Genomic DNA, 70,762 nt, shown 5'->3' with positions numbered 1-70,762 from the left:
GCTCCCTTGGCCGCTCATAACCGCGAGCACGGCTGATATATCAGTTTCATAACACTCTGCAGAGGTTGTGCACTTTACCCACAAGCCGTGATTCCCTCTCTAGCCCGTGCTTGCAAGACCCTTATTCACTCCCGAGGTGAATGGCCAGGGATTCACTACGAAGCCTTTACAAAGATTCCCCGGGGCTGTAGCCACCCGTTAGGTTTCCTAAATGCACCGCACTCCTCCCCAAGGGGCGAACCCAAACTTGGCAGAGCGAGCCGCATACACCGAGCCCCATTGACGGCACGACGGCTAAGTGAACTACACCCCGGATCCTCTAATTATTCAGCTAAGGGCACCCCATTCCACCCTTATGGTTGCACTGTTTTCCCGGGCGGTCATCCATAGAACAGGTCCTTACGGAGAGGCACTCGAGAAACCGCTCGAGTCCCCTTGAAAACCACAAGTATAATCATAAAGAAGAACGGGAAAACAGCGTATCATAGATAATCACATCATGTTCATTGATTAGAGTTGAGCAATAGCATCAGACTAAGTAGTAATAATCCAACCCAAATAGGTAAACAAGGACATGGATAACAAAAGCTAGTCAATCCTTAGGTATAAATGTGTAATGCGGGAGGTGAATTAAAGAATGAATAGGACATAGATAGGTCAAAGGACACTTGCCTCCACCAAACGACTGCTGCTCAGGGGCTTCTCCTGCGAATTCCTCGGGCTCTTCGACCGGATCGTTCTCTATGCGAGCGCAAACATACATACATACATCCACATATTTAATACAAAAGAACAGTACACCATACAAGATAACAAATAAAGCGAATATGCATCAAGTATGACATTCGATAACGCATTTGTTATGGTTAGAAAGAAACGGGAAAGGTCTCGCAGGGGGTTAAATCTTATGCACTAATGACACAATTGGTTTTTAACAAAATAATTCTGTTATACATATTTATATCTACTAATGGAAACCTAATCACTTTTAGTTGATCAACATTGCACAGGGTAAACAATTAACTACGTGAATCAATAGCATAACGGAATTTTAAATTAAACTTCCTATTTTCCCATAGCATGAACAGTGATTAGCCTACTTAAAATACAGTAATTAAGATCACAGAAAGTAAATAAAATAAAATAAAAAAATAAAAAAACAGAAGGGGGGGCGGTTGAACCGGCCCTAGGGCGGTTGAACCGGCCCTAGGCGGGGCGCGCAGGGGCGGCCGAGCTGGCGAGGGCGGGGCGGCCGAACCGGCGGGGCAGGGGGCGGCGCAGGGGGCGGCGCAGGGGGGCGGCCGAACCGGCCATGGGGAAAGGGGAGAGGGGATGGGGGAGGGAGGAGAGGGGGAGGGGGGAGCTCACCGGGGAGGGGCGCGACGGCGAGGGGCGGCCGGCGGCAGGGGCGGCCGAGGGCGGCGGTTGGGCAGGGGGCGGCGGCGGCTTAGGGCAGGGGTAGGGGCGGCGGCTTAGGGAGAGGGAGAGAAAATGAGAGAAAATGAGAGGGAGGGAGAAAGAATTGGGGGAAAAAGGGGAGGTGGGGGGGGCGGCTGGGCCTATTGGGCCCAAGGGGGGGGCGCCAGGGGGCGGCTGGGCCGGCCGGGGTCGGCCCACGGCGCGGGAGAGAGAGAAAAAAGAGGAGAGAGAAAGAGAGAGAGAAAGAAAGAAAAGATCTTCTCCACATTTTCGAAATCCGATCTTTCTACATGAATGCAATTGCGCTTTCAAAGCAATCAAAAGAAATGCAAGGGCGGCATGGTGCATCAAACAACATAAAGTATTTAGGGTTTTTATACGTACGGGAATTCCAAACCGAATCCCGCTAGAACTTTGGAAAAGGTCAAGGTTTAGCGAGGGGAAAAAGAAAAGGAAAAGGTAACGCCCGAATTTTGGCGAGTAAAGAAAAGAAAAAAATCAACTGCAAAATTCGGGGCGTTACAAACCTATCCCCCTTAAAAGAATCTCGCCCTCGAGATTCAGGGCTGGCTAGCAAAGAGCTCCGGGTACTTGGCCATCAGATCATCTTCACGCTCCCAGGTTGCTTCTTCCTCAGAGTGGTGACTCCATCTGACTTTGCACATTCTGACGGTCTTCCTTCGGGTGACTCTATCTGCAATCTCAAGGATCTGAGCTGGCTTCTCAACATAGGTCAAGTCCTCCTGGACTTCCAGACCTTCCACTGGCAACTGCTCTTCTGGCACACGCAAGCACTTCTTCAACTGAGACACATGAAAGACATCATGCACAGCAGACAAATTCTCTGGCAAACTGAGCTGATAAGCCACTTCTCCTCGTCTTGCAAGAATCTGATACGGACCAATGTAGCGGGGTGCTAGCTTGCCTTTGACTCCGAATCTTCTGACTCCTCTGATCGGTGACACTTTCAGATAAACAAAGTCTCCGACTTCGAAACTCAGCTCTCTTCTTCTTGTGTCTGCATAGCTTCGCTGCCTTGATTGCGCTATCTTCAGATTCTCTCGGACCATCTTGATGTTCTCTTCGGCTTCAAGCAAAATATCTGGCCCAAACACCTGCTTCTCTCCAGGCTGATCCCATTGCAACGGAGTTCTGCAACTCCTTCCATACAGCGCTTGAAACGGTGACATCTTCAAACTGGCCTGATAACTGTTGTTATAGGAAAACTCCGCATAAGGCAATCGCTTGTCCCATCCGGACTGATCTTGCAACGCACAGGCTCTCAACATATCTTCAAGAATTTGATTGGTTCTTTCAGTCTGACCATCTGTCTGCGGGTGATAAGCTGAACTGAAATTCAGATGCGTGCCCAAGGCTTCATGCAACTGCTGCCAGAAATGAGAGGTGAACTGCGTTCCTCTGTCTGACACTATCTTCTTTGGCACACCATGAAGACAAACGATCCGAGACATATACAATTCTGCCAATACTGCACTGTTGTAGTTGGTCTTGACAGGTATGAAGTGGGCTGACTTGGTCAAGCGGTCCACTACTACCCAAATGGAATCGTAGCCGGCTCGAGTGCGAGGCAATCCGACTATGAAATCCATACCAATTTCATCCCATTTCCACTGAGGGATCTGCAACGGTTGCAACAATCCAGCTGGTCTCTGGTGTTCTGCCTTAATTCTTCGACAACTATCGCACATAGCCACATGCTCTGCGATTTCTCTTTTCATTCCGTACCACCAGAATTTCTTCTTCAGATCCTGATACATCTTCTCACTGCCAGGGTGAATCGAATAAGCTGTCTCATGAGCTTCCTTGAGAATCAACTCCCGAATGGACTCGACATTGGGAACACACAAGCGGTCTTTGAACCATACCACACCTTCTGCATCTTCTCGAAAGTCTTTGCCTCTGCCATCTAGAATCAATCGCCGAATCTCACTGATCTTTTCATCATTCTTCTGCGCTTCTTTGATTTCGCGCTCCAAGGTAGGTTCCAACTCAACTGTGACTCCTCGCGAATTGTTCAGAAATCCGAGACTCAACCTGTCAAACTCCTTGGCCAACTCATAAGGCATCGGACGAGCGACCATCAGATTGACTTGACTCTTTCTGCTCAAAGCATCTGCCACTGCGTTTGCTTTGCCTGGATGGTAATGAATCTCCAACTCATAGTCTTTGATCAACTCTAACCATCTTCGTTGCCTCATGTTCAATTCTGACTGAGTGAATATGTACTTCAGACTCTTGTGGTCTGTGTAAACATCGCATTTCTGTCCATACAGGTAGTGCCTCCATGTCTTCAGTGCGTGAACCACTGCTGCCAACTCTAGATCATGGATTGGGTAGTTCTTCTCATGAACCTTCAGCTGTCGGGACGAGTAAGCCACAACTCTTCCCTCTTGCATCAACACACATCCCAAACCTGTGTAACAAGCATCACAGTACACCGAGAAGGGCTTGTGCACATCAGGCAAGACTAGGACAGGTGCTGTAGTCAACTTCTCTTTCAGCGCTTCAAAGGCCTCTTGGCACTTCTGGGTCCACTTGAACTCAACTTTGTTGCCTAGCAACGCTGTCATTGGCTTCGCAATCTTCGAAAACCCTTCAATGAATCGCCGATAATATCCGGCCATTCCAATGAAGCTCTTGATTCCTCGAGCATCCGTTGGCGCTTTCCAGTTTAGAATGTCTGCCACTTTCTTCGGATCCACAGCCAATCCTTCTTTGTTGATTATGTGACCCAAGAACAGGACTTCACTGATCCAGAACTCACACTTGCTCAACTTTGCATACAACTGGTGCTCTCGCAATCTCTGCAATACCATCCTCAAATGATCTGCATGCTCTTCTTCACTTTGAGAATAAACCAGAATGTCATCAATGAATACCACCACGAACTTATCAAGATAATCCATGAATACACTGTTCATCAAGTTCATAAAGAATGCTGGCGCATTGGTCAAACCAAAAGACATCACTGTGAACTCATATAAACCATACTTGGTAATGAATGCCGTCTTCGGAATGTCCGAAGGTCGGATCCTGAGCTGATGATAACCTGACCTCAGATCGATCTTGGAGAACACACTGGCTCCTCTCAACTGGTCGAACAGATCTTCTATTCTGGGCAAGGGATACTTGTTCTTGATCGTGACCTCATTCAAAGCTCGATAATCGATACACATCCTCTTAGTACCATCTTTCTTCTCCACAAACAAGACAGGGGCGGCCCAAGGCGAGGTGCTTGGCCGGATGTAACCTTTCTCTGACAGCTCATCAATCTGCTTCTTAAGCTCATCCAACTCTGGTCCAGATATTCTGTAAGCTCTCTTAAAGATAGGGGCGGTTCCAGGAAGAAGCTCTATAGCAAATTCAACTTTCCGCTCTGGCGGCATACCCGGTAAATCCTTTGGAAACACGTCTGGGAATTCAGACACAACCTTGATACTCTCAATTGGGTCTGCTTCACTGCTATCGACAGCCATCTGATAACAACTTCCTTTCTTTGGCTCAGGCGGGACTAACTCGGTCACCACTTCCTCTCCTAGTGGGGACACTAACTTGATTGTCCTTTTATCACAACTGATAACTGCCTGATACTTATCTAACCAATTCATCCCTAGGATGACATCTATTCCCTGAGTACCCATTACTATAAGGTTGGCGGGAAATGCTATCCCCCTTATTTCCACACTTACATTTAAACAAATGCTATCAGCTCGAATTCTACCACCGGCTGAGTCAATTTGAATGGGGGTTAACATGGTAGTAGTTGGAAGATTATGTGCTTCTACCCATGATGCAGTAATGAAAGAATGTGTTGCTCCAGTATCAAATAACACTTCTGCAATATGGGAGTCGACTGGGAACATACCTACTGTCATGTTGGGGGTCTCCTGAACTGCTTCAGCCTCCAAGTGATTCAATCTTCCATGATTATAGCGCTGCTGAGAGCGATTGCCTGCTCCAGGCTGAGGCACATTCTGCTTTGCTGGGGCATTGGGGCCTGACTGCTGCTGGGCTGCCTTCTTCGGACATTGCATCACCCAGTGGCCTTGCTCTCCACAGTGGAAACATGCCCTGTTTCCAACCTGAGCTGGTGCTGCCTGACTGTTCTGCTGATTTGCTGGGGCAGGAAGACGAGGTGCTTGCTGATTCTGCTTTTGAAACTGACCTCCTGACTGATTGCTCTGACGGTTCTGGTACTGATGCTGAGGATACTGCCTTTGGAACTGCTGATACTGCTGACGCTGCTGAGGCGGACGCTGGTTCTGCCTGAACTGCTGAGGTTGATTGCCTGAGAAACGGGGACGGCTGCTGCTTCCAGGCTGGGGTCCACTGATCTTGCGCTTACGATCTTCCATCTCCTTACGCTTCCTTTCTGTCATGATTGCTCTGTCAATCAGGTGCTGGAATGTCGGGAAGGTGTGGTTCATCAGCTGATACTGCAGAGGGTCAACCAAGCCTCTCAGGAAACGGTATTGTCGCTTGGCGTCGGTGTTGACATCTTCAGGAGCATAGCGAGACAATTGCAGAAACCTGTCTCGATACTCACTGACCGACGATGACCCTTGCTTAAGGGCCAGGAACTCCTCCTTCTTCACTGTCATCAGACCTGCAGGCACATGGTACTGACGAAAGCTACTTCTGAATTCTTCCCAGGTGATGGTGTCGGGGTCGGCATGGGTGGCGAGGTAAGACTCCCACCATGACTGGGCTGCTCCTCTCAACAGACGGGGACCATACAAGACTTTCTCCCGGTCATCGCACTGAGCGGTATGCAACTCCCGCTCCACAGTGCGCAGCCAATCTTCAGCATCCATGGGGTCAGAAGAATGAGCGAACGTTGGTGGATGACCTCTCATGAATTCAGCACGCTTGTCTCTAGGCATCTGAGGCATCTGAGGCTGAGGTGGTGCTTGCTGCTGTTGCTGCTGCTGCTGCTGCTGAATGGCGGCCAAAGTCTGACCGATGGCTTGGACTGCCTGAGTCTGCATCAGAAACATCTGCTCAATCGACATCGGGGGCGGGGGCGGCAGGTGCTGCTGCTGGGGCACCTCATCCTGCGGAGCGGCTCGCTCCTGCTGAGCACGCCTTCCTCCTCTACGCCTGTTCTCTGACATCTGCAGAACGCAACCACACATCAGAACTGATCTGGCAAAGCTTGCAGCATAAGAAAAGAGTATAGAATTCTCCAACAGCACTGAACAGATGAGCATCTTCACTGATCTCCAACACAGACCACACAGCTTCTCAGATAAAGAGGAAAGGAGAATAATGGGTTTCCCAACTATATAACTAACTTTATTGACATAGTATGTAAACCAAAATGCAGGGGATACCCACACTCTGGTGACAATCATTACAAAGATCCAAACCAAACATAGTTCATCATGACAAACATAGATGCACAGGATATAGCAAACTACCCTGTCTAACTAAGACTAACTAAAACTGAGACTAACGCTAAGACTGAAGCTTCTATGTATATATATATTTCGTATTAATTACAAGATCCAACTCTAACGATCTATGGTTCTAGAGTTATCTTGGTCTTGCAGGCGGGATTGCCATAAGACTGGTGTCCACGCTGAGGTGAGCGGTACGGGTGCTGAGTCCCAACGGGAGCGGGGGAACCACCGTCCAGATAACGACGTTCCGCGCGCTCAGCCCGCAGCAGGGCGATCTCAGCACGAGCCCTACTCAGCTCGTCTAGTGCATGGTCCAGCTCCGTGTTTAGCACGGCGGCTAGGTTGACTGTGCTGCTCAACCTAGGATTGCCCTCACCGACAGGTGAGACAATCACGCCTCCTGTGCTGCCAGATGAACGGCGGGGGTAATACTTCAGGTCAAGACCATCAGCTGCCCCACCGAAAACCGAGCAGTAGTGCGAAAGCGCACGCCGTGCAGCATCTTGCATGGCTGCCTCAGCTGAGTCCCGCTCAGAGATAGAATAGTGCTCTGAACAGGCCTCTGCACCCTGGAGACTGTCCTCCGGGCAGCGCACCAAGCAAGTCGCCTCCCAGCGGTCCGGGTAGACCCCGCGACTATGCTGGTAGACCACACAGCGATACTCGACGGACCAAGTATGCCGGTCAAATGCCCGACGTAGCAGGGTGTCGAGCGCATCGTGGAAGTGACACCCGCGAGCAGCGTCGCGAGTGATGGGTCGAGCAACCCATCCTTCCGGCTCAGGGTTAGCAGAGAAGTCGGTGTCGTGGCTCGAGCTGTCGTCGCCATCTCCGTCGTCTGGGTCTCCTCCAGCAGCTACTCCAGAGGCTGGGGCGCCCAGTGGTGATGCAGGGGGCGGCTCCAGAGGAAGCACAGGGGAGCAGCTCCTCACAGACTCTATCTCCTGGTGGAGCGAGAAGGAAGAGCTCTGCTGCTCCTGTCGTCGACGCTCCTGCTCCTCACGCAGGCGGTGGTGTAGTCTCTCCAAGTGGCTAGACTGTCCGGCCACGGGACGGCGAAGCGGACGCTCAGCAAGGCGGGAGGGTAAGAAGGGGATGACTGACTTTCGTGCAGTGTGTCTAAGTCGAGCCATCTACAAAAGACATCGCAAGCAAAAGGGTGAGAACAGAATTAATATGACCAGCAAGTAATGAATCATAAGTAAATGAAGGATCAGAATAAAACATAATTTTCAGCAAGGTATAATATGTAGTAGAACATAGGTTTGGTCAGTAGGACCAACTTTTGAAGAGATATCAAAGTCAAGGAAGAGACAGAGGTCTATAATCCTTAGAACGGCCATTCTACTCTAGGTTAGCGGTCCTACAGTCAGCACGGCTTTGATACCACTTATGTCACACCCGGTTTTTTAGAAGGCAAACCGAATGCGAACCATGTACGTGCCAGGATCAGTTATTCACGTACACAGCAGTTACATAATATGGACATCATCACACAGTGCTCAAAATAGTATTAATAAGGGAAATAATCGATTACATCATACGTCTGAGACGTCCATATAGTTCTTACAATAAATCAAAGTGCGGAAAAGAAACGTAGATAACGCGGCCTTCACAGGAAGCCGACTGGGGGTTGCCGCTAACCCACACCTAGAACTCGTCGTAATCTTGGAACTCCTGGAAGTCTCCTTCCACAGCTTCATCTTCGCCTGAGCAGTGGTTGCAATGCTGACAACCTGGGGGGGGTTTGGTGTGTAGAGCAAGGGTGAGTACACATCAACATACTCAGCAAGCATCCTGTTTGGCTGTAGTGGACTAGCTTTATGTGGGGGTAAGTCAAGCAGTTGCTTTTAGTTGGTCAGGTTATTACTTACTAGTAGAAAGCCAAGTTTTAGCATTAACCCAAGTTATTAACCCGATGTACCCTTTCCAAACGGAAAGAATACCACTTACCAATACCATAATCATAACCAGAACCATCAATCTCATAACCACCTGTACCACAATGTCTCTGATCAAGTACCACTAATCTCTGGAGCTCCCTTGGCCGCTCATAACCGCGAGCACGGCTGATATATCAGTTTCATAACACTCTGCAGAGGTTGTGCACTTTACCCACAAGCCGTGATTCCCTCTCTAGCCCGGGCTTGCAAGACCCTTATTCACTCCCGAGGTGAATGGCCAGGGATTCACTACGAAGCCTTTACAAAGATTCCCCGGGGCTGTAGCCACCCGTTAGGTTTCCTAAATGCACCGCACTCCTCCCCAAGGGGCGAACCCAAACTTGGCAGAGCGAGCCGCATACACCGAGCCCCATTGACGGCACGACGGCTAAGTGAACTACACCCCGGATCCTCTAATTATTCAGCTAAGGGCACCCCATTCCACCCTTATGGTTGCACTGTTTTCCCGGGCGGTCATCCATAGAACAGGTCCTTACGGAGAGGCACTCGAGAAACCGCTCGAGTCCCCTTGAAAACCACAAGTATAATCATAAAGAAGAACGGGAAAACAGCGTATCATAGATAATCACATCATGTTCATTGATTAGAGTTGAGCAATAGCATCAGACTAAGTAGTAATAATCCAACCCAAATAGGTAAACAAGGACATGGATAACAAAAGCTAGTCAATCCTTAGGTATAAATGTGTAATGCGGGAGGTGAATTAAAGAATGAATAGGACATAGATAGGTCAAAGGACACTTGCCTCCACCAAACGACTGCTGCTCAGGGGCTTCTCCTGCGAATTCCTCGGGCTCTTCGACCGGATCGTTCTCTATGCGAGCGCAAACATACATACATACATCCACATATTTAATACAAAAGAACAGTACACCATACAAGATAACAAATAAAGCGAATATGCATCAAGTATGACATTCGATAACGCATTTGTTATGGTTAGAAAGAAACGGGAAAGGTCTCGCAGGGGGTTAAATCTTATGCACTAATGACACAATTGGTTTTTAACAAAATAATTCTGTTATACATATTTATATCTACTAATGGAAACCTAATCACTTTTAGTTGATCAACATTGCACAGGGTAAACAATTAACTACGTGAATCAATAGCATAACGGAATTTTAAATTAAACTTCCTATTTTCCCATAGCATGAACAGTGATTAGCCTACTTAAAATACAGTAATTAAGATCACAGAAAGTAAATAAAATAAAATAAAAAAAATAAAAAAACAGAAGGGGGGGGGGGCGGTTGAACCGGCCCTAGGGCGGTTGAACCGGCCCTAGGCGGGGCGCGCAGGGGCGGCCGAGCTGGCGAGGGCGGGGCGGCCGAACCGGCGGGGCAGGGGGCGGCGCAGGGGGCGGCGCAGGGGGGCGGCCGAACCGGCCATGGGGAAAGGGGAGAGGGGATGGGGGAGGGAGGAGAGGGGGAGGGGGGAGCTCACCGGGGAGGGGCGCGACGGCGAGGGGCGGCCGGCGGCAGGGGCGGCCGAGGGCGGCGGTTGGGCAGGGGGCGGCGGCGGCTTAGGGCAGGGGTAGGGGCGGCGGCTTAGGGAGAGGGAGAGAAAATGAGAGAAAATGAGAGGGAGGGAGAAAGAATTGGGGGAAAAAGGGGAGGTGGGGGGGGGGCGGCTGGGCCTATTGGGCCCAAGGGGGGGGCGCCAGGGGGCGGCTGGGCCGGCCGGGGTCGGCCCACGGCGCGGGAGAGAGAGAAAAAAGAGGAGAGAGAAAGAGAGAGAGAAAGAAAGAAAAGATCTTCTCCACATTTTCGAAATCCGATCTTTCTACATGAATGCAATTGCGCTTTCAAAGCAATCAAAAGAAATGCAAGGGCGGCATGGTGCATCAAACAACATAAAGTATTTAGGGTTTTTATACGTACGGGAATTCCAAACCGAATCCCGCTAGAACTTTGGAAAAGGTCAAGGTTTAGCGAGGGGAAAAAGAAAAGGAAAAGGTAACGCCCGAATTTTGGCGAGTAAAGAAAAGAAAAAAATCAACTGCAAAATTCGGGGCGTTACACCAGGCGGCCCAACAGAGGCAACAAAGCCCATTATAAATGGGAGCGGTTAGGGTTTGCCAACCCCTAACCGCCCCAGCCACCCAGCCGCCGCTAGCCGCCATGAGGCCGAGCCTCAATCGTCGTTAGGCGAGCGCACGCCCAGGAATTTTTTTTCTTTTTGGCCGCCGCCAGGAGAGCCGGCCTCGCGTGGCGTCATTGAGGGCGCCGCCAGGGAGCATGAAGCTCCCAGCCGCCATGGCCGTCGCCCAGCAGCCGCGCGCCAGGGCCATCCAGCCAGGCTCGACCGCCCCTGCCAGGGCCGCGCGGCGTCGCCTGCGCTCGGTGGGAGCCGGGCCGAGCGCCTGGTGCGCGCTGTCGCCAGGGCTCCTTTCCTGCGCGCCCGTGGCTCCACCAGGAAGCCTGCCGCGCCGAGCCGCCATGGTGGCCCACGCCGAGCACCGCAGGAGGCCGCGCCGAGTGCGCCCGTGCTGAGGGCCATACCGCGCCCGCGCGACGCGCCATGGGCTGCGACGAAGGCGCCTCCGTGCTAGTCGAGTGCCGCGCAGAGCGTCGGCCCTGCTCCGCAGAGCGCGCCCGCGCCGGGGCTTGTCCGCGTCCGCGCCTCGCTGGCCTTCTGCGCAGTGTGGCGCCCGCGCCGAGGCTTGCCGCGCCACTCTCCACCCCCTCCCCCCCAAACGGCCGACGTGGCGGCCGGATCGAGGGCCATTAGGCCCTCCCGTTGGAGGAGGAAGACGAGGCCATCCCATTTGGGCGATGGCCAGTGAAGATAATGCGTCCACGTGGAGCATCGACGACGCGAGGGGGCTGCCCACGACGGGCAGCGATGGTTCTGACGACCACTGGCGTCGGCGGAGTTGGTGAACGACGAGTAACTGCCGTCGCAGCGGGCGGTGGTGGCGGTGGTGCCGCCAAATCCACATCCATGGGGGCGGATGCAGATGACCCCGCATCAAACAACGGTGCCGGTGGCGACGGGGATGCAGTGGGGAGCCCACACTCCACCACCGGCAACGGAACCACCGCTGTCCATCCATGGAGAACGCAGTAGTGCACATTTTGCACTTGCACACGGCGTTCAGGGATCGCGTGCACCGGTGGAAGCGCTGCGGCTTGCCCAACAGTGAACGCTTCCAACATCGCATCATCAACAATGTGAAGAACTTCGCGCATACGGCGTATGCGCATGGAAACGGTATGCTCCATACCTTGCTGTTGATGTGTAGATCGATCTTGCTGTTCTTCTTCTTCTCTGATTTTCCCTTGAGGCAGTGCTGATAACGTATTGCAATCTCTTGCAGTGCTCAGTGGTGAACCAGTGGAGAGACAAGAGAGAATGAGACAAAATGACAGGGATGTCTTATTTATTGCAGAGATTCTCTTTATATACATGTGTACAAAGGGCATCTGACCCTTAGATCAAATAACTGTAAAATGGACGGTTGGATGGGTCTTGATCATATGTACAATATTTTGTAACAAGATCCACTACTTACAGCGTTTGATAGACACTATTTTTATGTTACCATTTGGAGTCTTTTGAGAAGTCTATAGCAGACAAGTAAACAAAAATAACGAGATAGACTCTTCCTGAACTATCTCTACACGACTTTATATATATATATATATATATAATCTCTTAGCTATATTTATATTGTTTTTAACTACATTTATAATATAGGAGTTCTAGTTGTGTTGTGTGTTGTCGGCAAATAGTCGCTGCAAACTAAGCCTCAGTCCAAAAAGGTCGCCACGAGATAAGATACTTTCAGAGGGCGAGTGTACACGTATACCGGTGACTAGTCTTGCCTTTTTTTTAAAAAAAAAACGTGGAAGTTATTCCTCTTATTATTTCAAAAAAAAACAAAGGACAGGTAAATTGTGTGATGAGAGAGAGAGAGAGTGAGAGAGTTGAGTTTCCTACAGCTGTGTGACGTGGACTGCAGGATATTCCTGGCCAGTGGCCACTGAGTCACTGACTGTTGCGCCAGTGACGTGGCACGGAGGCTCGGTCGACACACCATTCAACAGGTCGAGGCACGCGTGACGCGGAGGATCTACGCGCCGCACTCCTAGCCGTCCACGTTGCGTCCGCACACGCGTACACATGTGCAGGCTTTATGTCACCGTCACCAAAATATCTCCTGGTCTCCTCTGCCCACTGGCGCTGGAGGTTTGCTACCTTCACCGTACTGCTGCCGTTCTCTTGACAAGTTTTACAAGATGACGGCCTCGTCAAATTGCTCATTTATTATATAAGGGGTGGCCGGTGGGGGGAGAAAAATTCAAAGTCACAGTTGGTCTATGTCTCTCTGACTACGGCGCAGCAACAGATTTAATTTCTGTCAAATTGATTGATCAGCGAGTGACTTTGGATGCTAGCTCGACGGCGGATCTACATGGCGCTAAACTGAATGTTCTTGCGGTTTTTCTCTCTCCCTGAACCATCTAAACTAGTAATGCATTTCCTTTGATTTGTTAATGAAAATAGACGTGGCTTCGGATTCGAAAAGGGTTCATAAAAGCTACACTTTTTTTTATGGATTCTCTCTACCGTGCTACTGAAAATGACACCCAGCGTAAGAGCGACAAGTGTTAGCCAACAATTTGACGGAGAAGAAGCTCCTCTTCCTCCTCCGCCGGACTCTAGTCTAGTCTTGAAAAATATCTCTCACTCTCTTTGCTGTTCTTCCACGTGACGTGATCGCTCTGCTTCTGAACTTTCCGGAAGGTACGAGAACCATCTTTCCTCGCGTAGGCCCACGCCGGCTCTCGCTTCGTAGCCGTTGGCAGTGGCAGCCGGCACCCAAAATATCTTGGCGCAAAAATATCTCACCCGCAGCAGCGACGGCACGGGCCGTAAATAATATCTCTCGAGCACGGGCGGGGGCCGCCTGCCTGCACGCGCCTTTCTCACTCGCTCGCTCGGGACGTCGGGTGCAGTCCGTGCGCCCCGCACCGCTTTTCGATTCGGTTCCGCAGCGGCCGGCCGGCCGGCCGAGCAATGGCCACCGGCGGGGACAAGCGGGCGGCGCTGCTGCGGCAGATAACGGAGGAGGGCGGGTTCGCGTTCGTGGCCTCCGCCGAGAAGGCGGCCGCGGGGGACCTCCGCGCCGCCGAGGCGGCGCGGGAGATGGCGTGGGAGCAGCTGCACTCGGCGCCCCGCGCCGAGGTCGGCGCCGCGTGGCGGGACGCCTACGCGCTCGCCTGCCTCCACGTCGCCGGCCTCCGCGCCGCCGTCGGCGACCGCCGCGCGGCGCTCCGCGCGCTCGACATGGGCCTCATCATGGGCGGCGACCTCCTACGCGCCGAGCTCGACGCCGCCGTCGCGGGGCTCGGCCACGGCGACGCGGGCGCAGGCGCGGGCGCCGATGGAGATGTGCAGAGGTGGGAGGAAGGGATCGCGGGCGGCCGAGACCTCGCCGATGTGAGTATATCGGTCGCTTGTCGCCGTCCTACGGTCTCGCATCCGCTTCTGTAGATCGCGTCGTGCAAATGTAGTGCTTGGTACAGTCGTTTCAGTTTGCACCAACGGCGGTTTTTCTTTTTCTTTTTTCTATACGAAGTGGTTTAGTAGTCCCATGCAGTATTCCCATCTCATTATTCGTTAGCAAAATAGTAAAATGCTAGCGGCTTGACCAGCATATATGAGAAGGCCTAGAGGGTGACTCTAACTCTATCACGTATATCTCATTGCTGAGCATCTTCTATCCTAGTTGTTTTTTTATGTATGAAGGCAGTATATCAGGTCCATAATGCTGTGCTATCATGCCTCTCCCTAGGTCCATACTAACTTTGGTTGGTCTTACAAGTGCCCCAGTTGAAGTAAATAGACTAAGGCCTCCTTTGGAATGGAGGATTAGTAAAACATAGGGATGGAAAAAATGTAGGAATAGAGTTGCATGTCACCTTCAATTCCACAGGAAAATTTTCAAGAGGTTGGACCTCATGTTAAAAAACCTCCAAAATCTCACTACAATGCTCAATTCCATAGGAATTTTATAGGATTTGTTGCAACTCAATCCTTTGTTCCAAAGGACCACATAGGAAAACTTTCCATAGGGTTTTAATCCTTTAAAATTCCTTCACTTTTCCCTTGTTCCAAAGGAGGCCTTATTTGCAGAGGTGCGGAATATTCAAGTTCCAGTAGGAATGCTGGGTTAGTTTTCTGCAATTAGAGGTCACTTCGTAGAGATAAAGTTTAATGACTTCCGATGAACTCAGGTTTAGTTATTTAGGGGGTGTTTGAGAGTGAAGTTTTTTCACAGTTTTGGAAAAATTCTGCAGTATTCTCAAATACTGCAATATTACATAAGGATGGTGTTTGACAAGCTAACTAAAATCTCTGTTTTCAAACCTGAAGTATTGCAAATATTATAATTGTTTTAAAGTATTCTTAACTTAGGTCTTCACCTCAGTTTCTAAAACTGTAGTATCACTGTTCTTAAGGCGTCGCCTAGGCGTATGGGCGGCGGTCCAACGCCTTGTCTCGCCTTACCGCTTTAAAAACCATATGTAGTATTTTAAATTGTGGTATTGTCATGACTAAAGTATACTGTAGTATTTCAAAAACTTTGTTCTCAAACGGGCCAGAATCCGAAATTCAAGTAGGACGAATTAGTTTTTTTTGGTTTAGTTGTTTACAATCTTAAATTCAAGTAGGATATACTAGATTGTACAAATCACTTTTGTCGGCGTTTCGAGACAGGGGGGTCCCAAAGCCGACGAGTGAGTGTGCTGCGTGCCCCAGCCCAGATGGGTCGAGCGCGTGGGCGAGCGCGAAGGGGGGAGAGGCGAGGTGGCCGGAGTCGAGCGTGAGAGAGGTGGAAGTCCCGCGGCCTTCGTGTTCGTCCCACGCCCAGGTCGGGTGCGCTTGCAGTAGGGGGGTTACAAGCGTCCACGCGGGTGAGGGAAGCGAGCGGCCCCAAGAGAGCGCCTGTCCCGTCCTCGGTCCCGCGCGGCCAACCTCCTTCAAGAAGGCCCTGGTCCTCCCTTTTATAGTCGTAAGGAGAGGATCCAGGTGTACAATGGGGGGTGTAGCAGAGTGCTATGTGTCTAGCGGAGAGAGAGCTAGCGCCCTAGGTACATGCCAATGTGGCAGCCGGAGAGGTCTTGGCACCTTGCTGGCGTGATGTCGTGGCTGTCGGAGGTGCGACGGAGCCTGGCGGAGGGACAGCTGTTGGAGCGGTCGAGTCCTTGCTGACGTCGCCCTGCTTCCGTAAGAGAGCTGGGGGCCACCGTCGTCACAGAGCTTGTGGAGCGCCATCATTGCTCATCCGGCGGAGCTGGCCGGATGGGACGCCGGTCTTGTTCTCCGTGACCCGAGTCGATTCGGGGTAGGACGATGATGGCGCTTCCTGTTGACGTGGCGGGTCTGTGCCCTAGGCAGGGTGACGTGGGGGCTCCTCCGAAGCCGAGGTTGAGTCTGTCTTCTGTTGCCGAGGCCGAGTCCGAGCCATGGGGTCGGGCGAGGCGGAGGTCGTTCGGCCGAGGCCAGGGCGGAGTCCGAGCCCTGGGGTCAGGCGAGGCGGAGTTTCGTCGTCTTCCGGGTCTTAGCCCGAGTCCGAGCCCTGGGGTCGGGCGGAGCGGAGTTCGCCGTCTTCCGGGTCTTAGCCCGAGTCCGAGCCCTGGGGTCGGGCGGAGCGGAGTTCGCCGTCTTCCGGGTCTTAACCCGAGTCCGAGCCCTGGGGTCGGGCGGAGCGGAGTTCGCCGTCTTCCGGGTCTTAGCCCGAGTCCGAGCCCTGGGGTCGGGCGGAGCGGAGTTCGCCGTCTTCCGGGTCTTAGCCCGAGTCCGAGCCCTGGGGTCGGGCGGAGCGGAGTTCGCCGTGGCGCCTTTGGCAAGGCCTGACTGTCTGTCAGACTCACTCTATCGAGTGGCACCGCAGTCGGAGTGGCGCAGGCGGCGCTGTCCTTCTGTCAGACTGGTCAGTGGAGCGGTGGAGTGACGGCGGTCACGTCGGCTCTGCCGGGGGGGGCGCGTGTCAGGATAAAGGTGTCAGGCCACCTTTGCGTTAAATGCTCCTGCAACTCGGTCAGTCGGTGTGGCGATTTAGTCAGGGTTGCTTCTGAGCGAAGCCAAGGCCTCGGGCGAGCCGGTGATGTGTCCGCCGTAAAAAGTGGGGCCTCGGGCGAGACGGAAGTCTCTCGAGGTCGGCTGCCCTTGGCCGAGGCTAGGCTCGGGTGAAGCGTGATCGAGTCACTCGTGTGGACTGATCCCTGACTTAATCGTACCCATCAGGCCTTTGCAGCTTTATGCTGATGGGGGTTACCAGCTGAGAATTAGGCGTCTTGAGGGTACCCCTAATTATGGTCCCCGACAGTAGCCCCCGAGCCTCGAAGGGAGTGTTAGCACTCGCTTGGAGGCTTTCGTCGCACTTTTTTGCAAGGGGACCAGCCTTTCTCGGTTGCATTTTGTTCCGGTGGGTGCGCGCGAGCGCACCCGCCGGGTGTAGCCCCCGAGGCCTCGGAGGAGTGGTTACACTCCTTCGAGGTCTTAATACCTTGCGTAATGCTTCGGCTGGTCTGGTCGTTCCCTCATGCGAACTGGCCGTAGCCCGGGTGCACGGTCGGGGCCCAAGCTCTCGGGCTGGTATGTTGACGCTGTCAACGGTTTGGCCGGAGCCGGTTTTTGCGAGAGCAGCCCCCGAGGCTCTGCACAGGGCGAGAGGACGATCAGGGACAGACTCGACTTTTTACATACGCCCCTACGTCGCCTTTCCGCAAGGAGGAGGGGGGGAGTGCGCCATGTTACCCTCGATGGGCACCGAACATGGTGTCTCCGGTGAGCTGCAAGCGGGTAATCCGAGTGGGCGTCCGTGCCCCGTTCGTTGGGGGTCGGCTAGGGGCCCAGAGGCACACCCAAAAGTACCTGCGGGTGATTTGCCGGACCCGGTCCCCTGGCGACGGGGTCCGAGGGCTCGATGCCTCCCTCCGATGGGATTCCGTTACAAGATTGTTCCCGCTGGTCTCGAAAATGTCCTAGGGTACCTCGGGAGCGCAGCCCGAGCCTCGGTTATGTATCGAACGTACCCCTGGTCATCCCTCGCTCGGTGTCTGAGGCGACTGTGAACCCTTCGGGGGCCAGCCTTCGAACCCCTGATCAGTAATGGGCGCGGAGCCCGAGTAGCCTGAGGCGGCCATGGAACCCTTCGGGGGGCTGGCCTTCGAACCCCTGACCAGTAGTGGGTGTCGGGCCCACGCGATCTGAGGCGACTGTTGAACCCTCCGGAGGGCCAGTCTTCGAACCCCTGATCAGTAGGGGGGGGCTCGGAGCCCGGTTCCTTCGCGGAGAAGGATCCTTTTCGGGGTATCCCCCTTTCCCGGTCCCTGTTGCAAGAGATAGAGAAAGAGGAAAAAGGAAAAGGAAACGAAATCGAACGACGTGGCGTACCTCTTTTTGACGCGGTTATTACGGCGAAGGCGAAGCGTCGCGCGCTTCTCCCGCCAGAGGCGCCGCGTGTCCCGCCGCGGAGTTAATGCTACGGGGCGAGTGGTTGGCGGGGCGGCCGTTGCGCGTGCGCGATCCGTTCGAGGAACGGGTCACGGGTGCACCGTCTTCACGCCGTGGGAGGAGGCTCTCTTGCTGTCCCAGGATGAGACGTGAGCCTGGCTGACGACGTGTCTGCTGCGCCCGCCCGCCTGCCACCGCCATTACTGCCGGCCCACTTTCGGTCGCTTTGACCAACGCGCCAGGCTGGCGCTGCTGGGTCGCGCGCCGGGTCGCCTCGAGTCGCGGCATAGGCTCCGCAACCGAAGAGGCGCGACGGTGGCACAAGTGGCGGTGCGGTCGCTTGCATGCAGCAACTGGCGCGCCGGTTGCTTGACGCGTGGGCCTGGGCTTCCAAGCTGGCGTGTCAGAAGTCGGAGAAGCGCGTCCACCTGGCGCGGTTGCATGCCGCCTGCATGGCTGCCCGCCCCTTCCGCCCGTTGGTCTGGGCAAAAGTGGGGGGTCACTCGTAACCGCTGGGCGGTCGTGCGCACCACGCGCGGCGGTTTGGCTTCTTCTGCCCTGAGCCGGTTTGCATGACATGCGGGACCCAGCCCCCGAGTCGCAGGGGAGGGCCTTGGAGCGCGTTGGAGAAGACTCAGCCCGTGGCGTCTGGGGGCGCACGTAGGGAGAGTTGCCTTTAAAAGGAGGGAGACTCCTTTCAGAAGGCAACCATGTCTTCTTCCTCCCTTATGCGTCGTGTCTTTCCATCTTCCAAGCCCCCGGATGGGGGGTATCCGCCGCCTTTCTGCCTCCTCGTTGGAGGAACGCAACTCCATGGGAGTTGGTACCTCTCAGCCATCGTTCGGCTTCAAGGATTTTCATCACGCAGCCTGGCCACACCCCGCCACCGGCGGTCACCCAAAATGGTGACCTCCAGTTCGACGGTGGGGAAAGCGGGCCAGGCCGCGGCCTCTACTCCTCCCTCGGCCTCAAGGATTTTCGTCATCCAGGCCAAGATGGAAGATGAGGCGAGTCGAGGGGCCGCCCCCGCGTGGGTCGGCTGCCTTTTTCTTCCCCCCGCGCCTGGGGGAGAATGGCGTCCTCGAGTCCCACGGGGACTTCCTCCAGCCATGCCGGGATAGGTAGGGCGCCAGTGGTCCTGGGTCTCCGTCTCCCTGCCTGAATGGCTGGTTCTCGTCCTCAGCGGGGGAGAGCCCTCCTGTCGTGACACCTGCCCCAAAGCTGCTGCCTAAGCCGCTTCGCTGCCCAGGGCGGGGGTGGTTGTCGTCGTGGTTAGAACGGGCGGCGGCGAGCCGCTCGTCAGTCTTCTGTTGCTCCGCAGGCCTTCCCCATGGAGTGGGGTCGTTCGTACCTGCGGAGGGGGAACCGGAGTTCCGTTCGTAATGGCATCTTGAACGCCGGTGGGTTTGTTCATTGTGGCTGTCGAGGCCTGAACATATATGTAATTTCGGCACGGAGCCGTGTTTTTTCTTCATTTTCGAGCACTAAGTCTCGCCTGTTGATTATCTGAACCGCTTTACCAAGCATGAGTCGCCCCGTGTCAAGGTGACGAGTGAGGTATCCGTATCCCGGAGGCGTAGGAATCCCTCGGCCCGATCGGCCTTGTTGTCTGGGGCTCCTCTAGCTTAGTTAAAGAGACCCCTCGGCCGCCCTTCGATGAGCCGAGGCCAGGGGTAGCGATATCAGTATGAACAGAGGCGGAGTTGGCTCGAGAATGGGAACCTGGTTGGCCGGAGCCTAGCCGTGTTGTCCGTCAGCGGAACCGACGCCAAAGTCGATCAGCCGAGGCCTCGGGTCGGGCTGGCGCCCTTGGAAGCCGGTTGGCCGAGGCCCCAGGGGTAACCGGCCGAGCCGCCTGCTCGGGCCGGATTCCCGGAGGAGTCCCTGGACCGCGTCGCCGTCCGAGGCTGGGTCGGACTTTGCTGAAGACGTCGTCGATGCCGAGGGTGCTACGGCTCCCTTCAGCGTGAAGACCCGAGCCTGCAGGATCAGATCGTCTTGTAGCGTGTGCCTTCTGCGTCCGCCGAGGCCAGAAAACACACCCTCGCCGTGCTTGCGAAGCTGCGTCTTTTTTCCTCTTGTTTCGAGCATCTGGACTCTGTCGGTAACAGGGATGTTTGTGTGAGCGAGAGTTGCTTCTCGCGGAAGGGACGAGTGAGGTATCCGTATCCCAGAGGCGTGGGAATCCCTCGGCTCGGTCGGCCTTGCCACTTACGCTTACTTTCACCCGTTCATGAGGCCATGTCCCCGACTTAGTCGAGAAAGCTTGAAGGACTGCTTCGGCAGGAGAGCTTCCGAACGTGAAGACTTGTTCGGTCCACGGAGTCGCTTTATCCGAGCGCGAGTTACTTATCGCAGAAGGTGATGAGTGAGGTATCCGTATCCCGGAGGCGTAGGAGTCCCTCGGCTCGGTCAGCCTTGGCTGCTTACGTGTACTCCGTCGTTTCCAGGATCCGCTTTCCGAAGTGGTCAAGAAGCACGAAAGTAATCCTGCTAAAAAGAGATCCTTTTTCGAGGAAAAATTCGACGCAGAGGGGGTCTCCCCCCTTTTAGCCCCCGAGGGAGGGTCGGGCTTTGCCGAGGCTAGGTCGACCCTTCCTTGACGACTAAACTTTGCGTAGGTGCGAGGTATATGAACAACTTGGAAACATCTTAAGGGTAGAAGCGACGTAGCTGTTTGATGTTCCAAGCGTTGCCGTAGATCTCGCCTTGATTGTTGGCCAGCTTGTATGTTCCGGGCTTCAGAACTTTGGCGATGACGAATGGCCCTTCCCAGGGGGGCGTGAGCTTGTGCCTCCCTCGGGCGTCTTGCCGCAGCCGAAGCACCAGATCGCCCACCTGGAGGTCTCTGGACCGGACCCCTCGGGCGTGGTAGCGTCGCAGGGACTGCTGGTACCGCGCCGAGTGTAGTAAGGCCCTGTCCCGAGCCTCCTCCAGCTGGTCCAGCGATTCTTCTCGGCTAGCTTGGTTGCTTTGATCGGTGTAGGCCCTCGTCCTCGGGGAGCCGTATTCCAGGTCAGTGGGCAAGATAGCTTCAGCCCCGTAGACCAGGAAAAACGGCGTGAAACCCGTGGCGCGACTCGGCGTCGTCCTTAGGCTCCAGACCACCGAGGGGAGTTCCTTCATCCACCGCTTGCCGAACTTGTTGAGGTCGTTGTAGATCCGAGGCTTGAGCCCTTGTAGAATCATGCCGTTGGCACGCTCTACTTGCCCATTCGACATGGGATGAGCCACGGCGGCCCAGTCCACCCGGATATGGTGATCCTCGCAAAAATCCAAGAATTTTTTGCCGGTGAACTGGGTGCCATTGTCGGTGATGATGGAGTTTGGGACCCCGAAGCGACGGATGATGTTGGTGAAGAACGCCACTGCCTGCTCGGACCTGATGCTGTTCAGAGGTCGGACCTCGATCCACTTGGAGAATTTGTCGATGGCGACCAGCAGGTGCGTGTAGCCCCCGGGCGCCTTCTGCAAGGGACCGACGAGGTCCAGACCCCATACGGCGAAGGGCCAGGTGATGGGTATTGTCTGCAGAGCCTGAGCGGGCAGGTGGGTCTGCTTTGCATAGAATTGGCACCCTTCGCAGGTGCGGACAATTCTAGTGGCGTCAGCCACCGCCGTTGGCCAGTAGAAGCCTTGCCGGAAAGCATTCCCGACAAGGGCTCGGGACGCCGCGTGGTGGCCGCAAGCCCCCGAGTGTATTTCTTGCAGCAGTTCCCGACCTTCGGCGATGGAGATGCATCGCTGGAGGATGCCCGAGGGGCTGCGATGGTAGAGCTCCTCTTCATCGCCCAGCAAGACGAACGACTTGGCGCGTCGCGCTACCCGCCGAGCCTCGACTTGGTCGGGGGGTAGCTCTCCTCGACGGAGATATTGCAGGTACGGGGCCTGCCAATCTCGATCAGGCGTGGCCCCGCTCTGCTCTTCCTCGACGTCCAGTGCCTCGCCCTCGGGGGCCGAGGGTACCTCGGGCTGAGCCGAGGGTACCTCGAGCTGAGCCGAGGGTGCCTCGGGCCGAGCTGAGGGCGCCTCGGCTTGAGCCGAGGGTGCCTCGGGCTCGGGCGCGTCGTCGATCTTGACAGAGGGTCGATGCAGATCCCGGGAGAAGACGTCCGGGGGGACCGTCGTTCGCCCCGAGGCTATTTTAGCCAGCTCGTCTGCGGTTTCGTTGTAGCGCCGAGCGATGTGGTTGAGCTCGAGCCCGAAGAACTTGTCTTCCAGGCGCCGAACCTCGTCACAGCAGGCCTCCATCTTCGGGTCGCGGCAGTGGGAGTTCTTCATGACTTGGTCGATGACGAGCTGCGAATCGCCGCGGGCGTCGAGGCGTCTGACCCCTAGCTCGATGGCGATCCGCAACCCGTTGACCAGAGCTTCGTACTCGACCACATTGTTGGACGCCGGGAAATGGAGGCGCAGCACGTAGCGCAGGTGCTTTCCAAGGGGCGAGATGAAGAGCAGGCCCGCGCTGGCTCCTGTCTTCATCAGCGACCCGTCGAAAAACATGGTCCAGAGCTCCGGTTGGATCGGAGCCGTCGGCAACTGGGTGTCAACCCAAGTCCGCCAACACCTGGGACTTGATGGCCTTCCGAGGGGCGAACGAGATCGTTTCGCCCATGATTTCCACCGCCCACTTTGCGATCCTGCCCGAGGCCTCTCGGCACTGGATGATCTCCCCCAGGGGGAAGGATGACACCACAGTTACCGGATGAGACTCGAAGTAGTGTCGCAGCTTCCGCCTTGTCAGGATCACAGCATATAGCAGCTTTTGAACTTGTGGGTAGCGGATCTTGGTCTCGGACAGCACTTCGCTGACGAAGTAGACCGGCCTCTGAACGGGCAATGCATGCCCTTCCTCTTGCCTCTCGACCACAATCGCGGCGCTAACCACCTGAGTGGTCGCGGCGACGTAGACCAAGAGGGCTTCTCCATCCGCCGGGGGCACCAAGACAGGCGCCTTCGTAAGGAGCGCCTTCAGGTTGCCGAGGGCTTCCTCGGCCTCAGGGGTCCAAGCGAAACACTCGGCCTTCCTTAAGAGGCGGTACAGAGGCAGACCTCTTTCGCCGAGGCGTGAGATGAAGCGGCTCAGGGCCGCGAGGCATCCCATGACCCTCTGTACACCTTTTAAGTCCTTGATGGGCCCCATGCTGGTGATGGCCGCGATCTTCTCCGGGTTGGCTTCAAATTCAATGCCTCGCTCGGAGACGATGAACCCTAGGAGCATGCCTCGGGGCACCCCGAAGACACACTTCTCAGGATTTTGCTTGACTCCTTTCGCCTTGAGACATCGGAATGTCACTTCAAGGTCGGAGAGGAGGTCGGAAGCCTTCCTTGTCTTGACCACGATGTCATCGACGTAGGCCTCGACTGTGCGACCGATGTGTTCGCCGAACACATGGTTCATGCACCGCTGGTACGTCGCGCCCGCATTCCTCAAACCGAACGGCATGGTGACATAGCAGTACATGCCGAACGGCGTGATGAAAGAAGTCGCGAGCTGGTCGGACTCTTTCATCCGGATCTGGTGATACCCTGAGTAGGCATCGAGGAAGGACAGGGTTTCGCACCCAGCGGTGGAATCCACGATTTGATCGATGCGAGGCAGAGGGTAGGGAACCTTCGGACATGCTTTGTTGAGACCAGTGTAGTCTACACACATCCGCCATTTCCCCCCTTTCTTCCTCACAAGCACAGGGTTGGCAAGCCATTCGGGATGGAATACCTCTTTGATGAACCCTGCTGCCATTAGCTTGTGGATCTCTTCGCCAATCACTCTGCGCTTCTCCTCGTCGAATCGGCGCAGAGACTGCCTGACGGGTCGGGCTTCGGCCCGAATATCCAGCGAGTGCTCGGCGACATCCCTCGGTATGCCGGGCATGTCCGAGGGACTCCACGCAAAGACGTCGGCGTTTGCGCGGAGAAAGTCGACGAGCACTGCTTCCTATTTGGGGTCAAGCCCGGAACCGATCCGGACCTGCTTGGTGGTGTCGCCACTGGGGTCAAGAGGGACGGCCTTAACCGTCTCTGCTGGCTCGAAGTTGCCGGCATGGCGCTTCACGTCTGGCACCTCCTTGGAGAGGTTCTCCAGGTCGGCGATGAGGGCCTCGGACTCGGCGAGGGCCTCGGCGTACTCCACGCACTCCACGTCGCATTCGAACGCGTGTTTGTACGTGGGGCCGATGGTGATGACCCCGTTGGGGCCCGGCATCTTGAGCTTCAGGTAGGTGTAGTTGGGGACGGCCATGAACTTCGCGTAGCATGGCCTCCCTAGTACGGCGTGGTAGGTTCCTCGGAACCCGACCACCTCGAACGTCAGGGTCTCCCTTCGGAAGTTGGAGGGCGTCCCGAAGCAGACGGGGAGGTCGAGTCGCCCGAGGGGCTGGACGCGCTTCCCAGGGATGATCCCGTGGAAGGGCGCAGCGCCTGCTCGGACGGAGGACAGATCGACGCGCAGGAGCTTGAGGGTCTCGGCGTAGATGATGTTGAGGCAGCTGCCCCCATCCATCAGGACCTTGGTGAGCCTGACATTGCCGACAACGGGGTCGACGACGAGCGGGTATTTCCCCGGGCTCGGCACATGGTCGGGGTGGTCGGCCTGGTCGAAGGTGATGGGCTTGTCGGACCAGTCTAGGTAGACTGGCGCCGCCACCTTCACCGAGCAGACCTCCCGGCGCTCTTGCTTGCGATGCCGAGCCGAGGCATTCGCCGCATGCCCTCCATAGATCATGAAGCAGTCGCGGACCTCGGGGAACTCTCCTGCTTGGTGATCTTCGTTCTTGTCGTCGTCGCGGGCCCTGCCACCCTCGGCGGGTGGCCCGGCCCTGTGGAAGTGACGCCGAAGCATAACGCACTCCTCGAGGGTGTGCTTGACGGGCCCCTGATGGTAGGGGCACGGCTCCTTGAGCATCTTGTCGAAGAGGTTTGCACCTCCGGGGGGCTTCCGAGGGTTCTTGTACTCGGCGGCGGCGACAAGGTCCGCGTCAGCGGCGTCGCGTTTCGATTGCGACTTCTTCTTGCCTTTCTTCTTGGCGCCGCGCGGAGCAGACGCCTCGGGAGCCTCTTCCGATGGGCGGCCCTGGGGCTGCTTGTCCTTTCGGAAGATAGCCTCGACCACCTCCTGGCCAGAGGCGAACTTGGTGGCGATGTCCATCAGCTCGCTCACCCTGGTGGGGGTCTTGCGACCCAGCTTGCTCACCAGGTCGCGGCAAGTGGTGCCGGCGAGGAACGCGCCGATGACATCCGAGTCGGTGATGTTGGGCAGCTCGGTGCGCTGCTTCGAGAATCGCCGGATGTAGTCCCGGAGCGACTCCCCCGGCTGTTGCCGGCAGCTTCGAAGGTCCCAGGAATTCCCGGGGCGCACGTATGTGCCCTGGAAATTGCCAGCGAAGGCTTGGACCAAGTCGTCCCAGTTGGAGATCTGCCCCGGAGGCAGGTGCTCCAACCAGGCGCGAGCAGTGTCGGAGAGGAACAGGGGGAGGTTACGGATGATGAGGTTGTCGTCGTCCGTCCCACCCAGTTGGCAGGCAAGGCGGTAGTCCGCGAGCCACAGTTCCGGTCTCGTTTCCCCCGAGTACTTCGTGATAGTAGTCGGGGGTCGGAATCGGGTCGGGAATGGCGCCCGTCGGATGGCCCGACTGAAGGCCTGCGGACCGGGTGGTTCGGGCGAGGGACTCCGATCCTCCCCGCTGTCGTAGCGCCCCCCACGCCTGGGGTGGTAGCCTCGGCGCACCCTTTCGTCGAGGTGGGCCCGACGGTCGCGTCGATGGTGCTCGTTGCCGAGGTGGCCCGGGGCCGCAGGCGCGGTGTTGCGCGTGCGCCCGGTTTAGACCGAGGCTTCCCGCATGAATCGGGAAGCCGCGGCATGAGGTTCCGAGGGATATCCTTGCCTTCGGGAGGCAGTGCTCTCGGCCCGTCGGGCCGCAGCGCCTTCCAGGAGATTCTTGAGCTCTCCCTGGATTCGCCGACCCTCGGTGGTTGATGGCTCCGGCATCGCGCAGAGGAGCATCGCTGCGGCTGCCAGGTTCTGACCAACCCCGCTGGATGCGGGCGGCGGCCTGACCCTGACATCGTTGGCGACGCGGTGCTGGAGACCTTGGGGCAGGTGACGTATTTCTCCGGCCAGGGGTTGGCCCGCCCATACCTGCCCGACGTCCCGACGGATCGGCTCAAGCGCTCCTGTTCCCTCGTTGAGCCTGGCCTGCGCCTCGCGGACTTGCTCGAGTTGTGGGTCGTAACCCCCCGCCGGAGCGGGGACCACAACTAGCTCCCGTGGGATGTCGGCGCGAGGCACCGGCCTAGGAAGATCACCGTCCTCCGGCATGCCGAGATGGTTGCCTTCGGAGGGATCCCCTAGCTCGATGTGGAAACATTCGCGGCTTGGGCCGCAGCTCTCGTCGCCAAGGCTGCGGCTTCCGTCGGAACAGTCGGATAGGCAGTAGTCACATGCGGTCATGAAGTCCCGCATGGCACTGGGGTTGCCAAGTCCGGAGAAATCCCAACAGACGCTGGGATCGTCATCTTCCTCGGACCCAGAGGGCCCGTAGGTCGAGACGTCCGTCAGCCGGTCCCAAGGCGACCGTATACGAAACCCCAGTGGGGTTGCACTCGCCTCAATGAGAGCGCCCGCCAAAGCGAGGTCGTTTGGCGGGTTGAGGCCGAGTCGAAATGACGTAAGATGGGAGTCAGTCGGTACCTTTTGGTCGACGAGGAGCGACGTAGTCACATCGGGGACTGGTTGCACCGTCATCTCAGGTACGAGGGCGACGTCCTGCAGGCTTTCCGCGAGCGCGCCGGCGTCGTCTTCTTGCTCGGGGTCAGCGTGTCGCGGGGGGACGGCGCTTGCCTTCGTCTTGAACGCGAGGTCGACGTCCGGCGTGCCTTCCGTCGGGGCGTCGGGGGCGTCGATTCGCTCGACGGCCAAAGAAGCGCGGCCTCCCGCCTGGCCTTGATGGCCCCGCCTCCTCCTCCGTTGGTGGGGGAGAGAACGGAGCGAGCTCGAATGTTGCTCTTCCACCATGCGGGGAAGATGTCGTCGATTCCGCCGCCGGCGGGCGGGTTGTCGGCCGCCATTGTCGTTGTCGCGCGGCGGTGGAAGAAGTATCATGTCGTAGCTGCCGTCGAAGGACATGAACTCAAGAGTCCCGAAACGAAGCACCGCCCCGGGCCGGAGAGGTTGCTGGAGACTGCCCATCTGGAGCTTGACGGGGAGCTGTTCGTCAGCACGCAGCACGCCCCTACCTGGCGCGCCAACTGTCGGCGTTTCGAGACAGGGGGGTCCCAAAGCCGACGAGTGAGTGTGCTGCGTGCCCCAGCCCAGATGGGTCGAGCGCGTGGGCGAGCGCGAAGGGGGGAGAGGCGAGGTGGCCGGAGTCGAGCGTGAGAGAGGTGGAAGTCCCGCGGCCTTCGTGTTCGTCCCGCGCCCAGGTCGGGTGCGCTTGCAGTAGGGGGGTTACAAGCGTCCACGCGGGTGAGGGAAGCGAGCGGCCCCAAGAGAGCGCCTGTCCCGTCCTCGGTCCCGCGCGGCCAACCTCCTTCAAGAAGGCCCTGGTCCTCCCTTTTATAGTAGTAAGGAGAGGATCCAGGTGTACAATGGGGGGTGTAGCAGAGTGCTACGTGTCTAGCGGAGAGAGAGCTAGCGCCCTAGGTACATGCCAATGTGGCAGCCGGAGAGGTCTTGGCACCTTGCTGGCGTGATGTCGTGGCTGTCGGAGGTGCGACGGAGCCTGGCGGAGGGACAGCTGTTGGAGCGGTCGAGTCCTTGCTGACGTCGCCCTGCTTCCGTAAGAGAGCTGGGGGCCGCCGTCGTCACAGAGCTTGTGGAGCGCCATCATTGCCCATCCGGCGGAGCTGGCCGGATGGGACGCCGGTCTTGTTCTCCGTGACCCGAGTCGATTCGGGGTAGGACGATGATGGCGCTTCCTGTTGACGTGGCGGGTCTGTGCCCTAGGCAGGGTGACGTGGGGGCTCCTCCGAAGCCGAGGTTGAGTCTGTCTTCTGTTGCCGAGGCCGAGTCCGAGCCATGGGGTCGGGCGAGGCGGAGGTCGTTCGGCCGAGGCCAGGGCGGAGTCCGAGCCCTGGGGTCGGGCGAGGCGGAGTTTCGTCGTCTTCCGGGTCTTAGCCCGAGTCCGAGCCCTGGGGTCGGGCGGAGCGGAGTTCGCCGTCTTCCGGGTCTTAGCCCGAGTCCGAGCCCTGGGGTCGGGCGGAGCGGAGTTCGCCGTCTTCCGGGTCTTAGCCCGAGTCCGAGCCCTGGGGTCGGGCGGAGCGGAGTTCGCCGTCTTCCGGGTCTTAGCCCGAGTCCGAGCCCTGGGGTCGGGCGGAGCGGAGTTCGCCGTCTTCCGGGTCTTAGCCCGAGTCCGAGCCCTGGGGTCGGGCGGAGCGGAGTTCGCCGTCTTCCGGGTCTTAGCCCGAGTCCGAGCCCTGGGGTCGGGCGGAGCGGAGTTCGCCGTGGCGCCTTTGGCAAGGCCTGACTGTCTGTCAGACTCACTCTGTCGAGTGGCACCGCAGTCGGAGTGGCGCAGGCGGCGCTGTCCTTCTGTCAGACTGGTCAGTGGAGCGGTGGAGTGACGGCGGTCACGTCGGCTCTGCCGGGGGGGCGCGTGTCAGGATAAAGGTGTCAGGCCACCTTTGCGTTAAATGCTCCTGCAACTCGGTCAGTCGGTGTGGCGATTTAGTCAGGGTTGCTTCTGAGCGAAGCCAAGGCCTCGGGCGAGCCGGTGATGTGTCCGCCGTAAAAAGGGGGGCCTCGGGCGAGACAGAAGTCTCTCGAGGTCGGCTGCCCTTGGTCGAGGCTAGGCTCGGGTGAAGCGTGATCGAGTCACTCGTGTGGACTGATCCCTGACTTAATCGTACCCATCAGGCCTTTGCAGCTTTATGCTGATGGGGGTTACCAGCTGAGAATTAGGCGTCTTGAGGGTACCCCTAATTATGGTCCCCGACAACTTTATTTTTTTTCTTGGACGCGCAGGAGAGCTGCGCATCATTTCATTAAATTAAGAGAAGAAAAGAGTTCAAAATAGACAACGTACAATGCCTTAAAAGGCAGAACACGAGACCACCAAACTCCTGTTGCGCACAGTACTCTAGCCTCTTTCCGCGCATGAAAACAACATGACATAAAAGGAGGCAAACAGCAAAAGTGCCAGCAGACTCCACTCACACACCTGCTCTACACTACTCACGCAGAAGATCCCTGGACCTAATAATGGCAGCACCTAGGCCTAAGCCCTCAAGATGCTTGGCACCAGCAAGACCCCACCACTCTAACTCATCCAAGAAAACTCTCTTAATTCCGCTTATGGAAGGTCTGACACCATCAAAAACTGCCTTATTTTGATGAAGCCGTAAACACCACGCCCCCATGATGATGATACTGTTAAAGCCTCTTCTTTTGGATTTGTGCACTTGCTTACACACCTTCCTCCACCACTCAGCGAAAGATGACTCATTAGAAGCAGGAGAAAGATTAGACTCATTAGAAGCAGGAGAAAGATTAGCAAGCCTCAACGAAGAAAGAATGCAGTGCCAAAATTGTCGAGCAAAAATGCAATTGCAAAAGAGGTGTTGGATATTCTCCAGCTCTTGATCACATAAAGGACAAACCTCAGGATCATCCAACCCTCTCTTCTGCAGTCTATCGGCTGTCCAACATCTATTCCTAATAGTCAACCAAAGAAAAAATTTGCATTTGGGTGGAGTCCAAGTCTTCCATAACCTCTTCCATGGTTCAAAAGTAATCGAACCCATGAAGAGAGCCTTATAGCATGATTTAGAAGAGAACTGCCTAGAGGAAGAATGAATCCACACGTGTCTATCAGCCTCATGTGTAAGCACCACTCCTTTTAAAGCGTCCCAAAGATGTAGGTACTGCTGCAGCCCAGACAAATTAAGAGGGGTCTCAATGTCGCTGACCCACTGCCAGCTCTCAAGAGCATGGGCCACCGTTCTGGAAGAAATAGCTCTTTTTTCAACATTAGCCACTACAACAGGGGCAAAATCCTGGATACAAGACCCATCCAACCGGCAAGTGCATTGATCCAGTAATTTGGCCGGTTGTCATTAAGTACGCAAGCTTATTTTTTAGGACTTAAGTTCAGCTGGTTTCAGGAATAATTGAAATATAATAGTCTTCCATAACCTCTTCCATGGTTCAAAAGTAATCGAACCCATGAAGAAAGCCTTATAGCATGATTTAGAAGAGAACTGTCCAAAGAAAGAATGGATCCGCATGTGTCTATCAGCCTGATGTGTAAGCACCACTCCTCTTAAAGCGTCCCAAAAATGTAGGTACTGCTGCAGCCCAGACAAATTAAAAGGGGTCTCAATGTCTCTGACCCACTGCCAGTTCTCAAGAGCATGGGCCACCGTTCTGGAAGAAATAGCCCTTTTCCCAACATTAGCCACTATTTACTTGATTTTGTTTTACTACTTATTTAGATGTCATGGTTTACCATGTGCGCTGATTCTTTTTGAAGAAATTATCCACTAATTCTCTGTTGTGTGACCAAGTTTTACCATGGTGAACCTAATTTTCCATATTTGCATTATTATTATTAATTTATCAATGTGCCGCTCTTAATGATAGGTACTTCAACTTCTACCAGTGAATTCCCTATCTTGTAAGCAAATTGAGAGGCGATCATGCATTTCTTTGGAGGCATTTATACGTGATTACTTTTTATGTGAGTCCCCTGTTATACTCAGTGGATGCATTGATCATTGGCCTGCAAGGAAAAAGTGGAAGGACATAAAGTACCTAGAGAGTGTAGCTGGAGATCGGACTATTCCTGTTCAGGTAAAATTGCAAACAAATTATGGTTTTATCTGGGGGAAAAGCATAGTAAAACTTCATCCCGCAAGTGCATTGATCCAGTAATTTGGCCGGTTGTCATTAAGTACGCAAGCTTATTTTTCAGGACTTAAGTTCAGCTGGTTTCAGGAAGAATGGAAATATAATAGTCTTGTCCGTTCCATAATTTATCCTTTGTATTATTTATGCTACTTAAGTTGACTAGTGAAGTTGTGAATTTGTGGTGCAGCATAAGGTTAGTTTCAAATTCCAGGTGGGAAAACCAACTTCTGAGTTGCTAGGACACTAAAGATCCTTAACTCTTCGAACTCAACCTAAAATTTATTACATTTGGAATATCAAATTATTACACATGGATATCTGCATCACACGCTCCATTAGTTAACTTGCTGTCATAATTGATGGCATCAGCAAAACATTTTTTTAACTACTGCCCTCTTCTCTTTTTCATACCTTAATTATAACTTCTGACACCATGCTTCTGCTTACAGAATTTTCTTCACCATCTGGTATGAAAGTATTAATTAGACAAGTATAAGACCAAATGTTTCAATGGCTCATCATTAAAAGTTGTCTAACTTTTGGATTACCAGATTTGCCTTGCTCAATCATCTGCATTAGATTTCTAGTATTCGTTTAAAGAAATGTGTGGCCTTTATTATCCATGGAAAATAAATCCTGTCCATAAGCAAGTGCTGCTTCTCTAGAGCGTGGGCTGTACTGCTGTAGCTTCTTTTTGGTTAAGTTAGGTCTGCTTTCTGGTTGAATATACCGTCAGCAATACTTCATGGTGCTTCAACATTCAGTGATAAATGGTCCAAGCGCACTCATAACAAATGGTGCCACAGGTTGGAAAAAATTATGCATGTACTGAGTTGAAACAGGAGCTTATCACATTTTCTCAATTTCTTGAGAGGATGTGGTCAAGTGATTCTGCAAACTTGGCATATATTGCGCAGCATCAATTGTTTGACCAGGTGAGAAAATTTGTGTAGCAACCAAACCCATGTATGTACCGATTTAGCAGTTCACCAAACATTTGGGTTCACCAAACATTTGGATTTAATTTGTAACATTTGACAGATAAAGGAGCTCCACGAAGATATTGCTGTTCCTGAGTACTGTTCAGCTGGTGGTGGCAAACTCCAGTCACTTAATGCTTGGTTCGGCCCTCATGGGACAATAACTCCTTTGCATCATGACCCACATCACAACCTTTTTGCTCAGGTATGACTATGACACAAACAATATGCTAAAACCCTGTTTTTTATGTCTATATTCTTGAGTTCTGTGTGTTGGTGTTAGAATCCCGTTTAGGGTTTGGGGTTCTCCCCGTGTAATTACTCTCTCACCCCTGTGTAATGGGCCAGGCCTAATTAACTCATGCCTATTAATACAACACCCAACACCAAGTTAGGGTTATGTTTCCCACATGGTATAGAGCTAGGTTTTTTCTCCCAACCTCTGCCTCCTAGCCGTCGTCGGCCATCTCTTCCCTGCAGCCCGCCGCCGGCATCCTGTCCCTCGCTGTCGGCCACCATCGGCCCCCTTCCCAGTCGCGGGCGCACCCCGCCGCGGCCCCTCTACTCCTCCTGCGCCAGCCCCCCCGTCGACCGTGCCCCCCACCACCAACCTCCCTCGACGCCGGCCATGCCCCCTACCGGCCGCGCCACCCCCGACGGTCGCGCCCCTGACGGGCCGTCGTCGCCTCCCTGCATCGCCTGCACCACCGTCGGCCCCTCCCCTTCGTCGCTTGCCTCCCTGCGATGGATCCCCTGGAGGCAACCGTAGCCACAGCCGCCATCGTCCCTGGCGTCGCCGCGGTCATCGCTGATGCAGCGACCCGCACCACTTTCGCGCTCGCACAAAGCGCTGCGACCGCAGCCGCGGCAGCCAGCGCGCGTTGCCGGCGTTCTCCCCTCTAGGCTCGGCCTCCCGGGGTACCCAACGAGCATGGGCACCCTCGCCACCATCGTGGCCTCTGACCCCATCTCGCCGGCTCGCTTCTCCTGGCAGCCGCCCCTGGCTTCCCCACCACTTGCTCGCTCGTCACCGACGCCACATGGACTTCCCTGGTGCCATCCACTGACTCTGCACTGGCCACCGCCATCGCCACTATCCAGGTCACCTTGACCGCCTCTCAGGAGCGCGAGCGCACTGCGTCCCTCGCCCTGGAGCAAGAGCGTGCCTTGGGTGCTGCTTTGACTGCCCAGATGACCATTGCGCGACGTCTCATCCACGACCCTCCTTCGGTCGTCCATGAGGGCCCTCCGCTCACTCCCGAGGCCCCCCTCGCCTCTGGACTCGACGTCGACCACATCGCTGTGCTCCACGCTCAGTCCGCCGGACTCCACAACATTCGGTCCCTCGTGTCCATCATATTGGACCCGACGTCCTCACACTACCCCCGGTGATGGGGTCAGGTCCTCCTCACGCTTCGGCGGTATGCTCTCGTCGACCACGTCCTCGACAACCTTGTCGCCCCGCCTTCTCTAGCTTGGTGCCTGATGGACAGTTTGGTGCTCTCGTGGCTGCACGACACCCTCACCGTCGAGCTACAGAACATCATCCGTGACCAGGCGGACACAAGTCGACAGGCGTGACTCGCCCTCGAGGAACAGTTCCTCAGGAACTAGGATGCTCGGGCTCTCCACCTCGACGTCCAGTTCCACCAGTTCTCTCAGGGGGTCTCTCCGTGGGGAGTATTGCCGCCAGATGAAAGGCATGGCAGACTCCCTCTGCGACCTTGGCGAGCCGGTCGCGCGATCGTACCTTGGTGCTGAACCTTCTGCGTGGCCTCAGCTCCCACTATGGCCACCTGAAGGTTCTCATCAAGAGGACCGTGCCCTTTCCCACCTTTCATGTTGTGCGGAACGAGCTTCTCCTCGAGGAGCTCACCACGGTGACCGAGGCACCCACTCCGATCTCGGCACTCTACAACGCTCCTCCGGGTGGTTAGGCGCCTTCCGGGGGGCAGACCCCTCGTCCTCCGTCGACCAGGGCCCTGCTCGCCCTCCTACCGCGGCCCCTGCGGCCCTCGTCCGGCTTCCACCGTCGACGGAGGACGTCGCCCCCGCAAGGGCGGACGCGGGGGTGGTGGCTCCACCCGTGGAGGTTCCACCGGTCGGGGTGGCGGCCAGGCGTGGTCGTCATTCTACAATCACTGGACCGGGACCATCTCCATGTGGCTGGGGCCTGACCATCTCCATGTGGCCGGGTCAGGCCTCGAGTGCCTCCCGATCTCCGGCATCGACTCTCATGTTTGTGCCCCCTACGGCGTGCCTCAGACGCCTATGGCGTACCTCCCTATGTCATGCCACTGACGCCGCCAACACTGCCCCAGCTCCCGCCCCTAGGGACCCCCTCCTCGATCGTCGTTGGAAATGGTTCCACTCTGCCGGTCACCTCAGTAGGTGTCCCGGTTTTCCATGGGCCGTTCTATCTCAACGACGTTCTCGTAGCCTCACACATCACCCATAATCTTCTCTCTGTTCGTTGGTTCACCACCGACAATTCTTGTTCCATTGAGTTTGACCCCTCTTGTTTTTTTGTGAAGGATTTGGCCACCAGGACCCCTCTCGTTCGCTGTGACAGCGCGGGGCCACTCTACACGCTCCGGCCTTCCACCACCGATGCGTCCACCTCCTGTCCTGGTCTCCACCGCCTCCCCCACCACTTGGCATCGTTGTCTCGACCATCTAGGACCTGACGTCATGGCCAAGCTTACTAGCAGTTTAGATCCTTCATGTAGTAGGGGACATTTTGAGGGCCTCCGTCATGCTTGTCAGTTAGGTCGACATACTCGTCTCCCATTTATTACTTCCTTTTCTCTAGCTGAGCAAGCTTTTGACCTGGTTCATTTTGATCTCTGGACCTCCCCTGTACTCAGTCTTTCTGGTTATAAATACTATTTGGTGATTTTGGATGATTTTCCCCATTTTCTTTAGACTTTTCCTCTTTGGTTGAAGTCCGACACGTTCACCACCATCACACGCGTCTTCGCCTGGGTATCCACGCTGTTTCGTCGCGCGGTTCGTCGACTGGCTGATTCTGGCCGCTAATATGACCGCCACTCCTCCGGATGCCTCCCCGCCCCCCCCTCCATCGCACCGTCCTCGTCGACCCACACTGATGTCGTGCTATGGAGGAGGAGTACGCGGCCCTGCTGGCCAACCACACCTGGGCCCTAGTGCCGTGTCCACCAGGTACCAATGTGGTCACCAGCAAGCGGCTCTTTTGCCACAAGCTGATCTCGAACGGCTCCCTCGATCGCTACAAGGCCTGTTGGGTCCTTCGGGGCTTCAACCAGCGCTCCGAAGTGGACTACTACGAGACCTTTAGCCCCGTCGTCAAGTTCGCCACCGTTCGCGTCATCTCTCCCTCGCCCTCTCTCGAGACTGAGCCATCCATCTGCTCGACGTCAAGAATGCCTTCCTCCAAGTCAGCCCACCAGCTTCGTCGATGCTGCTCACCCGGATTTGGTCTGTCGGCTGAACCGCTCCCTATACAGCCTCAAGCAGGCGCCGTGGGCATGGTACAGTCGCTTGGCCTCCTACTTGGCCTCCATCGGCTTCGTCGAGGCCAAGTCAGACACGTCACTCTTCACCTACCGGCGCGACAACGACACCGTTTACCTCCTGCTCTACGTCGACGATATTGTGCTCACGACATACATCGTCGACCTTCTACAGCGCACGATCGTTGCCCTTCAGCGGGAGTTCGCGATGAAGGACCTGGGGCCGCTTCACAGCTTCCTCAACATCACCGCTGAACGTCGGTCCCAGGGTCTCTTCCTTCACCAGCCCCAGTACGCCATCGACATCCTGGAGCGGGCTGACTTGTCCGACTACAAGCCCTGCTCCACGGCTTTCGACACTCAGGCGAAGTTCTCTGAGGACAACAGGCCCTCGGTCGCCGATGCGACGTCTTACCGGACCTTGACCGGCACGCTCCAGTACCTCATCTTCTCCAGGCCCGACATCGCCTACGCCGTCCAGCAGGTGTGCCTGCATATGCACACCCCGTGGGAGCCCCATCTCACCGTTCTCAAGTGGATCATGTGCTACATCCGCAACTCCCTCGACTACGGCCTCCTAATCCGACCATCCCTGACGTCGGAGCTCGTGGTCTACACCGACCAGGGCCGTGCCGACAAAATCCGAGGCCCTGTACAGATTTTAAAATAAGACATCTTTACTAGTCGAGGACGTTAGCTATCGGTGAACAAAACATTGTAAACCTGCAGCTAAACTCATGACTCACGTCATGGAATAGAAGCATACGTACAGACAGATTAATAAAGAATTAGAGATGTTTGAATGCATTAAAGCTAATAGTTAATTAACTGAAAATTGCTAGTGAAATTAGCTAGCTAACAAATAGCTAGCTAACTATTAGTTAATTTACTAAAAGAGGTTAATAGCTGAACTATTGGCTATACTGTTTGGGTGTCTTTAGCTAATTTTAACAGCTAACTATTAGTTCTAGTGCATTCAGACACCCCTAATTAGCAAAGTGATCCGACATAATGTTAACATTTTTTCAATTTAAATGTGGAGACAACGTGGAACCAAAACAACTTGTGCTTTCATATAGTATAAAAATAGATTATTATACAAATGTACTGCAAATTTACACGTTTGGAGGCCCTAAATATTTAGGGGCCCTGTTCCAGTGCACAGCCTGCACGCCCTCTGGCACGGGCCTGACACCGACGCTGACTGGGTCGGCTATCCCGACATGTGCCGGTCCACTCCAGTTATGCCGTGTTTCTAGGCGCCAACCTCGTCTCCTGGGCCGCCAAGCGGCAACCCGTCGTCTCTCACTCCAGCGCAGAGGCCGAGTACCGCGCTGTGGCCAACGGTGTGGCAGAGGCCTCCTGGATGCGTCAGCTACTACACGAGCTCCACAACCCTCTTCAGTGCGCAACCTTCGTCTACTGTGACAACATCAGCGTGGTCTACCTCTCCACCAACCCCGTGCAACATCAGGGCACGAAGCGAGCGTGTCGGCGACCTGCACTTCATTCGTGAGCGTGTCGCTGCCGGTGACGTTCGAGTTCTCAGCGTCCCCACCACGCTGCAGTTCGCCGACATCTTTACCAAGGGGTTACCGTCGAGTGTATTTTTAGACTTTCGATCCAGTCTCAACATATGTACAGGATAGAGTTGCGACTGCGAGATATGTTAGGATCTCGTTTAGGGTTTGAGGTTCTCCCCGTGAAATTACTCTCTCACCCCTGGGTAATAGGACATGCCCAGTTAACTCATGCCTATTAATATAACACCCAACCCCAAGTTAGGGTTAGGGTTTCTCACAGTTGGTTACTATGGATAATAAATATTGAATGTGCCATGTTTAAGAAGTTGGCCATTTTATTTATTGCATCGGCATTCATGTCCTACCACTATTTTCTTTTTGTTATTGTTAGTATGTTATGATGGTTTATTTATCTGACCACAATTCTAGCAACCGTGTTGCTGCATTGCTTGGCATTTTTTTTCTGCTTTCAGCAGGCTTTCTAGTGAAGTCTTACATAATTGTTGTTCTTATTTCTATGCTTGAAATTAAAATCACCAAGCTTCCTATAGAAACAACAGGCCGCATAAAAATAAGTTTGAACCCTTCCTATAATTTCACTGTGTTTGTTTCCTTTTGATCAAAGGCAAGTTACTTTGAGGCCACCAATCCCTGTAACTGAGGGAAAATGCCATTTAATTCTCGGTTTGACTGAAAGACTAATTTACATAGCAAGACAAACTCATGTGCTGTTGGAATATCTGGAAACATAGGCATGAATGCATGACGTTGTGTTCTTGTGGCGGAAACCCGTCCTTGAGCCACCTACAAACAATTAGCCTGGAGCGAAGACACCCGTCCTTGAGCCACCTACAATTAGGCCTTGTTCGTTTCTGCCGGATTGGTGGGTCGGAACGATTCCTGACCGGATTGCTTCTCTAATTTATATAAACTTTGATTAGCTGGAACGATTCCGGGTGCAATCCGACGGAAATGAACAAGGCCTTAGCCTGGAGCGAAGACACTCGTCTCTGAAGGCAGACTCCTTTGAGAAGAAGCAGACATTGCTTCAATTCGGTGACGCCTATTTCCCCCCATTGTAAATTAAACTCGTGAGTGTTAGCTATCTGTGTACATGGGCCTAGCCCACATCCCACTAGGGGTATATATCTGTTAGGGTTAGGGTTTACTGTAGCGACGACTGTTCATTCGCTCTCCAATATGGTACCAGAGCTCTAGGTCCAGCCGCCGCCGCCACCCCACCCATCCAGCCGCCATCGTCGCCTCTCCATGGCCGATCGGCCGCCGCCCCCTCCCTTCTCCGGCGACCCCTTCCCTCCCCTTCCCCTTCCTCTCTCCTACAGGGCGGCCCTCGCCGCGCCCCTGGCGGGCCTCTCCCTCGCGGCCGGCGCGCCGCCGGGCTTCGCCGCCCCCGCGGCGGTCCTCTCCCCTGCGGCCGGCGCTCCTGCAGGACTCGCCACCCCCGCGGCGGCCCCCTCCCCCGCAGCTGGCGCGCCACCGGGCCTCCCGGTCACCGCGGTGGCCCTCTCCCTCTCCCCTGCGGCCGGCACACCCTCCGCGGCGGCCCTCTCCCCTGCGTTCGGCGCGCCGCCGGGACTCGCAGCGCCCGTCGCGGCCTTTCCCTCTGCGGCCAGCGCGCCCTCGGCCCTCACTGCGCCCCCTGTGGCCCCTTTCCCCGCTGTCCCCGGCTCTGCACATCCCTTCGCTGCTGCCGGAACGCCGTAGGGCCACGCCTTTGTGCTCACCGCCACGCTTCCCCCCACTGTCGAGCCACCTCCGCCCATGCCGACCCAAACTGCAACCCTCGCGGCAGCCCCTGGCCACGACGGGTCCCCGCCGGCTCCTGCACTCTCCCTACCGGATGCCGCCCTCCTTCGCTCCCAGCTGCTGGCGCCCGGTTTTCCTCATGTCACCACGACTGGCGGGGGCCCCGTTCGTGGCTGTCCCCTGCCGACCACTGTCTACAGTCAGCCGTCCGCCATCATCTCCTCCCTGCGCACTCCTTCGGAAGACGCTGCTGCCATTCTCGCCGCCACCCGGGCGGCCGTTACGGCTGCTCGCCAGCGGGCCCAGGACGCCGCCCGTGCTCTCGAGCAGGAGCAGGCGGTTGTCGACGCCATTGAGCGCCAGTACGCCGAGACCTACCACCGTCTCGCTGGCAAGGGCGTGCCGGATGGCTCCCCCACATCCGCTCGCCACAGCGCCGACACCTTCGAGCCCGTGCCCGCCCCGGCCTCAACCCTTCGCGCCTCTCTTCATGCTCAGGCGGCGGCCCTCACCAGCATCCGGGCCACCGTCACCGACGTCCTTGCGCCGGCCTCCACTCAGTACCCCCGGTGGCACGATCAGGTCTTGCAGACCCTTCGCCGTTACGCCCTCGCCGACCACGTCCTCTCAGCGGTCCCTGACCCGTCAGAGGATTGGCTTCTGATGGACGAGGTGGTGCTCTCCTGGATTCATGGCACCCTCACGGCCGAACTTCAGGACATCGTTCGCGTTCCGGACGCCACTGCTCACCGGGTCTGGGGTGCTCTTGAGGCCCAGTTCCTCGGCCACCGCCAGACTCGGATTCTGTACCTCGAGACCGCCTTCCGTCAGCTTACTCAGGGCGATCTCTCTGTGGACGAGTACTGCCGTCAGATGAAGACGATGGCGGACACTCTTCGCACCCTCGGGTCCCCCATCACCGACGAGTGCCTCATGCTCAACCTCCTTCGCGGTTTGAGCCCTCGCTTCGATCGTGTGACGCCCATCCTCACCCGCCTGAAGCCTTTTCCCACCTTTGCTGAGGCCAAGGACGATCTACTTCTCGAGGAGCTTCGCCTCTCCGCCACTGCGACCGCCGCTCCCGCCACGGCGCTCTACAGCGCTCCTCGGGCTCCCCCCTCTGCCTCCGGGGGGGGATCCTCTTCGCCGCACCGGCCTCCCGCCGTCTGGATCCCTTCGGCAGCCTCCTGGCTCCGGGGGGCTCGCAGTCGTGGTCGCGGCCGTGGTCGCAAGAGTGGCCGCGGCAGCCGGGGCCATTCCCCGAGTGGCTCCCAGTGGCCATCCTTCTACAACCCGTGGACTGGCACCATTCAAATGTGGCCCGGGCCGTCCGCGGGCACCTCGGCCCCTCGCCCCGTCGCCCCTCAGCAGGTTTTCCTTGCCACTCCTCCTCTGGCGGCGCCCTCGGCACCTCCCCAGCCTCAGCAGGAGCTCCTTCCCCTCCCAGGGCCTCCGGCTCCACCCGTGTGGGGACCCTGGACCAATGGGTGGGACACGCAGTCTCTCGCCAACTCCTTCTCCACAATGACGCTGGCCCCACCCACCTCCGTCTCTGACTGGGTGGCTGACTCCGGTGCCTCCTACCACACCACCCTGGACGCAGGTACTCTGTCTTCCACCTATCCCCCCCACCCCTCCCTTTCGTCCTCTATCGTGGTTGGAAACGGCTTTGCCCTTCCCGTCACCTCTGTTGGTGACGCGGTCCTTCCCGGTCCTTTCCGTTTATCCAACGTTCTTGTTGCTCCCCACATCATTCAAAATCTTCTTTCCGTCCGTCAGTTTACTACTGACAACTCTTGTTCCATGGAGTTTGACCCGTTTGGTCTTTCTGTGAAGGACCTTGCCACCAGGACCCTTCTCTCTCGGTGTGACAGCCCTGGGCCGCTCTACACACTTCGCCTGCCTGCTTCCTCGCCACCGACCTCTGCGCCGCCTGTTCTTGCAGCCGCCGCCTCTTCTGTGACTTGGCACCGTCGTCTCGGTCACCCGGTCGTGATGTGATGTCCAAGCTCTCTAGCAGCACCTCCGTTTCTGGTTGTATGGGATCTTTTGAGCACCTCTGTCATGCTTGTCAGTTAGGTCGCCATGTTAGGCTCCCATTCCCCATCTCCTCTTCTAGAGCAGCAGGCATTTTTGATCTGATACACTGTGATGTATGGACATCCCCTGTAATCAGCATTTCTGGCTATAAGTATTATTTACTTATTCTTGATGACTTCTCGCATTATCTGTGGACTTTTCCTCTTCGTCAGAAGTCCGACACCTTTCCCACCCTGTCTCACTTCTTCGCTTGGGTCTCCACTCAGTTCAGCCGCACCATCCGGAGCATCCAGTGTGACAACGGGCGTGAGTTCTAGAACAATGTGTCCCGTGACTTCTTCCTCTCTCGTGGCGTCCACCTCCGCATGTCCTGCCCCTACACGTCACCTCAGAACGGCCGAGCTGAGCGGATGATTCGCACGACGAACGATGTAGTGCGCTCTCTCCTTTTCCAGGCTTCCCTTCCCGTTTATTACTGGGCTGAGGCCCTCGGCACTGCCACCTATCTCCTCAACCGTCTCCCCACCAAGGCGGTTGCCCACCCCACCCCTTACTTCGCTCTCTTCGGCGTCCATCCCTCCTACGACCATCTTCGAGTCTTCGGGTGCGCTTGCTACCCCAATCTCGCTTCTACTACTCCTCATAAGCTCGCCCCTCGCTCCACTCGTTGTGTCTTCCTCGGCTACTCTCCCGATCATAAGGGGTATCGGTGTCTTGACCTCGCCTCTCACAGAGTCCTCATCTCTCGTCACGTTGTTTTCGACGAGTCGGACTTCCCCTTTTCCTCCGCCCCCACTGCCTCCCATACCGACCTTGACGTTCTCCTCGACCTCGACCCTGTCTCCCCCACTATCGTGCCTCCCTTCCCCGCTGGTTCGCCCACTTCACCGTCTCGCGTGGCCCTGCCTGCGCCGCCCCCCGCCGCACTGCCACGTGCGGCCCCGACGCCCTCTACGCCGCCCTCCTCCGCACAGCTACGTGCGGCCTCGCCATTCCCGGAGTCGCCTCGCGCGACCCTGCCTGCGTCGCCCCCTCCCGCACAGCCACGTGCGGCCTCGCCGTCCCCTGCGACCCTGTCTGCCCCGCCCTCCTCCGCACAGCCACGTGTGGCCTCGACGTCCCCTTTGTCTTCCGCACAGCCCAGTGCGACACCGGCGCCTGCTCCGCCGTCTCGCTACACCGAGCCCATCCATACATACCAGCGCCGTGGTCGACGCGGCACCCCGGCTCGTTCCCGCGCCGAGGTCACGCCCTACCACCCCGTCGTCGTCCACCGTGATCCTCGCCACATCCACCCGATGGTCACCCGCCGCGCGGCCGGTGTCCTTCGGCCGCCTGATCGCCTGATTCTCTCTGCCACCTCCTCTTCAGCTCTTCCACCTGTACCCACGACTGTCCGTGGTGCGCTTGCCGACCCACAGTGGCGGCGCGCCATGGAAGCGGAGTACGAGGCCCTTCAGGCCAACCACACCTGGGACCTGGTGCCTGCTCCCCCTAGTGCCAATGTGGTCACTGGGAAGTGGATCTTCAAGCTGAAGTGTCACGCCGACGGGTCCCTGGAGCGGTACAAGGCCCGCTATGTGCTCCGGGGCTTCACCCAGCGCCCTGGGGTCGACTTCGACGAGACCTTCAGTCCGGTGGTCAAGCCTGCCACCATCCGGACTGTTCTGACCTTGGCGCTGGCCCGGGACTGGCCGGTCCACCAACTCGACGTCATGAACGCCTTCCTCCACGGCACCCTGACGGAGACGGTCTACTGCACCCAGCCGGTTGGGTTTGTCGACCCTACTCAACCCGACATGGTCTGCAAGCTCAACAAGTCCCTCTACGGCCTCAAGCAGGCACCCCGGGCTTGGTACAGTCACTTCGCCACCTTCCTGTGTTCGCAGGGTTTCTTCGAGGCCAAGTCGGACACGTCCCTGTTCGTCCTTCGTCATGATTCGGATACCGCGTACCTCCTCCTCTACGTCGACGACATCGTCGTCGCCGCCTCCTCCCCCGAGCTTCTGCGTCGCATCATCTCCTGTCTCCAGCGGGAGTTTGCGATGAAGGACCTCGGGACGCTCCACCACTTCCTGGGGATCACCGTCGAGCGCCGTTCCCCGGGCATGTTCCTCCACCAGCGGCAGTACACCGTCGACGTCCTCAACCGCGCTGGCATGGCTGACTGCAAGCCCTGCGCGACTCCAGTGGACACACAGGGCAAACTCTCCGCCATCGGCCCCCCGGTTGCCGATCCCACCGGCTACCGGAGTCTTGTCGGGGCCCTTCAGTACCTCCTCTTCACCAGGCCCGACATCGCCTACGCCGTCCAACAGGTGTGCCTTCACATGCACGACCCTCGAGAGCCGCATCTCACCGCACTGAAGCGGATTCTGTGGTACTTGCGGGGCACTCTTGACTTCGGGCTCCTTCTACGCCAGTCCTCCACCACGGAACTTCGCGTCTACACCGATGCCGACTGGGCGGGCTGTCCCGACACGCGCCGGTCCACCTCGGGCTACGCCGTGTTCCTCGGCGACAACCTCATCTCCTGGTCGTCGAAGCGCCAGCCGGTTGTCTCCCGCTCCAGCGCCGAGGCCGAGTACCGCGCCGTGGCCAACGGCGTGGCCGAGGCGGCTTGGCTCCGTCAGCTCCTCCACGAGCTCCACAGTCCGCTGACCACGAGCACCCTGGTTTTCTGCGACAACGTCAGCGCCGTCTACCTCTCCACCAACCCCGTCCAACACCAGCGCACGAAGCATGTGGAAATCGACCTCCACTTTGTCCGCGAACGGGTAGCTTGTGGAGCTGTTCGCGTCCTTCACGTCCCGACCACCTCACAGTTCGCCGACGTCTTCACCAAGGGGCTTCCGTCGGTGGTCTTCACGGATTTCCGATCCAGTCTCAACATCTGCAGTGGCTAGAGTTTCGACTGCGCGGGGGGGGGGGGGGGTGTTAGCTATCTGTGTACATGGGCCTAGCCCACAGCCCACTAGGGGTATATATCTGTTAGGGTTAGGGTTTACTGTAGCGACGACTGTTCATTCGCTCTCCAATAGTGAGTACACTGTAAAACATCATTGATGGTTGACCAGCATATGTTTCTTGCTGGCCCAGTGCAATGGATTATAGGGGAGCCCTCACTGCCCTCCCAGTGAACGTCTAAGAGGAAACTTGACCTTGCGGAACAACCTTTTTCATGCATTATGATTAAGAAGAAACCTCAACAACACAGACCCAGAGCCCCCACCTTGGCTTCATCGTGTAGGGCTGCATTGACCTGGGCCGACCACGACATTTTGGGCTAGTAACCACCAATGATGAGTGCACAGGGGCTGGCGCCCTGCCGCTAGTTTGGGTTGTCGGCGAGGAACTTTTTCTCCCACCAGAATATGAACCTGGCCGGTGCCTCCCTCAATTGAGGAGGTTACCATTACACTACAGGAGTGTTGACATGAATGTAGAAAAAGAAAAGACAAACTGATTGCACGATTGCTGTTGGCTTGGTGCTTGTTGTTATGCTACATCAAACCACATTTTCCTCAATAGTGATGAAACAATCGTACCAATTCTTTGAATGTCCATAGATTTTTGTCCTTGCATTATTCATGTTTTTAGCGAACTGTGTTTTGAGGCTTGCTCAAGTATGACTTGGATAAAAAAGATCAGCATATTTGTGGCTACTTTTAGTAGGTTATGGTGAACTGAAACCAAAGATATTCATAACCTTCAGTAAGTTGTATGGAACTATAAATGCTCTTCGTTCCTTTAGTTATTTGAATTTACACTGGCTGTTAGCTAGTTCAGAGTGCTGAGAGTGACATAGTGTGTAGATTAAGATTTCTCAATTAGTTCAATTAGTTGATGTATCTGGTTGTTACTCCTTGGCAGGTTTTGGGAAGGAAGTATGTTAGACTCTATCCTGCTTCTACATCTGTGGGCCTATACCCTAACACAGAAAGCATGCTAAGCAATACTAGTGAGGTGAGTTAGTAGTATGTTTAGACCAGTGATGCCTGCATGCATAAGTGACATGAGTGAAAATTTGATTGGATACCCTAAGGACTGATTTGGTGACCAATGAAATGGAGGGATCCCTAGGGAAGGAATCCACTTGCTATTCAAAGATTTTGAATAGCAAGGGGATTCCTCCCCTATGGATCCCCTCTATTTCCGTGGTCGCCAAACTAGTCCTAAAGCTGTCACCTTACCTTACTGTCCATAACTATTTTGCCTTACATAGTCTCAACCTCAATGTGGAGATTCTGTAAATGCGCTATTTTTTCTAATGATTCTAGTAACAAAAAAAAACCATGACAGTTAAAGTCAGGTAAGTAGCCTGTTTTAAACAAGCACATATATATACAGAATGATCCTTGCATGCTAAAAACACGACTGCAAAGTTTTGATTGGATACCCATAAAACTAGTATCAGTTTACCTTGTTATCCATAACCATGCTGTATTGCCTGAAGTTGTTCCGAACATGCTACGCGACAGTGAGATTCTAAAAATAGAGAGTCAGTCTTTATTAAAAAATAAAAAAGCAACTCTGGTAATAAAGTGAATATGCCAACTGCCATATATGACTATTTGATGGTGCTAGATTTTCTCCTGGACGCCCTGATCAACCCTATCATTCACGTTCAACTTTTGCTTCGTTACAATCCAAATCCATTCCGTAGCGTGTTGTGATCCTGAAGCTGCTCTCTGCACCGCCCAATAAGGTTAATTGAGTTCTATTGCAATCAAAAATCGGTCTGCATGTGTGACCTCTGTTGCTGCGTGTGATCTGTCTTGACAGGTAGACCTCGACAACACTGACGGAAAAGAGTACCCGGAGACTGCAGCTCTTGAGTTCGTGGACTGCGTATTGGAGGAAGGTGACCTGCTTTACATTCCCCCGAAATGGTGGCGTTACGTGAGATCTCTCTCTATTAGCTTTTCTGTTAGCTTTCGGTGGCGAACATCACAGCTTCCTTGAGGGGAGGTTCATAACGATGGTTTTGACAAATTTGATCGTACGTCCACGATGTCGTTCCAATCATCCTATTGGTAGAGACTTAATAAGAAGACTTCATTGAGCTGAGCCCATATTTCGTGGTCTAAGTGTTGTGTGCGGTCGCCTCACTAGACTGGGATTGTAAATTGTTTTCACGACAATGATTGGTTTCAAACATACTAAGCGGTACTATCAGGTACTAGTGTGGCCGTTTTATATTGTGAACTGATTCTGCAGTATGGCCTAACTGTGTTCACCGATTGATATTTTTTCTTTTCCTTTTCTTTTTCCTGAGTCAAAGGGAGCACGTTCAAATGTAACTTTGAGGGCGGGCCAGCATGTGAGATAAGTGGCCGTCACGACGCCGGATAACGGAGACGGCGTCTTTGCCGAGTGTTCTAAGTGACATTCGGCAAACAATTAACTTTGCCACAGCCCGCACTCGGCAAAGGGTCTACCAGCGGGGCCCTTTGTCAGCTTCTTTGTCGAGTGCTATAGGAGGCAATCGGCAAAGCTTGAACACAGCTTCCTTGAGAGGGGAAGTTCATAACGATGGTTTTGACAAATTTGATCGTACGTCCACGATGTTCCAATCATCCCATTGGTAGAGACTTAATAAGAAGACTTCATTGAGCTGAGCCCATGTTTTGTGGTCACTAGACTGGGATTGTAAATTGTTTTCACGACAATGATTGGTTTCAAACATACTAAGCGGTACTATCAGGTACTAGTGTGGCCGTTTTATATTGTGAACTGATTCTGCAGTATGGCCTAACTGTGTTCACCGATTGATATTTTTTCTTTTCCTTTTCTTTTTCCTGAGTCAAAGGGAGCACGTTCAAATGTAACTTTGAGGGCGGGCCAGCATGTGAGATAAGTGGCCGTCACGACGCCGGATAACGGAGACGGCGTCTTTGCCGAGTGTTCTAAGTGACATTCGGCAAACAATTAACTTTGCCACAGCCCGCACTCGGCAAAGGGTCTACCAGCGGGGCCCTTTGTCAGCTTCTTTGTCGAGTGCTATAGGAGGCAATCGGCAAAGCTTGAACACAGCTTCCTTGAGAGGGGAAGTTCATAACGATGGTTTTGACAAATTTGATCGTACGTCCACGATGTTCCAATCATCCCATTGGTAGAGACTTAATAAGAAGACTTCATTGAGCTGAGCCCATGTTTTGTGGTCACTAGACTGGGATTGTAAATTGTTTTCACGACAATGATTGGTTTCAAACATACTAAGCGGTACTATCAGGTACTAGTGTGGCCGTTTTATATTGTGAACTGATTCTGCAGTATGGCCTAACTGTGTTCACCGATTGATATTTTTTCTTTTCCTTTTCTTTTTCCTGAGTCAAAGGGAGCACGTTCAAATGTAACTTTGAGGGCGGGCCAGCATGTGAGATAAGTGGCCGTCACGACGCCGGATAACGGAGACGGCGTCTTTGCCGAGTGTTCTAAGTGACATTCGGCAAACAATTAACTTTGCCACAGCCCGCACTCGGCAAAGGGTCTACCAGCGGGGCCCTTTGTCAGCTTCTTTGTCGAGTGCTATAGGAGGCAATCGGCAAAGCTTGAACACAGCTTCCTTGAGAGGGGAAGTTCATAACGATGGTTTTGACAAATTTGATCGTACGTCCACGATGTTCCAATCATCCCATTGGTAGAGACTTAATAAGAAGACTTCATTGAGCTGAGCCCATGTTTTGTGGTCACTAGACTGGGATTGTAAATTGTTTTCACGACAATGATTGGTTTCAAACATACTAAGCGGTACTATCAGGTACTAGTGTGGCCGTTTTATATTGTGAACTGATTCTGCAGTATGGCCTAACTGTGTTCACCGATTGATATTTTTTCTTTTCCTTTTCTTTTTCCTGAGTCAAAGGGAGCACGTTCAAATGTAACTTTGAGGGCGGGCCAGCATGTGAGATAAGTGGCCGTCACGACGCCGGATAACGGAGACGGCGTCTTTGCCGAGTGTTCTAAGTGACATTCGGCAAACAATTAACTTTGCCACAGCCCGCACTCGGCAAAGGGTCTACCAGCGGGGCCCTTTGTCAGCTTCTTTGTCGAGTGCTATAGGAGGCAATCGGCAAAGCTTGAACACAGCTTCCTTGAGAGGGGAAGTTCATAACGATGGTTTTGACATATTTGATCGTACGTCCACGATGTTCCAATCATCCCATTGGTAGAGACTTAATAAGAAGACTTCATTGAGCTGAGCCCATGTTTTGTGGTCACTAGACTGGGATTGTAAATTGTTTTCACGACAATGATTGGTTTGAAACATACTAAGCGGTACTATCAGGTACTAGTGTGGCCGTTTTATATTGTGAACTGATTCTGCAGTATGGCCTAACTGTGTTCACCGATTGATATTTTTTCTTTTCCTTTTCTTTTTCCTGAGTCAAAGGGAGCACGTTCAAATGTAACTTTGAGGGCGGGCCAGCATGTGAGATAAGTGGCCGTCACGACGCCGGATAACGGAGACGGCGTCTTTGCCGAGTGTTCTAAGTGACATTCGGCAAACAATTAACTTTGCCACAGCCCGCACTCGGCAAAGGGTCTACCAGCGGGGCCCTTTGTCAGCTTCTTTGTCGAGTGCTATAGGAGGCAATCGGCAAAGCTTGAACACAGCTTCCTTGAGAGGGGAAGTTCATAACGATGGTTTTGACAAATTTGATCGTACGTCCACGATGTTCCAATCATCCCATTGGTAGAGACTTAATAAGAAGACTTCATTGAGCTGAGCCCATGTTTTGTGGTCACTAGACTGGGATTGTAAATTGTTTTCACGACAATGATTGGTTTCAAACATACTAAGCGGTACTATCAGGTACTAGTGTGGCCGTTTTATATTGTGAACTGATTCTGCAGTATGGCCTAACTGTGTTCACCGATTGATATTTTTTCTTTTCCTTTTCTTTTTCCTGAGTCAAAGGGAGCACGTTCAAATGTAACTTTGAGGGCGGGCCAGCATGTGAGATAAGTGGCCGTCACGACGCCGGATAACGGAGACGGCGTCTTTGCCGAGTGTTCTAAGTGACATTCGGCAAACAATTAACTTTGCCACAGCCCGCACTCGGCAAAGGGTCTACCAGCGGGGCCCTTTGTCAGCTTCTTTGTCGAGTGCTATAGGAGGCAATCGGCAAAGCTTGAACACAGCTTCCTTGAGAGGGGAAGTTCATAACGATGGTTTTGACATATTTGATCGTACGTCCACGATGTTCCAATCATCCCATTGGTAGAGACTTAATAAGAAGACTTCATTGAGCTGAGCCCATGTTTTGTGGTCACTAGACTGGGATTGTAAATTGTTTTCACGACAATGATTGGTTTCAAACATACTAAGCGGTACTATCAGGTACTAGTGTGGCCGTTTTATATTGTGAACTGATTCTGCAGTATGGCCTAACTGTGTTCACCGATTGATATTTTTTCTTTTCCTTTTCTTTTTCCTGAGTCAAAGGGAGCACGTTCAAATGTAACTTTGAGGGCGGGCCAGCATGTGAGATAAGTGGCCGTCACGACGCCGGATAACGGAGACGGCGTCTTTGCCGAGTGTTCTAAGTGACATTCGGCAAACAATTAACTTTGCCACAGCCCGCACTCGGCAAAGGGTCTACCAGCGGGGCCCTTTGTCAGCTTCTTTGTCGAGTGCTATAGGAGGCAATCGGCAAAGCTTGAACACAGCTTCCTTGAGAGGGGAAGTTCATAACGATGGTTTTGACAAATTTGATCGTACGTCCACGATGTTCCAATCATCCCATTGGTAGAGACTTAATAAGAAGACTTCATTGAGCTGAGCCCATGTTTTGTGGTCACTAGACTGGGATTGTAAATTGTTTTCACGATAATGATTGGTTTGAAACATACTAAGCGGTACTATCAGGTACTAGTGTGGCCGTTTTATATTGTGAACTGATTCTGCAGTATGGCCTAGCTGTGTTCACCGATTGATATTTTTTCTTTTCCTTTTCTTTTTCCTGAGTCAAAGGGAGCACGTTCAAATGTAACTTTGAGGGCGGGCCAGCATGTGAGATAAGTGGCCGTCACGACGCCGGATAACGGAGACGGCGTCTTTGCCGAGTGTTCTAAGTGACATTCGGCAAACAATTAACTTTGCCACAGCCCGCACTCGGCAAAGGGTCTACCAGCGGGGCCCTTTGTCAGCTTCTTTGTCGAGTGCTATAGGAGGCAATCGACAAAGCTTGAACACAGCTTCCTTGAGAGGGGAAGTTCATAACGATGGTTTTGACAAATTTGATCGTACGTCCACGATGTTCCAATCATCCCATTGGTAGAGACTTAATAAGAAGACTTCATTGAGCTGAGCCCATGTTTTGTGGTCACTAGACTGGGATTGTAAATTGTTTTCACGACAATGATTGGTTTGAAACATACTAAGCGGTACTATCAGGTACTAGTGTGGCCGTTTTATATTGTGAACTGATTCTGCAGTATGGCCTAGCTGTGTTCACCGATTGATATTTTTTCTTTTCCTTTTCTTTTTCCTGAGTCAAAGGGAGCACGTTCAAATGTAACTTTGAGGGCGGGCCAGCATGTGAGATAAGTGGCCGTCACGACGCCGGATAACGGAGACGGCGTCTTTGCCGAGTGTTCTAAGTGACATTCGGCAAACAATTAACTTTGCCACAGCCCGCACTCGGCAAAGGGTCTACCAGCGGGGCCCTTTGTCAGCTTCTTTGTCGAGTGCTATAGGAGGCAATCGGCAAAGCTTGAACACAGCTTCCTTGAGAGGGGAAGTTCATAACGATGGTTTTGACAAATTTGATCGTACGTCCACGATGTTCCAATCATCCCATTGGTAGAGACTTAATAAGAAGACTTCATTGAGCTGAGCCCATGTTTTGTGGTCACTAGACTGGGATTGTAAATTGTTTTCACGACAATGATTGGTTTGAAACATACTAAGCGGTACTATCAGGTACTAGTGTGGCCGTTTTATATTGTGAACTGATTCTGCAGTATGGCCTAGCTGTGTTCACCGATTGATATTTTTTCTTTTCCTTTTCTTTTTCCTGAGTCAAAGGGAGCACGTTCGAATGTAACTTTGAGGGCGGGCCAGCATGTGAGATAAGTGGCCGTCACGACGCCGGATAACGGAGACGGCGTCTTTGCCGAGTGTTCTAAGTGACATTCGGCAAAAAATTAACTTTGCCACAGCCCGCACTCGGCAAAGGGTCTACCAGCGGGGCCCTTTGTCAGCTTCTTTGTCGAGTGCTATAGGAGGCAATCGGCAAAGCTTGAACACAGCTTCCTTGAGAGGGGAAGTTCATAACGATGGTTTTGACAAATTTGATCGTACGTCCACGATGTTCCAATCATCCCATTGGTAGAGACTTAATAAGAAGACTTCATTGAGCTGAGCCCATGTTTCGTGGTCACTAGACTGGGATTGTAAATTGTTTTCACGACAATGATTGGTTTGAAACATACTAAGCGGTACTATCAGGTACTAGTGTGGCCGTTTTATATTGTGAACTGATTCTGCAGTATGGCCTAGCTGTGTTCACCGATTGATATTTTTTCTTTTCCTTTTCTTTTTCCTGAGTCAAAGGGAGCACGTTCAAATGTAACTTTGAGGGCGGGCCAGCATGTGAGATAAGTGGTCGTCACGACGCCGGATAACGGAGACGGCGTCTTTGCCGAGTGTTCTAAGTGACATTCGGCAAAAAATTAACTTTGCCACAGCCCGCACTCGGCAAAGGGTCTACCAGCGGGGCCCTTTATCAGCTTCTTTGCCGAGTGCTATAGGAGGCAATCGGCAAAGCTTGAACACAGCTTCCTTGAGAGGGGAAGTTCATAACGATGGTTTTGACAAATTTGATCGTACGTCCACGATGTTCCAATCATCCCATTGGTAGAGACTTAATAAGAAGACTTCATTGAGCTGAGCCCATGTTTCGTGGTCACTAGACTGGGATTGTAAATTGTTTTCACGATAATGATTGGTTTCAAACATACTAAGCGGTATCAGGTACTAGTGTGGCCGTTTTATATTGTGAACTGATTCTGCAGTATGGCCTAGCTGTGTTCACCGATTGATATTTTTCCTTTTCCTTTTCTTTTTCCTGAGTCAAAGGGAGCACGTTCAAATGTAACTTTGAGGGCGGGCCAGCATGTGAGATAAGTGGCCGTCACGACGCCGGATAACGGAGACGGCGTCTTTGCCGAGTGTTCTAAGTGACATTCGGCAAAAAATTAACTTTGCCACAGCCCGCACTCGGCAAAGGGTCTACCAGCGGGGCCCTTTGTCAGCTTCTTTGCCGAGTGCTATAGGAGGCAATCGGCAAAGCTTGAACACAGCTTCCTTGAGAGGGGAAGTTCATAACGATGGTTTTGACAAATTTGATCGTACGTCCACGATGTTCCAATCATCCCATTGGTAGAGACTTAATAAGAAGACTTCATTGAGCTGAGCCCATGTTTCGTGGTCACTAGACTGGGATTGTAAATTGTTTTCACGATAATGATTGGTTTCAAACATACTAAGCGGTATCAGGTACTAGTGTGGCCGTTTTATACTGTGAACTGATTCTGCAGTATGGCCTAGCTGTGTTCATCGATTGATACTATTCTTTTTCTTTTTCCCGAGTCAAAGGGAGCATGTTCAAATTGTAACTTTGAGGGCGGGCCAGCATGTGAGATAAGCCAGCCAGAATAATGTTGGGTTGGCAAATTTTGCTCAATTATATATAACTTGAGAGCCAGCATGTTGCGATTGGCTTTTACCCTCTGCGAGAGATAAGACAACCAGAATAATGCTGGGTTGGTAACTTTTGCTCAATTATTCTGAATACATCCAATGTGTGCTCCTTGGTGTCTTGTGGCCTTGTGGGAGCCTCAGGGGTGTAGACTGGCAGGCGCTCAGGGTTTACCTCTCTACGTCACTAGAGTTTGAGGAGTGGAGATAGAAAAGTTGCATTAGCCATGATATCATTCGTCGCGGTGAGTTCGCTAGAAAACATTTGGTTTGCCTCACGTACTCTCTAGTGCAAGTAGGCAACACGCATTCGGTGGCGACGCAACTTTCCAAATCACAGCCCACTGTCGCTCGCGGCGCGGTCCCCGGCCCGCAACCGAAAGCGTTCGGCTTTCGCCCCGCGGCTGCATGCACCATGCATGACAATGACAGGCGCCGCCTGGCCTGCCTACGATGATGACGGGGTAGGGTCGCCCACAGCACATGCTCATCGCCTTTGCGTGCATGCATGCATGTCCACGACTCGCATTCCCATGTCTCATTCTCATCGCTACCTTCCTTGCTCTAGCCAGATTCTGGATCGTCTCCGACTCTTCCCTCACATCGAACGGTAGAGTCATTGCTCCTTGGTTTTTACTGATCTGCTTGTTCCTTGGTTCTGATCAACACGTATTGAACGGCCGGATTGAAATATCATTACATTCTTAACACCTCAAGTATCATTACATTGTTGTCAGTAGCTAGCAGAACACCTTGGATTGATGTGCCTTCCCATGTCTCATCGCCACCTGTGGTGCCGACGCAGGGGACGATGGGACAAGAGTGCCTGGCGGCGCATGGGAAGGGACACTAGCGCCTGCTGGCGCAGGTGTCATGGCACTGGTGGGCACTGGTAGTCGTTGCTCGGCTCCATCTTCACCGGGTTGATGGGTTTAGCATAATGTGTAGAAGAAAATGGGGGAATCCATAAGAAAGCCCATATTGTTCGTGGCAATGGAAATAGAGATCACTAACGAGCACTCATCCAAATGACCGGTCCGAGCACGGCTAGACCCGACATGGATTAGAATCGTGCCGGCTCGGTCCGAATTAGCTAGCGGGTCGTGCCGGCCCACGACCCCAAGCGAGGCCCAGACATGGCCAGTTAGATTAATAATCCTGTCGGTCCGGCCTACGACCCGACTGGCATAACAGGTTCATAACAATATATGACGTTTAAATGATAAAAATATCCTAATAGTATGCATTTTTAGGGTTTAAACCATATTTATTAGCTCTAAACATTTATTTACACCCACATAACCAACAAAAACATATGTTTCTTGTGTTTTATACTCTATATTTAAGTATAATATATGTATTTATATGAAAAGTAGAAAAAATAAAATCGGGCCGTGTCGGGCCTAGCCCGCCGTGCCACGCCTTCGGCGCAGGCATGGCCTGGTGACCGGGCGGGGCCGACACGGGCCCGGTTCAGTATGTGCCGAGTTCGTGTCGGGTTTCGGGCGCCCGGCAAGTCCGATCCGTTTAGACATCTCTAAGCACTCTTGCGCAAATCAATCAAGGGTCTGTTTGGTTGGGCTGTGGCTGTGAAAAAAGCTGCTGTGGGCTGTGAGCTGTGAAAAAAGCTGCTGTGGGCTGTGAACTGCTAAAAAGCTAAAAATCGTTTGGTGGAAACCACTAAAAGTCGCTAAAAATTCTTCCATATATATTTTCACTGTTCCACCTAAAAGCTGCTAAAAGCAGGTCCAGAGGTGCTTTCAGTTTTGCACTACAAGAAAGTCAGCTTTTAGAAAAAACTGCTTTCCAGATTCAGCCCTTTGGTTTGACTTTTTGGCTTTTAGAGGGCAAAAGCCAAACCAAACACACCCCAAGAGTGGTAGGAGCTGTGAAGTTGTCTCGGGTAGGAAAGGACCCTTTAAGTTTATATTGCTGCAGGAGAAAGAGAAGGGCACAGAGCTTCTATATATCATTAGACTCTCTCCAACAAGACCCGGTAAATCACCTTATACACTAAATGTAGCGGATGAAGGCATTCGGTATGCCTCCAACAACAACCCCTATAGCATCCGGTAAAATTTAGGGTGTGTTCATCGTCCGCTACTCCTGACGGACTCGCTGTCGCTCGCTATACACTGTTTCACTCGCGCGTCGAGTTCACTCCCGTGCTTGACTTCATCGTCCCCGTCATCGAGATCCTTCGCCGTCGCTCCTCCCCGCCCAAGTCCCACGAGGTCGCCTCACGGTACATGAGCTCCAAGCATCCTATGCTTTGGTCAAGGTCGCCGTAGCTGTCAACGATGGTGAGCTCGACTGCTTCGTCGTCGTCCCTGTTGCTGCCCCCTCCCACGGAGCAGAAGAAGTTGCCTTGCCGCCGTAGTCCGAGCAGCGCGTACAGCCGAGCAGCATGACCGAGAGGGAATACACGAGGGAAGAGGAAGACAGGAGGGGCGACGGGAGGTCGGTCGTTTACCTCGTGGTGCTCTGCATACTGCGCACCGGTTCATGGCTTGGCATGGAAATCGTGGACGCCTGATTCCTGATCGACGAAATGTCTGACAAGCAATATACACATGAACGATGTTCTGTTCCATACGAATTTATTTTAGAAAACTGAGTCGGTTAGCTTTTTATATTATTTGCTCCAATATAAATGTTTGGTAAATTATTTGCTTAAATATGTAATAATTTTATTTTCACCACAAAATCAATATGTACTGTATAGCGTATTTTAATTTCGCGACATATAAACTGTTTTTTAAGCGGTGAAAAACTAATATGTATTGTGAAATCTGGTAGCACTGTAGATATAGAGGACCGAATTTAGTGGACGTTGTTGGAGATGAAGAAGATATAGAGGACAGAATCTTTTAGAGTGTGCTGTAAAGGATAAGGAATATTCCTTTAGGGGGTGGAATTTAGGGGACGTTGCTGGAGACAGCCTTAGATTTCACCGGACGGTTATAGGTGTACTGATTCGCACCAAGAAAATGCCCAAGTTTTAGCGCATGAATATAGAAAGCCATCCATACATCTAATTAACACATGATGGAGAGGGGTCAGGAGAGCAAGAGAGATGTCTTTTCTCGCCACTTTTATCTCACTTTACCCTTGAGACCCCTCAAAATCTTCATGAGCCTGGACAAAAATAATACTCATGCTGTAAACATATAAAAATAGAAGTGAAAATAGAGAAAATAACGGATTGCTCGTTAGTAACCAACTGTGAGTGAGCCACTCATGGACTCCAAGACATTCCGTAGAATAGAGATGACGCAAGTATTAAATATACATTACAATAGAGTAATTATATAAGTATAATTTTAATTAGCTACATGTGATAATGTTAATATCATAGAGTGTACTATGGGCTACATTATTAAACTTTAGTAGTAGCCTGAAAAAGCGTTCCGATTCCTTCCCTCGCCTATCTGCCTCCGGCACGGCACCACACACACAGTCTCAAGTCTCAACTATAGTCTCCAGTCCCCCGCCTCCACGCCTCCGGCTCCGGCCAGCCGCAGTAATTGCAGCGCAGCCCAAGCCACCACCACCAGGCACCAGCCAAAGGTGCGGCCTTTGACCCCGCGCCGGCGCCATGGCCGCGGACGCCACCGCTTCCCCCTCCTCCTCCTACCTCCCGCCACCGCTCCCGACCTCGCGCCTGGACATCCAGGCCGCCGTCGCCGAGGCCGCCGAGCTGCGCGCGCTCCACGCCGCGCTCCTCCAGGGCGGCGGCGCCTCCAATTCCGGGACCTACGCCAGCGCTAGCCGGAGCCCCGCCGTCATCCGCCTGCCGCCGGCGCTCGCCAGGCCGGCCCCCCTGCCCACGGCCGCCGAGGACTACCCCGTGTTTGCCCCGGTAAGCTTGCCGGCAGGCCTCTGAAACTTCTCGCGCCCACGTTCGTTCGTTTGTTTTGTTGGTACCACGAGCAAGGGTTCGCGTCTGTCAAAAGGTGCCTCTTTTGTTGCTCGATTCGCATGTCCCGCCTTCCACGCTAATGTTTTTAGCAAATTTCGTGGCTGTTTGATGCTAAGTTAGTGCTGGCGTCGACTGTTCTTCTCGCCGCGACCGACAATGTTCTTTTCAGAGAGGGTAGCTTGGGTTTCCGGGTTCAATAGATGGAATTTGGTTGGAGTCAAGCTAGAAGAAGCCGAGAACAGTATACTTGATTGCGTTCTATTTCACTGAAGCAAAGATGTAGGTCGATTAACCTGGTGGATCTGCCGTCTAGGTGTTTTCAGTAACTCCCAACTAGATAGAGAAAAACCAAGGATTTGTCGACATGAATCTCGTCATTTTTTTGTACTTACAGTTGCCGAGGGATGATTTTTCTACTCGCACGCTTTGGCGGAATGTGATGAGCCATTTCCTCAGCATTAGACTGAGCTTTATTTAAGCTGTCAGGTTCTCTGTAAAGGTTGTTTTGCTGCATAGTGGGACACCATTACATCAGAATTTGAAAATTCAGAGTCTCCTGGACCCCAAACGATGTGCATAATCAGTTGCTCTTTTAATAAGAAAAAATTAGGCAGAACTCTGCTTTTAAGAAAGCGTAGTACAACAAGAGAGTATGGCCACAAAGGGATCAGCAGAACTGGCTGGGGATGCCAGCATACAAGTAGAGTATGCTGTCTGGCTCTCGCTGTAAACTTGAAGAATCATCAGTATGGTAGCATCACTCCTCCACTGAAATTATGAAACATTAAATGGTTCTGTTAAATGTGTTGCCTGCTGGTACAGCATTTTTCGCTCCACGCTTGCTGTACTTCCGATTGATTCCAAACCTTGCTGCTTTGCTTTGGTGAATTCCCAGATGTATGATGAGGAGCCCTTGGGCGGAACGAACTGCATTCGTCAAGATAACAGGAGCCTGTCCGAGAACTGGAGCGGCGTCGGTTTGGACCATGATGGCCTAGAGGACGACGAGGTGGCCTTCTCGGATTTCGACAACCACAACACCTTCTCTTCGTCGAACAGCGAGCTCCATCTCTCTTCGTCGAACGAGCACCTGCGGAACAGAAGGGCGTGCAGAAACCATCCGTCCTTCCTTCAACCCACCGCCCTTGCTGCTGACGGTTTGATCAGGTCAACCAGCAGGATGACTGACTTGACTGAATTCAAGGTCGTTACGACGTGCAATACCTGCAAGCCTGCGACGATCAATCGTGGGGACGACGCCAAGTCCTTGAAGAACCTTGATTGCACCGTGCCGCTGTCAAACTACCACCCCACTGTCGCCGCCTTTCCCCGGACAAGGCACAAAGGACCACAACATATCCTCTCCTGGTTGCTACCAAAGTCAAAGAGGAAGCCGAGGCCAGATGTGTCGCCGACCACCGTGGAATGTGAGAACATGTCGCAGCTTCTCAAGGACTGGGGCGTGTTCTCGCTGGACTCCCTGAAGAAAGAGGTTGTCGAGGCCAACGAGCACAGGGACGCCGCCCTGCAAGAAGTATCAGAGATGAAACTATCACTCGGAGAACTGACCACCAAGATAGCGAGCCTGGAAGCGTACTGTTCGGAGCTGAAGAAGGCTCTAAAGCAAGCGACAAGCGCGAAGAGCATGCAGTCTCATCACTCGAAGAGATCGTCGACCAGGTCGGTTAGCGGGAGTCCCTTGCCCGTCAGTCACGAGGTTATGGTGGAAGGGTTTGTGCAGGTCGTGTCCGAGGCCCGCCTCTCCGTAAAACAGTTCTGCAAGGCGTTGATACAGCAGGTCGAAGAAGACGCCGACAACGGGCTATCAGAGAAGTTAAATCTACTCCTGCAGCCGTACCAGATCACGCTCGGCGACAGGCGCCCGAAGCTGGTGCTGTACCACCTGGAGGCTCTGATGAACCAGGCGATGTACCAGGACTTCGAGAACTGCGCGTTCCAGAAGAACGGGCCGCGCAGGTGCCTCGACCCTAGGCAGGAGCGGCAGGAGAGCTTCGCGTCGTTCGTGGCGCTGCGCAACCTGAGCTGGAGCGAGGTCCTGAGGAAGGGCACCAGGCACCACTGCAAGGAGCTCAGCCGCTTCTGCGACCAGAAGATGGGCTGCGTGGCGTCGGCCCTGATGAACTGGTCGCGGCCGTGTTGGGCCGAGCCGCTGCTGCAGTGCTTCTTCGTGGCGTGCAAGTGCGTCTGGCTGCTCCACCTGCTGGCCTTCTCCTTCAGCCCGCCGCTGGCGATCCTGCGCGTCGAGGAGGGCAGGGCGTTCGAGCAGACGTACATGGAGGACGTGCTGCTCGACATGCAGCGGTCGCAGGACCATGAGCCGCCGCCATCGGCGCGGGTGAAACTCATGGTGGTGCCTGGGTTCTACGTCCAGGACAGGCTGCTCAAGTGCAGGGTGCTCTGCAGTTACATCAGCGGCTAGATCTTTGTTGCTGGTCGAAGGATGTTCTAGTGTTCTTTTGACTGATTGTTAGTGTGATGCAGTAGCATTTGTTGTTCAGCTAGGTTGCAACTGGGATGCCAGAATGCCATTTTGACCGTTGACGTGCCTGTCAGATGTATGCATGGTTTTAACTACACATTCCTCCAACTATCGTGCAGCTTAGAAGCAAGTGATTAATCGATTCATCATGTTGGTCACACACGAATACTAACGAAACCAAACAAAAAAAAAAAACTGGTCATGCAGCTATAAAATTTATATTTAATTAATTCCTAAAGCTATCGATGCATGAACAGCGGATAAACCACGTATAGAAGTTAAAAGTATATTCACATAGTAGATTACATCTATATTGAATGAACTCATCGTTACTCATAGCGGGATTACTCTAGCATGGTCGTAGATGAGCTTGCACTATCGTTGAAGCCTGTAGACGCCGTAATACATATTTTTTAAAAATGGTTTGAAGTGAATAATATCAATAAAATATGTGTGCGACGCGGGGCTCTAGCGTCATCGTTACTACCTCTTGCCATACTAACCCCTGGCCTCCGTAGTCTGGGCCTCAGCGTGGCTCATCGTGTTGCTGCCGCGTCTCAACCGAGGCTAACTCCGACGCCAACAAGGTGCCAAAGAGGGCTTCCTTTGTGGCAACGCCGCCATGAAACGACAACGGAGGAGGGGACAAAGAAGCCCCCCAACCAAGAGGAGTACCAGCATCAGCGCCAAGCACGCATCCTCACTCGTGAAGCCGCCCTCCACCAGCAGCAGGAAGAGCTCTACGCCCTCATGCAGAAGATTGACTGCACCTACGAGGGTGTCGAGCGGAGGCATCTCGAGGCTGAGAGGCCCTGACCAAGAAAGGTGCACGACCTACTCATTGAAAGCAGCGATGGCGTGAAATATTTCCTCAGTCCCGAGCAGAACATGGTCGCAGCAGCCATGATGCTCCCATCTATCCCGGAGCCAGATGAGCCAGAGGCGAAGGTGATGTACCAGAACCTCCGCAACTTGGTAGAGAGGACCGCCGTACTGCAAGTCGAGATCGATTGGCAGCCCCTCTTGGCCTCTCGTGACAGAAAGTTGTGGTAAGGCTTCACACTTAAGTCCCTAGAATTAACAGATAAACCCTGGTATTTATGGCCCTGTTTGGCACAGCTTATTGTTGAGCACCATTTTGAGTGCGTGGACGGTCCGGCCCTGGGGCCGGACAGTCCGCGCAGGCGCAGAACAGATTAGGGTTCCGAGTTTCTTGCTATGTTTGTTGGCGAAAATCTCGGGATAAGCTCGGAAATTAGTTTGTAAAGGGTCCAGCCCCCCTCCTCTATAAATAGAGAGGTATACGGCCGATTTGTAATCACCATCAATCGAATCAATACAACTTCTATTTCGCATTTTATCCTAGGAGTAGTTCTAGTCTAGTTTAGGTTTAGCCACTCGATCCCCAAATTCTTCGCCTCTCTTCGACTCTACGCCGATTAGAGGAGTCTAGGTCGGCCTGCCGAGCCTAGACAACTCCTAGGATCTCTCCTCCCCGACGGGGTCCCTCCCGGGAGCGAGATCCAGGCGCCGCCGGCGATCTTCCGCCGCCCCTACGCACGCGCGGACCGTCCGGCCGTCTGGCAGGAAACCCTAGCCCCTGCGCCAGGTCGCGGACCGTCCGGCCCCAGGCCGCAGACCGTCCGCGCCTGACCAGAGAGCACCGCCGCCGGTTCTTCTTGAGTATTTGGCGCTCCAAAAAGGCGTCAACATACTTTTTGGCGACTCCGCTGGGGACAACACATATAGACCTATCAAATCGGCTCTCAATGGCCGGTTCAAAGGATAGCTCTGAAGTTTCCACCAGCAATATCATCACACCGACATGGGAAACCTTGCCGGCTGAAGAACAACTCCTATTCGAGGAGCGTCAGGAGCAGCTGATCCAAGAAGCAAAGACGAAGTTCCTGGCCGACTTCAAAGTGGACAGGAACAACAAAGTCGTTCGGCAACGGGCGACGGATCTGGCTTCGCTCCGATCTACTACGATTACCCCCAATGTAAGTAACACCAACGAACTCCAATCTCTTAAAGCTTACATAGACGAGCAGCGAGAACAGTTGCAACGTATCGTAGGGGATATACAAAATGATCATAAAAGGCTAGTGCGTGTGCTTGATAAGTCTACTATGGCAAATCTTCCTTCGCACGAGGTTGAATTGAGGGAATACACACATAATTCATCGGCTACAGGTTATCATGACCAGTCACAACCCCTTCATGGGATGCCGATGGACATGTACCCTGGGCAACGACAGCCTCCCACGCACATCGGCGATAAAATTGTCGATCTGCACATGTCCGGACCGTCCGTACGTGGGCGCGGACCGTCCGGGCCAGTGGCGGCTAATCCCTTTTTTAGAAGCGAATTACCGAGACCTGCACCTAAGCCACCACATGCCGTGCAAACCCTAGATAACCCATTCGGACCATCTGCATATGGCACCAGACAGTCCGAATATAATGTCGGACGGTCCGGCCACATGGTCGGACAGTCCGCGCACGGAGCCGGACGGTCCGCGTATTTAACTGGACGGTCCGGCAAAGAGTTTTTTGAGGAGGATAGATATCCAACTCCGTATCCGTCCCAGCTAGACTCCCCATCTCACCATATGACACACCAGCACCATAATATAATCTATCAAACCCATGAGAGTGAGTACTTTCCGGCCCCTAGAAGGCCAGAAAGAAATGGCCAGTCCTATGAACCTCATGGGGCATGCATTAACGCGCTACAAAACCCAAACCAATGGGGAGGAAAACAACATACCAACATCCAAACAAACTCACCCATATTGGATCAAAGAGCCGGTGGTCTCTGAAAGGGAATTAGGCTTACACCTAGTCCCTAATTAATTTTGGTGGTTGAATTGTCCAACACAAATAATTGGACTAACTAGTTTGCCCAAGTGTATAGATTATACAGGTGTAAAAGGTTCACACTCAGCCAATAAAAAGATCAAGTTTTGGATTCAGCAAAGGAGCAAAGGGCCAACCAAAGGCACCTCTGGTCTGGCGCACCGGACTGTCCGGTGTGCCACCGGACAGTGTCCGGTGCACCACCGGACATGTCCGGTGCACCAGAGGACTCTAACTCCAACTCGCCACCTTCGGGAATTTCCAGAGGCACTCGCGCTATAATTCACCGGACTGTCCGGTGTACACCGGACAGTGTCCGGTGCGCCCAGGAGGAGCGGCCTCAGGAACTCGCCAGCTTCGGGAAACTCCAACGGGCAGTCCGCTAAAATTCACCGGACTGTCCGGTGTGCACCGGACTGTCCGGTGCAACTCCGGAGCAACGGCTATTCGGCGCCAACGGCTACCTGCAGAGCATTTAATGCGCGCTCTGCGCGCAGAAGGCAGGCGTGCCCATACTGGCGCACCGGACAAGGAACAGTGCATGTCCGGTGTGCACCGGACATCCAGGCGGGCCCACAAGTCAGAAGTTCCAACGGTCAGAATCCAACGGCAGTGATGACGTGGCGGGGGCACCGGACATGTCCGGTGTGCACCGGACTGTCCGGTGCACCATTGAGCAGACAGCCTCCCAACGGCCACTTTTGGTGGTTGGGGCTATAAATACCCCAACCACCCCACCATTCATTGTATCCAAGTTTTCCACTTCTCAACCACTACAAGAGCTCTAGCATTCAATTCTAGACACACCAAAGAGATCAAATCCTCTCCAAATTCCACACAACGCCATAGTGACTAGAGAGAGTGATTTGTTTGTGTTCTTTCGAGCTCTTGCGCTTGGATTGCTTTCTTCTTTCTTGATTCTTTCATTGCGATCAAACTCACTTGTAATTGAGGCAAGAGACACCAAACTTGTGGTGGTCCTTGTGGGAACTTTGTGTTCCAAGTGATTGAGAAGAGAAAGCTCACTCGATCCGAGGGATCGTTTGAGAGAGGGAAGGGTTGAAAGAGACCCGGCCTTTGTGGCCTCCTCAACGGGGAGTAGGTTTGCAAGAACCGAACCTCGGTAAAACAAATTCACGTGTCACACTCTTTATTTACTTGCGATTTGTTTTGCGCCCTCTCTCGCGGACTTGTTTATATTTCTAACGCTAACCCGAGTTGTAGTTGTGTTTATATTTGTAAATTTCAGTTTCGCCCTATTCACCCCCCCTCTAGGCGACTATCAATTGGTATCAGAGCCCGGTGCTTCATTAGAGCCTAACCGCTCGAAGTGATGTCGGGAGATCACACCAAGAAGGAGATGGAGACCGGCGAAAAGCCCACTACAAGCCACGGGAGCACTTCATCGGAAGAGTCCCGCACCAAGAGGAGGGAGAAGAAGAAGATCTCCTCCAACAAAGGGAAGGAGAAGAAATCTTCTTCTCACCACAAAGAGAAGAAGGAAAAATCTTCTTCCCACAAGCCGCATCGGAGTGGAGACAAGCAAAAGAGGATGAGGAAAGTGGTCTACTACGAGACCGACACTTCATCAACATCGACCTCCGGCTCCGACGCGCCCTCCGTAACTTCTAAACGCCAAGAGCGTAAGAAGTTTAGTAAGATCCCCCTACACTATCCTCGCATTTCCAAACATGCACCTCTACTTTCCGTCCCATTAGGCAAACCACCAACTTTTGATGGTGAAGATTATGCTAGGTGGAGTGATTTAATGCGATTTCATCTAACCTCACTCCACAAAAGTATATGGGATGTTGTTGAATTTGGTGCACAGGTACCGTCCGTAGGGGATAAGGATTATGATGAGGATGAGGTGGCCCAAATCGAGCACTTCAACTCTCAAGCAACAACGATACTCCTCGCCTCTTTAAGTAGAGAGGAGTATAACAAAGTACAAGGGTTGAAGAGTGCCAAGGAGGTTTGGGATGTGCTCAAAACCGCACACGAAGGAGATGAGCTCACAAAGATCACCAAGCGGGAAACAATCGAGGGGGAGCTCGGTCGGTTTCGGCTTCGCAAAGGGGAAGAGCCACAACACATGTACAACCGGCTCAAGACCTTGGTGAACCAAGTGCGCAACCTCGGGAGCATAAAGTGGGACGACCACGAGGTGGTTAAGGTTATTCTAAGATCACTTATTTTCCTTAACCCTACTCAAGTTCAATTAATTCGTGGTAATCCTAGATATACTAAAATGACCCCCGAGGAAGTTATCGGGCATTTTGTAAGTTTTGAGTGCATGATCGAAGGCTCGAGGAAGATCAACGAGCTTGACGAACCCACCACATCCGAAGCTCAACCCGTCGCATTCAAGGCGACGGAAGAAAAGAAGGAGGAGTCCACACCAAGTCGGCAACCAATCGACGCCTCCAAGCTCGACAATGAGGAAATGGCGCTCGTCATCAAGAGCTTCCGCCAAATCCTCAAGCAAAGGAGAGGGAAAGACTACAAGTCCCGCTCCAAGAAGGTTTGCTACAAATGTGGTAAGCTCGGTCATTTTATTGCTAAATGTCCTATATCAAGTGACAGTGACCGAGGCGACGACAAGAAGGGGAGAAGAAAGGAGAAGAAGAGGTACTACAAGAAGAAGGGCGGCGATGCCCATGTTTGTCGGGAGTGGGACTCCGACGAAAGCTCTAGCGACTCCTCCGACGACGAGGACGCCGCCAACATCGCCGTCACCAAGGGACTTCTCTTCCCCAACGTCAGCCACAAGTGCCTCATGGCAAAGGACGGCAAACGGAAGAAGGTTAAATCTAACTCCTCCACTAAATATGAGTCTTCTAGTGATGATAATGCTAGTGATGAGGAGGATAATTTGCGTACTCTTTTTGCCAACCTCAACATGCAACAAAAGGAAAAACTTAATGAATTAATTAGTGCCATCCATGAAAAGGATGATCTCTTGGACACCCAAGAGGACTTCCTTATTAAAGAAAATAAGAAGCATGTTAAGGTTAAAAATGCTTATGCTCTAGAAATTGAGAAATGTCAAAAATTATCTAGTGAGCTAAGCACTTGCCATGAAACAATAGACAACCTTAGAAATGAAAATGCTAATTTATTAGCTAAGGTTGATTCTCATGTTTGCAATGTTTCAATTCCCAACCCTAGAGATAATAATGATGATTTGCTTGCTAGGATTGAAAAATTGAACATTTCTCTTGCTAGCCTTAGAATTGAGAATGAAAAATTGCTTGCTAAGGCTAAAGATTTTGATGTTTGCAATACTTCCATTTTCGACCTTAGAACTAAGAATGATATCTTGCATGCTAAGGTTGTAGAATTAAAATCTTGCAAACCCTCTACATCTACCATTGAGCATGTTTCCATTTGTACTAGATGTAGAGATGTTGATATTAATGCTATTCATGATCACATGTCTTTAATTAAACAACAAAATGATCATATAGCAAAATTAGATGCTAAAATTGCCGAGCATAACTTAGAAAATGAGAAATTTAAATTTGCTCGTAGCATGCTTTATAATGGGAGACGCCCGGGCATCAAGGATGGCATTGGCTTCCAAAGGGGAGACAATGTCAAAATTAGTGCCCCTCCTAAAAGATTGTCCAACTTTGTTAAGGGCAAGGCTCCCATGCCTCAGGATAACGAGGGTTACATTTTATACCCTGCCGGTTATCCCGAGGACAAAATTAGGAAAATTCATTCTAGGAAGTCTCACTCTGGCCCTAACCATGCTTTTATGTATAAGGGTGAGACATCTAGCTCTAGGCAACCAACCCGTGCTAAGTTGCCTAGAAAGAAAATTCCTAGTGCATCAAATGATCATAGCATTTCATTTAAAACTTTTGATGCATCTTATGTTTTAACTAACAAATCCGGCAAAGTAGTTGCCAAATATGTTGGGGGCAAGCACAAGGGGTCAAAGACTTGTGTTTGGGTACCCAAAGTTCTTGTGTCTAATGCCAAAGGACCCAAAACCATTTGGGTACCTAAAGTCAAGAACTAAACTTGTTTTGTAGGTTTATGCATCCGGGGGCTCAAGTTGGATACTCGACAGCGGGTGCACAAACCACATGACAGGGGAGAAAAGGATGTTCTCCTCCTATGAGAAAAACAAAGATCCCCAACGAGCTATCACATTCGGGGATGGAAATCAAGGTTTGGTCAAAGGTCTTGGTAAAATTGCTATATCTCCTGACCATTCTATTTCCAATGTTTTTCTTGTAGATTCTTTAGATTACAATTTGCTTTCCGTTTCTCAATTATGTCAAATGGGCTACAACTGTCTTTTCACTGATAGAGGTGTCACTGTCTTTAGAAGAAGTGATGATTCAATAACATTTAAGGATGTGTTAGAGGGTCAGCTATACTTAGTAGATTTTGATAGAGCTGAACTCGACACATGCTTAATTGCTAAGACTAACATGGGTTGGCTCTGGCACCGCCGACTAGCCCATGTTGGGATGAAGAATCTTCACAAACTTCTAAAGGGAGAACACATTTTAGGATTAACAAATGTTCATTTTGAGAAAGACAGGATTTGTAGCGCATGCCAAGCAGGGAAGCAAGTTGGCACTCATCATCCGCATAAGAACATAATGACAACCGACAGGCCACTGGAGCTCCTACACATGGATCTATTCGGCCCGATCGCTTACATAAGCATCGGCGGGAGTAAGTACTGTCTAGTTATTGTGGATGATTATTCTCGCTTCACTTGGGTATTCTTTTTGCAGGAGAAATCTCAAACCCAAGAGACCTTAAAGGGATTCTTGAGACGGGCTCAAAATGAGTTCGGCTTAAGGATCAAGAAAATAAGAAGCGACAACGGGACAGAGTTCAAGAACTCTCAAATTGAAGGCTTCCTTGAGGAGGAGGGCATCAAGCATGAGTTCTCTTCTCCCTACACGCCACAACAAAATGGTGTAGTGGAGAGGAAGAATAGAACTCTATTGGACATGGCAAGGACCATGCTTGATGAGTACAAGACTTCGGATCGGTTTTGGGCCGAGGCGGTCAACACCGCTTGCTACGCCATCAACCGGTTATATCTACACCGAATCCTCAAGAAGACATCATATGAACTCCTAACCGGTAAAAAGCCCAACATTTCATATTTTAGAGTCTTTGGTAGCAAATGCTTTATTCTTGTTAAAAGAGGTAGAAAATCTAAATTTGCTCCTAAGACTGTAGAAGGCTTTTTACTTGGTTATGACTCAAACACAAGGGCATATAGGGTTTTTAACAAGTCCACTGGACTAGTTGAAGTCTCATGTGACGTTGTGTTTGATGAAACTAACGGCTCTCAAGTAGAGCAAGTTGATCTTGATGAGATAAGTGAAGAAGAGGCTCCATGCATCACGTTAAGGAACATGTCCATTGGGGATGTGTGTCCTAAGGAATCCGAAGAGCCTCCAAGTGCACAAGATCAACCATCTTCCTCCACGCAAGCATCTCCACCGACTCAAAATGAGAATGAAGCTCAAATTGATGAAATAGAAGATCAAGCAAATGAGCCACCTCAAGATGATAGCAATGATCAAGGGGGAGATGCAAATAATCAAGAAAAGGAGGATGAGAAAGAACAAAGGCCGCCACACCCAAGAGTCCACCAAGCAATCCAACGAGATCACCCCGTCGACACCATCCTCGGTGATATTCATAAGGGGGTAACCACTAGATCTCGTGTTGCTCATTTTTGTGAACATTACTCTTTTGTTTCCTCTATTGAGCCACACAGGGTAGAGGAAGCGCTTCAAGATTCGGATTGGGTGGTGGCGATGCAAGAGGAGCTCAACAACTTCACTAGAAATGAGGTATGGCATTTAGTTCCACGTCCTAACCAAAATGTTGTAGGAACCAAATGGGTCTTCCGCAACAAGCAAGATGAGCATGGTGTGGTGACAAGGAACAAAGCTCGACTTGTGGCCAAAGGATACTCCCAAGTCGAAGGTTTGGATTTCGGTGAAACCTATGCACCCGTAGCTAGGCTTGAGTCAATTCACATATTATTAGCCTATGCTACTTACCATGGCTTTAAGCTTTATCAAATGGACGTGAAAAGTGCCTTCCTCAATGGACCAATCAAAGAAGAGGTCTATGTTGAGCAACCTCCCGGCTTTGAAGACAGTGAGTACCCTAACCATGTCTATAAGCTCTCTAAGGCGCTTTATGGGCTCAAGCAAGCCCCAAGAGCATGGTATGAATGCCTTAGAGATTTTCTTATTGCAAATGGATTCAAAGTCGGAAAGGCCGATCCTACACTCTTTACTAAAACTCTTGAAAATGACTTGTTTGTATGCCAAATTTATGTTGATGATATTATATTTGGGTCTACTAACGAGTCTACATGTGAAGAGTTTAGTAGGATCATGACACAGAAATTCGAGATGTCTATGATGGGGGAGTTGAAGTATTTTCTAGGATTCCAAGTCAAGCAACTCCAAGAGGGCACCTTCATTAGCCAAACAAAGTACACTCAAGACATTCTAAACAAGTTTGGGATGAAGGATGCCAAGCCCATCAAGACACCCATGGGAACCAATGGGCATCTCGACCTCGACACGGGAGGTAAGTCTGTCGATCAAAAGGTATACCGGTCGATGATAGGTTCATTACTCTATTTATGTGCATCTCGACCGGACATTATGCTTTCCGTATGCATGTGTGCAAGATTCCAATCCGACCCTAAGGAATCCCACCTTACGGCCGTAAAACGAATCTTGAGATATTTGGCTTATACTCCTAAGTTTGGGCTTTGGTACCCTCGGGGATCCACATTTGATTTGATTGGTTATTCGGATGCCGATTGGGCGGGGTGCAAAATCAATAGGAAGAGCACATCGGGGACTTGCCAGTTCTTGGGAAGATCCTTGGTGTCTTGGGCTTCTAAGAAGCAAAATTCGGTCGCTCTTTCTACCGCCGAAGCCGAGTACATTGCCGCAGGTCACTGTTGCGCGCAATTGCTTTGGATGAGGCAAACCCTGCGGGACTACGGTTACAAATTAACCAAAGTCCCTTTGCTATGTGATAATGAGAGTGCAATCAAAATGGCCGACAATCCCGTCGAGCACAGCCGCACTAAGCACATAGCCATTCGGTATCACTTTTTAAGGGATCACCAACAAAAGGGAGATATCGAGATTTCATACATTAATACTAAAGATCAATTAGCCGATATCTTTACCAAGCCTCTTGATGAACAAACTTTTACCAAACTTAGGCATGAGCTCAATATTCTTGATTCGCGCAATTTCTTTTGCTAAATTGCACACATAGCTCATTTATATACCTTTGATCATATCTCTTTTATATGCTATGACTAATGTGTTTTCAAGTCTATTTCAAACCAAGTCATAGGTATATTGAAAGGGAATTGGAGTCTTCGGCGAAGACAAAGGCTTCCACTCCGTAAAACATCCTTCGCCGTCACTCCAAGCAACTCTCCATTCATGGGGGAGAAAAGCATGAGCGTCAAAGAAAAGGACTTTGTCTTTGGGGAGAAAGTAAGAGCCCAAGGCAAAAGGACCGGACTTCGTCTTTGGTATAATCTTAACTCATTTATTTATGACCAAAGGGGAAGATAGAACTTCGAGGGCTCTAATGATTCCGTTTTTTGGCGATTCATGCCAAAGGGGGAGAAAGGAAGAGCCCAAAGCAAAAGGACCGCACCACCACCAATTTCAAAAACTTAGTGTTGAATATTATCAATTGGTTTTCCTATTGTGTTCAAAAGGGGGAGAAAGTAGTATTTCAAAAATGATATATCAAAACCCTCTTGAACACTAAGAGGAGGATCTCATTTAGGGGGAGTTTTGTTTAGTCAAAGGAGAAGCATTTGAAACAGGGGGAGAAGAATTTCAAATCTTGAAAATGCTTTACAAAATATTATTCATTTACCTTTGACTATTTGCAAAAGAATTTTGAAAAGGATTTACAAAAGAATTTGCAAAACATGTGGTGCAAGCGTGGTCCAAAATGTCAAATAAGAAAGAAACAATCCATGCATATCTTGTAAGTAGTTAAATTGGCTCAATTCCAAGCAACCTTTGCACTTACATTATGCAAACTAGTTTAATTATGCACTTCTATATTTGCTTTGGTTTGTGTTGGCATCAATCACCAAAAAGGGGGAGATTGAAAGGGAATTAGGCTTACACCTAGTCCCTAATTAATTTTGGTGGTTGAATTGTCCAACACAAATAATTGGACTAACTAGTTTGCCCAAGTGTATAGATTATACAGGTGTAAAAGGTTCACACTCAGCCAATAAAAAGATCAAGTTTTGGATTCAGCAAAGGAGCAAAGGGCCAACCAAAGGCACCTCTGGTCTGGCGCACCGGACTGTCCGGTGTGCCACCGGACAGTGTCCGGTGCACCACCGGACATGTCCGGTGCACCAGAGGACTCTAACTCCAACTCGCCACCTTCGGGAATTTCCAGAGGCACTCGCGCTATAATTCACCGGACTGTCCGGTGTACACCGGACAGTGTCCGGTGCGCCCAGGAGGAGCGGCCTCAGGAACTCGCCAGCTTCGGGAAACTCCAACGGGCAGTCCGCTAAAATTCACCGGACTGTCCGGTGTACACCGGACTGTCCGGTGCAACTCCGGAGCAACGGCTATTCGGCGCCAACGGCTACCTGCAGAGCATTTAATGCGCGCTCTGCGCGCGCAGAAGGCAGGCGTGCCCATACTGGCGCACCGGACAAGGAACAGTGCATGTCCGGTGTGCACCGGACATCCAGGCGGGCCCACAAGTCAGAAGTTCCAACGGTCAGAATCCAACGGCAGTGATGACGTGGCGGGGGCACCGGACATGTC

General features: G+C 52.8%; 2 protein-coding genes across 5 annotated transcripts; both read left to right on the top strand.

Annotated features, from left to right (window-relative positions):
• Positions 1 to 13,010: 13,010 nt before the first annotated feature.
• Positions 13,011 to 47,724, top strand: LOC118477004 (lysine-specific demethylase JMJ30). 4 transcript variants are annotated; one of them, XR_004857929.1, is made up of 7 exons: positions 13,011 to 13,252; positions 30,855 to 31,064; positions 31,928 to 32,056; positions 32,163 to 32,306; positions 44,799 to 44,891; positions 45,513 to 45,633; positions 45,711 to 46,147. XR_004857929.1 is itself a non-coding variant. In XM_035967505.1 (6 exons), the coding sequence occupies exons 1-6, from the start codon at positions 13,832 to 13,834 to the stop codon at positions 45,888 to 45,890; spliced, it is 1,179 nt and encodes a 392-aa protein (XP_035823398.1). In that variant the 5' UTR covers positions 13,599 to 13,831; the 3' UTR covers positions 45,891 to 46,147. The 4 variants fall into 4 exon arrangements, 2 of the variants coding, with proteins under 2 accessions (XP_035823399.1, XP_035823398.1); XR_004857928.1 differs by lacking the exon at positions 13,011 to 13,252 and adding an exon at positions 13,588 to 14,254 and having other exon boundaries at positions 45,711 to 47,724; XM_035967505.1 differs by lacking the exons at positions 13,011 to 13,252; positions 45,513 to 45,633 and adding an exon at positions 13,599 to 14,254.
• Positions 47,725 to 56,064: 8,340 nt separating this feature from the next.
• LOC100192884 (IRK-interacting protein) lies at positions 56,065 to 59,165 on the top strand. Its single transcript, NM_001138072.2, has 2 exons — positions 56,065 to 56,497; positions 57,453 to 59,165. The coding sequence occupies exons 1-2, from the start codon at positions 56,234 to 56,236 to the stop codon at positions 58,995 to 58,997; spliced, it is 1,809 nt and encodes a 602-aa protein (NP_001131544.1). The 5' UTR covers positions 56,065 to 56,233; the 3' UTR covers positions 58,998 to 59,165.
• Positions 59,166 to 70,762: the final 11,597 nt, after the last annotated feature.

The sequence above is a fragment of the Zea mays genome, chromosome 4, assembly GCF_902167145.1.
Source record: "Zea mays cultivar B73 chromosome 4, Zm-B73-REFERENCE-NAM-5.0, whole genome shotgun sequence".
NCBI lineage: Eukaryota > Viridiplantae > Streptophyta > Magnoliopsida > Poales > Poaceae > Zea > Zea mays.
Note: the sequence above shows the minus strand (reverse complement) of the source record. Positions and strands in the feature narration are given on the sequence as shown.

Bases quoted from the DNA above. Each gene is read 5' to 3' on its own strand.
- LOC118477004 (XM_035967505.1), top strand. From the start codon at position 13,832: ATGGCCACCGGCGGGGACAAGCGGGCGGCGCTGCTGCGGCAGATAACG. The intron at 14,255-30,854 runs GTGAGTATATCG...TCTTAATGATAG, and splicing joins GCGGCCGAGACCTCGCCGAT to GTACTTCAACTTCTACCAGT. The intron at 44,892-45,710 runs GTGAGTTAGTAG...CTGTCTTGACAG, and splicing joins TGCTAAGCAATACTAGTGAG to GTAGACCTCGACAACACTGA.
- LOC100192884 (NM_001138072.2), top strand. From the start codon at position 56,234: ATGGCCGCGGACGCCACCGCTTCCCCCTCCTCCTCCTACCTCCCGCCA. The intron at 56,498-57,452 runs GTAAGCTTGCCG...GTGAATTCCCAG, and splicing joins ACTACCCCGTGTTTGCCCCG to ATGTATGATGAGGAGCCCTT.